General features: G+C 33.5%; 3 protein-coding genes and 1 long non-coding RNA gene across 4 annotated transcripts; 1 reads left to right on the top strand and 3 right to left on the bottom strand.

The window, feature by feature from the left end:
- Positions 1-7,456: 7,456 nt before the first annotated feature.
- LOC122609900 (phospho-2-dehydro-3-deoxyheptonate aldolase 2, chloroplastic-like) lies at positions 7,457-12,442 on the bottom strand. Its single transcript, XM_043782848.1, has 5 exons — positions 11,855-12,442; positions 10,819-11,096; positions 10,068-10,344; positions 9,036-9,281; positions 7,457-7,865 (listed from the first exon to the last, which is right to left on the bottom strand). The coding sequence occupies exons 1-5, from the start codon at positions 12,359-12,361 to the stop codon at positions 7,608-7,610; spliced, it is 1,566 nt and encodes a 521-aa protein (XP_043638783.1). The 5' UTR covers positions 12,362-12,442; the 3' UTR covers positions 7,457-7,607.
- Positions 12,443-19,457: 7,015 nt separating this feature from the next.
- LOC122609905 lies at positions 19,458-21,160 on the top strand. The gene is made up of 3 exons (XR_006325417.1): positions 19,458-19,490; positions 20,597-20,690; positions 21,118-21,160. It is a non-coding gene; the product is annotated as an uncharacterized LOC122609905 (long non-coding RNA).
- Positions 21,161-21,736: 576 nt separating this feature from the next.
- LOC122610384 (germacrene A synthase short form-like) lies at positions 21,737-24,948 on the bottom strand. The gene is made up of 7 exons (XM_043783375.1): positions 24,823-24,948; positions 24,417-24,687; positions 23,916-24,294; positions 23,596-23,814; positions 23,356-23,494; positions 23,008-23,256; positions 21,737-22,030 (listed from the first exon to the last, which is right to left on the bottom strand). The coding sequence occupies exons 1-7, from the start codon at positions 24,946-24,948 to the stop codon at positions 21,737-21,739; spliced, it is 1,677 nt and encodes a 558-aa protein (XP_043639310.1).
- Positions 24,949-36,703: 11,755 nt separating this feature from the next.
- Positions 36,704-42,228, bottom strand: LOC122610385. Its single transcript, XM_043783376.1, has 5 exons — positions 41,877-42,228; positions 41,059-41,640; positions 38,590-39,130; positions 36,890-36,945; positions 36,704-36,825 (listed from the first exon to the last, which is right to left on the bottom strand). The coding sequence occupies exons 1-5, from the start codon at positions 42,226-42,228 to the stop codon at positions 36,704-36,706; spliced, it is 1,653 nt and encodes a 550-aa protein (XP_043639311.1).
- Between the last annotated feature and the right edge of the window lie 29,861 nt (positions 42,229-72,089).

Below are 72,089 nucleotides of genomic sequence, written 5' to 3' on the forward strand. Positions count from 1 at the left end.
TTAGGGACTCCTTATTTTAGGGATTGTTAGGGACTCCTTCTACCTCCTTCTCTGGCCACCACCACCATTATCTCTGACCACCACCACCACCACCATGATCATCTCCGACCACCACCATGATCCTCCGGCGATGGCGACCATCTTCGGCGAGACTTACACATGTGTAAGTAACTTACACATGTTTTAAGCACAAATTTTTTTAGGTAGATCACCCATCACCGGTCACCCCCTATGACCTATCACCCTCTATGACCTATCACACTATGACCTATCACCCTCAATGACCTATCACCCCACCAGGTTTGGTTTATGAATATCCTTAAGGGCAAAGCCCACTCCGAATCATAATTTTTATTCAACTTACACATGTGTATGTCTCGCCGGAGATGAATATGGTTGGAGATGTCGCCGGAGATGATCAGTGGTGATTAGATCTGATGAAAATGGACGGTTTAGATCGAGTACCTAACAGTCCCTAAAATAAGGAGTCCCTAATCTAACCCACCCCTATATGTGTGTGTGTATATATAGGGTAAAGTTATTTTGATAACCCTTTTTTTTGCGAGAACCTTTGAGAACTTTTCAAGTCAAGCCCAACCGATGATTCTTTTTTACATAAAAATTGTTTTTTAACTGTTTTCTGAATAACTTATGTGTAATTTTGAAGTTTATAATTGTGTGGAGCATGGATTATCATCCGTTATACAATTATGTGGAGATTTGGATTCTTGATCACATGTGCACGAATATTGTTATGATCACATGTATGCAAGTCGATCACATGTAATCATAGCAATATTCCTGCACATGTGATCAAGAATCCAAATCTCCACATAATTGTATAACGGATGATAATCCATGCCTCCACACAATTATAAACTTCAAAATTACACATAAGTTATTCAGAAAACAATCAAAAAACAATTTTCATGTAAAGAATAATCTTTGGTTGGGCTTGATTTGAAAAGTTCTCAAAGGTTCTCAAAATAACTTTTCACTATATATATATATATATATATATTAGGACCAATTAGGACCACATCATCATTATCATCTCCAACCACTATGGTCCTCCGGTGACGGCGACCACCGCCATCGCCGGAAAACCATGGTGGTGGTCCAGAGATGATCATGGTGGTGGTCGGAGATGATGATGATGTGTAAGTTACAATTTACACATGTCCTAATTGGTCTTAAAATAAGGTGTGGTCCTAAAATAACTTACACACACATATATATATAGATGATATGGTGGTGGTCGGAGATGATGATGATGTGTAAGTTACAATTTACACATGTCCTAATTGGTCTTAAAATAAGGTGTGGTCCTAAAATAACTTACATATATATATATATATATATAGATGATAATTGATGATGCTATAATAAATATGTGTGTGTATATATATATTTAACAGACTATTGTATTTATATGAATGTGGTCGAATGGATTTGTGGATTTATGTATATGTATGTGTATGTGTTTGAAGATGAAGTTAAGATCTAAAAGAAAATATAAATGGCTCTTAGATGATGATGGGAGTTTTGTTGTTGTTAGGTGTATTGTTATTGTTTTATGGTGATTGGGAAAGATGCATTTGATAGAGAAATAAGAAAGAGATAAGTTTGACCTGATATAGAAGATGAAGAAGAATAACATAGTGCACGTAAGGTCAGTCAAAGTGTCACATGGGACACAAATTGACTTTTTTTAAAGTGGTGAATGAATACTAATAGTTTATCCGGTTACATACATTACATAGACACAAATTCGTTTTTAGTTGCATTGGATAAACGGATTTCGAGATTGTTATATTACATAGACATTTTAGCTTAGTTAGCTACACTCACAGGTTATTATTATTATTATTTTAGTTATAACCACAAATATATCCAGCAAATCATATATGTATATATAAAAGAAATATGATGTTTCTTGTTGTAAATGGCAGTGGTTCGTTTTCAATTGCGGTTGGTGGGGTTTTGGTCTGGTTGTGACTGGCGGTTTATTTCCGGCGGGTGGGTGATAGTGGTTGTTTACGGCTATGGGTGGCTGAGGTTTGTTTCCGGTTGTGGGTGGTGGGGTTTTTTTGTTGTTGTGACTGGTGAGTTATTTCCGACAGTTGGGTGACAGTGGTTGTTTCCGACAGAAGTGGTGATTGAAAGGATAATATAGTACTTATAGATTTAAGCCCAATGGAATTAAATTATTTCACATTCACCAAAAAAATCTAATTTATATAAATGGGGGAATCTTTACATTCCATAAGAATGGAATTTTTTCATATTTTTGCAACCAAACATGAAATGGAATAAAATTTACATTTCAACTTCATCAAATTCCTTCAAACTATGTTAACCAAACACGTCATTAAAGTTAATCACATAAAACCATATGATTTGCACAATTTGTAGTTCACGTCTCTCACAATAAAATCAAGTAAATTAGGATCTATCTATTCTATTAAAATAAATTTTTTAAGGGAATGCTAACCACGAAAATAAATAAAACACCTTATAAATCCTACAATTATATCTAAGTTGTAAAGTTGTAATCATTATAAAGTCATGCTATTTGTATGTTTTAATAATATATATTGTCGTATACTTTTCTATTATTGCAACATGTTATGTTTGTAACAAATTATATTAAATTTTGTTGTTACCAAAAACGAGTAGTAAACATGACAAAATTACAGCAACACACTAATTACTTATTATTTTGGTGTCGCATCTTGGATGTTTGCTTTTGTTTATTATCGGGGTTTATTTGATTCGTTTAAAATTTAAAGTGAGTGAACACGGTTGTTTATTATATATATATATATATATATGTTGCCATCGATGAATATTAATTATATTTAATATTGATTATTGGATTGGAATTGCTTTTGACCTCAACCGTATAAACTATTCTTTTTAATACGGAGTATTTGTTAAATAGATAATCTAAACGTGGATATTTACCAGCATGTTTGTTTAGTAGAATGACTTTTAATTTGACCGACATTATGGGTTGATATCAAGGTTGTAGAACTCGGAGATCGGGATCGGATCGGCGAGGTGGGGAGACGGGAGATTTTGAAAAATCGGGAAGATATCTCGGAGATATCGGATCGGGTGAATAGTGAATAATAATAATAATTTATGGAAATATATTTAATAAAAGTTTAAGTATATACTAAAAACTCATAAATCTTGAACTTTTGTATAACTTTTTCAAAAAAATGACAAATACAAATAGAATAAATATAAATTTATGATATATTATGAGAATATATATTTTTTTAGACAAAAAAAAAAAGAAAAAAAAACTTTTTTTGACTTTGACCCGATATTTGACCGATATTCCAATATTTGACCCGATTCAACGAGTTTTCCAACGTTGACCAGCGTTGACCCGATATTTGACCGATCCTGGCCATCCCGTCTCCTGGAATGGCCGATTCCGATATCCGATCCGATATCTCGGCCGAGACGGCCAAGATTTACAACACTGGTTGATATACAACGTGGGTTTTGGTTCACATGGAAGTTACCTATTCTTTAGGAGTAAGTTTAGCTTTTATTGTTTTATGAATTTTATCATTCCCAGCTTAGGCTATATATAACGAAATAAGTGTCATTTTTTTTGAAAGCAATATAATTTTTCCAATTTCTTGTCTCTGTATTATCTCAAAAATCCATACGAGACTCATGTGAATTTGGACGCAAAATAAAAGATTTGACAGTACTCCAACATTTTCTACGTCAACTTTGAATTCCAAGAGGAAGATATTAGGTTACTTGGACGTGGATTTGGTGTACACGAGATTTTCTAACATTATCCGGTTTTGGGCAGTGATTTTTATGACTTCTTTTTCTTAATTATTATACATTGTGCATTTCTGCGTTTCTACTGTGTCGAAATATTCATGTTCTCATTTTTCTTTTGATGAACAACTTTGTCATTTTGTTTTATAATTACGTGTGTTAAAGAATAGTATAAAATGTGAAAGAAAGGACTTGTCATATGCCCAATTACATATACTCCTTTGCATCGGAAAAATATAAAGATTTAGGAGATGTGTTTTATGGCTCCAAATTGAGTCACTAATGAACCAAAGATATCGCCATTGATTCGTGTGAGCAGCGGGTGATTCTTGTAATTTTTTAGCTTGGACATATACATTTTATAGGCTAATGTACTATTCCTCTATAAATTTCATTTAACATTGGCTAATATAGTATATCTTATCTCCTTTTTTGTTGATCAAAATATGAGAGTTGTGTCTTGTGCATGTTACAAATGTTTTCTTTTAATTAAATATAACTCGAACAACATACGTGCTATATATTGTTTCCTTTTAGTGAAATATTAGATTTTAGACTCGTGTCCAACACTAAACACAAGGATTACAATATTATCAATAATAGATTTTCATACATTTAATTCATAAAAGCTTATAATTTGAAGATATATGGTTCTAAGTGTTATATTTTGTAAGTTGTAGTACAATAATCTTCGTTCATTATTAGCTGAGACATATTGTTTGTCGTAGTCATTCCACAAGGCACATGCTACAATAATTTCTTTATTATACAACATTTTGAAACTAGTTGTACTGATATTATTATATAGGCTAATTAAAAAATATTACATAACTATTGAAATTACCTTCCAATCATAACCGTGAAACACATCCATTTAAATCGGATTGATAGTTAACATGATAATGGAAACTTGATAAATTTAAAAGGTACTCTAATAGATTCATTTAAATAGGATATATATTTAAAGTGATAATGGAAACGTGATGCCCCTATATTTTTGCATAATTTGTTTACTTTAACCGTAGAATCTTATAATATTTGTGAAATAAAAAGTGTATAACTAATACCACAACTTAATGAACACGAAATTAAAAGAAAAAATATATGAAAATTAACTCTATTTAAATATTGATTACATTTTATTTTCTTTTTTTCAACTTTAGTTAAATTAAAAGAGAAACAAAAGTGTATAACTAATTTCACAACTTAATTTATACGAAAGCTAAAGAAGAAACATATGAAAATTAACTCCATATAAATATTGATTTCAATTTTTTTTTCCAACTTTATTTAAATAAAAAGGGAAACAAAAAGTGTAGAGTATATAATTTGAAAAATACATAAACAAAGACCATCTCGAACGTTTTGATTTTCTCCGAGTTGTTCACAACACGGAGTCGTAGATGATGGTTAACACGTGTTGGCATATAAGATTTTTTTTTAGTAAAGGTCGACAATTTTTTATTAAATAAATATTAAAAAATAGCAGAGATTATTAGATTAAATAATGAGGATTAGGGGTGTTAAGTGTACCCCTAACTCTTTCTTTTAGTTATATTATTATAGATAGATAGATGGGTGGTCACTCAAAATCCAACACAATTCACAGTTTATCAAATTTTACTTATGAAACTAGTGATATGGTTTTGAACGAAAAAGAAAAATTAGGACGAAAAATTTGAACAAAAAAGAAAAATTAAGACGAAAAAAGAGGATCTTATCTTTATTACGACTTTGTGGATTATTCATATCTTTATATATCTTTTTTTTTTCTTGTATTATATGGTTATGTTTAATATGACATAGAAAGTTACTTTAATAATTATGACCCGGTATTTTACTAGTTAACTTTGCTACGAGTAATAAATATAAATACACGTGTGAAGATTTTATTATAAGAAGTTAAAGTAGGTCAATGTCAATTCTATGTGTGAAGATCTTATTATAGGAAACTAAAGTTCAATGTCAAATTTAACAAATATCACTCATGCCAGGGCAAAGCCCGAATTACATACCTCGTTTATACACGTATTTACAACATTTTAATCATGAGAATTGAATACTCAGAATTAAAAAAAAAAAAAAAAAGTCAAGATCAAATTTATTTTTTTAACAGCGAATAAGATCACATTTTTATAATCATTAAAACATAAAGGTCGTATTTTGAGCGATAGATAGTCCAACTGGTCGGAGAAATCTCATGTTTTACCCAAAGTCTTGAGTTCGATCCTTAGGGATGACAAGTCTTGAGTTTTTTCCTTCAAATACTTGTAACGGTCCATGGTCAACATCTCGTTGTCTAGGGTACGTGCAAGGCTTCACCATTATACGGTGTGGGAGGCTTCACCATTATACGGTGAGGTTTCTCTGATGTCGTTTACCGACTAAACGTTCGAAAAAAAGATTAATAGATAAAAGGGTGCCATTTTAGTATTATACTAGAAGCAAAACCATGACTCCAGTATTTATTTGTCCAAAGTTAATACACATTAAACGTAAATAGAATCTTTACCCCGCGCGTTGCTGCGGATTTCCGTTTCAGCGTTACGTCGTGTAACTTTAGTTATCGTGAGAATGTTTGTTATCAACCTAGTTTTATTTTGTTAATTACGGTTAATAATGTATTAGTAAATATAGTTTTTGCAAGTAATATACATGGATCATTTGTGCTATTTTCTTTTAATGATTTACCATTTTAACTAAATAGCATAAAAATCTTGCTAACCATGAGATGATCACATGGGGAAAAAATTAAGGGACAAGATTGAGAAAGCAAATTAGTGAATACTACATGTCAATTTTTTGCAGTTTTAGGATGATTTTTAGGCTAATCATTAGGAGGGATTTATCATTTTTCAAATCCAATACTAACAACAATTAATATTGTATGAAAAAAATATGTATGATGCTAGATATTGAAGGTTTGTACCATAGCCAAAAAAGAAGTAAGCAAAGACTAAAGAGTATATGATTTTTATGCTGCTACATACTTGTATCAACCCTTTAAAAATAAGGGAAATACAAAGTTATTGTTTTATGAATAGTAACTTTGTGAGGATACTGAAGTTGTTTTTTAAAATATATAAATTTGTAAGAAGCAACTCAAGGTAAATGAAAACAAAAAACTCACTCAATCTTTATATAATATATTACTGACTTGTTGAGTTGGGTTTGAAAATAAATTTATACTCTTTTCTTAAATTTGACATGTATATTTCAACAAAAGAGAATAAACAGATTTAAAAAAAAAAACAAAATAGTAGAATATTTTAAAATCATAATTACAACTTTGAAAGAACAAAAGTCAAATTTTGGTTGCATGGAGGAGTTGTAAGATATGCATAAAAAGTTGGTGTAATAAATTTGGAACTTTTCATGCCATATACTCTTGTACCAAGTGCATTAAAATAAGTAAAAAAAGGTTACTGCAGAAGTTACTTTTTAAAATATATAAATAAATGTCTTCTAGACGTAAAGTCTCCTAGGATGAGATACCTCGTTTATATACGTAAATACAACTCTTTTATCATGAGAACTGAACTTAAAACCCAAGAGCTCAAGCTCTATATATCAGACTCGAAATATAAAACAGTTAAAAGAATACATTTTTATTATCATTAAAAGTCGTATTTTGAGCAATAGATTAGCAGATAAAAGGGTACCATTTTAGTATTATATTGAAAACAAAACCATGACTCTGGTATTTATTTGTCCAAAGGTAATACACGTCAACTTAAAATCCAAAAAACAAACACAAAAATTTCAAAACGGTTATAACAAGCAGGTAGTTGCATCTAAAATTTGAATGAGCTCTGAGACCCCATTCTTCGCTTCCTCAACCGTTCTGCAATAATGAAGGACAACTCTAGCGACTGGGAAGCGTTTAGCCTTGGGTCACAATGTGTGTGGTAGCGTGAGCTTAAATCATCAAAAGTCACCGTTCTTGATCCACCAACGCACTCTGTCACATTCTGCCCGGTCATCTCCAAATGAATTCCTCCGGGGTGGCTTCCTTCTTGTTCATGAACATCAAAGAAAGCTCGCACCTCAGCCTGTTTCAAAAGAAAATTATCGTTTTTAATCGTAAAATGTCATTAAAAAATCTACATGAAGATAGTACGGGTGACAATATGAACGGATATATCCACATCTTGAATTTTATAATAGAAAGTGATATACAATTGCATTCAAAAGTTAAACGTGGACTGCAAGTGACTAATGTGAATAGATATTATAGTCAATTTCCTTTACAGCCTTGATTTGACTGAAAGCAACAAACATATTGAAACTATGTTCATTGAATGTGTTTATTAGTCAGATATTTTTGAAGTACAAAGTATATACCATTAACTTTTCTATATATGCTTATTAAAATTCCTATTGAGGTTGACATCCCATCTACTGCAATATGCCAACTTTACCCTCTCATATCAACCAACTTGATAGTGGTTAAGGAATTATTCTAAAGTCGAACACGAACTCATGATTTTATCTAAATAACTAAATATGCAATATCATATGGGAGTGTTGAAGGTGATACAGTGATTATGAGAAGCTAAGAGAAGGTCGAAATCAATCTGATCTAAAACATTTTATGACACGAGTATAGCTTGAAAATTTACCAAAAGGTTATTCCTTTAAGACAACAATAGCATGGACCATAGGATTGAGTAGAGGTGATACTAGTAGCCAGTTTATGTGGAAATTAACCAACTTGGATTGTACTTAATTGATATGTGTCAGACAGCTAATCAGCTATGTATTAAAAATAATCCAATCAGGGAAATGGGTCAAACAGGTTTTATGTTGTCTAAAGTCGACTCAAATATTTAAAACCCACTTGATATCATTTAAATTCAAAATATAGTTATGTGATTAACACATAATCCTGTATGAAACATCCAAAAAAAGGACAAAACGTGATGTCTGGTCAATACGACTCCTTTTGATAGACCATTACTAACCAGCCAGATATGCCAAATCTAGGGTTAACTAAAAGATTTGATATAGCAGATAAAGAAACAACACATTTCTCATCAAACTCCAGTAAACCAAAATACTCCACCCCAAAGGTGCTGGTTAGACCGACAGACTAGTGTGGTCGATTAGAAGTGGTATTAGATAGAGTTATGCAAGGTTAAAAGAATATTGACACCATGATTGTGCCACATAAGCTAAAAATATTTAAATCAATGTTCACTAGAAGTTGATGAGAGGCTTACCAATATGGAATCAAAGGGACGTGTTTTAAGGCCAGATGGTGCCTTTATAGTGTTTCCATGCATTGGATCACAGACCCAGGTCACAACCTGCCCCGCTTGTCTTACTGCCTTAATCAAAGGGGAAAGCTTCACTCGCATATTCTCAGCTCCCATTCTTACAATCACTGTAATCCTTCCAGGCTTGTTATTGGGATTGAGAATGTCAACGAGCTTAACAAGCTCATTCGGGTCCATCTTCTGGCTCACCTGCAAAACAGATTTCATTTTCAGCTACCAAATCTGAAAAATGTGTCCTATGGCTCTAAAAAAAACATATCATTCTCCGCTTTGCACCCTGGTGAGGTGTCCTATTGGCTATTTTGACTTAAAATATAACAGTTTTAGTTTTAAAATTATGGAGTAACACTATTAACTCTATCAGAAATTATAACGTCCTTTTACTTGATAGGTATAGTACTTATTGTAAACTATCATGTAACTCTACTGTTTAACTTAATTTTTAAAAAGATTGAGGCCACTTGTAACTATGTAAGTGATTAACTAATACTGAATAATCAGAATCACATTTTAGCCATGACAGAACGGGTTTAAAAATTAGTGTTAGCATGGTACCGGTTTTTGAAGTGGCAGTAAAAATATAATCACAGTATTAAATTATTAGTAGATTCTGATCATTTAAATTAGAAGTAGATAAAAATGAGCAAAGCATAACATTTTAAAGATGTTTTTGTAGGTGCAAAATAGTAATTTTCTTCTACAGATTATCATTTTTATTCCAGTAGCAATGAAACAGTTATATGCCTATGAAATAAGTACATTATAAATAGCAAGAAACATAACATGTTTATTTAACATTAAAAATATTTCAGACAATCAGTTCTATAATTATATACGTATACCTCTAAAATATCATATATTCCTTTTGAAACTAGAAGTCTTTGATATCACATTTGAGTGAAAAGGTAACAGAAAACAGAATAAGAAATTAATTGCATATAATGTTGAACAAAAGTTGAGGTCTAGACGATATACCTTGATACCAAGGGGATTAGCAACGCCTCTTAAAAACTCAACATGGGCACCATCTAACTGGCGGGTACGTTCCCCAACCCAGACCATATGAGCAGAGCAATCATAGTAAAGACCAGAAGTTGTATCAAGCCTAGTCAGTGATTGTTCATAAGGTAAGAGCAAGCATTCATGAGATGTCCAGAAATCAGTTGTTGACATAATTGGGTGGTCGATTGTCAGTCCAGCAGCAGACATAAATCCTAGAGCCTCGTCCACACGGTTAGCTAGCTCCTGGTACCTATTGCACCACCATTACATATATAAAATTATATTAGACTAAATAGATTGCAACTAATGCTGTTAAATACGAATTGATTATATATGGGGGAGGCAATGTACTTGCCCCTAAATGTGCAGATTTTCAGGTAAATAGATAAATAGCCTACAAAGGGAACAGGTTGAACGGGGACCAAAGTGTATAGCCTCTAACATAAGTTTTCTGGTCCACCCAGCTGGTTCAACCCATTTTGACTTACTACCCAACCCACCCATTTTGTTACCCTTAGTCATTGCTACATGTATTACAATTACTTCACACATATTATTAGAAAACAATATGGTTTTGGTTTTCAAGTGAAACTGACTACTAAAGTAAAAAAAAAATGGTGTCGGAAACATTTAAACCAAGCACTGTGGCAGGAAAAGTTGATCACAACCCTGCTAAAATAACATAGAATTCAGCCAAACAATGATTAGTTTTTTTTTTTTTTACCTATCTCCTTGTTCACTATTTGCAACAAAATCAAGTTTCCATTGAGTGACGCGTTGCATAGCAGCATAACCACCAGTGGCAAATGCCCTGAGAAGGTTAAGAGTAGCTGCAGCTTGGCAATAAGCTCTGATCATTCTATCGGGGTCTGGAATTCTTGATTTCTCATTAAAAGCATCACCATTAATGTTGTCTCCTTTGTAACTTGGTAACTTCACCCCATCCTTCTCTTCATATGCATCTGATCTGGGCTTTGCAAATTGCCCTGCCATTCTTCCTACCTAAATAACCAACCAATCCACCCAACATAGATTATTACCCTGACATTTCTGCATTGCACTTCACTTATATATACATTCTACATAACGTTTTCTATATGGGAAGTGATATAAGGGCCATGTTCAGTTTAATCAGGGATTACTGATAAGTTTTTAAAAATGTGTAAATATATCCAAAGTCTTCTCAGTATTTGTAAAAATAAATAAATAAATAAAGGAAGTTGTTTTCTAAAACCGCTATTGTATGTATCTGACAGTTATTTGATGTGGCATGTATTTATGTTACCACGTATCATACATAAGTTCTCACATCAGCAAACGTACCATCAAATAGCAACAAACAAGCTTATCTAACTTTGGACTACCCAATACATTTCCAAAAAAAAAAAACTTATCATATTTAATAAATAAGGTTTAAATAAAAGTCTAAAGTAAAACCAAAGCTGTAACATTTACATTGACCAAGTCGGTTGTATCATCATTTTAATAACATGATGTGTTCATATTTTAACGAATTTGTTCATATATACATTCACCAAGTTATAATTTATTCTTCCAATTGAAAGCTTTATGCACCCAATTTGGCTGAAAAATCCATCACATAATAATATTTTAATATTTTAAATAAATATATGGCCCCATGTGTGAGAGATTTTTCAACTAACTCGGGTGCCTAAGAGCCTAATATTCCCGTCCCCTTTATATGGATCTAAAGGTAAGAAAGGATAATGACAAAAAGACATTAAGGTATGAAAAGATACCTTAATAATGGGCATTTGGCCACCAAACATGAGAACAACACTCATCTGCAAAAGTAACCTGAAAGTATCCCTGATATTATTAGCACTAAACTCCTTAAAACTTTCAGCACAATCTCCTCCTTGTAACAAAAATGCTTTCCCAACAGCCGCATCCGCCAGCCGTTCTTCCAAATGTCTGGCTTCTCCGGCAAACACAATTGGAGGGAAATCTTCAAGAGTTTTAAGAACATTATTCAAACTTTCTTTATCTGGGTATTCAGGTAGCTGTAAGGCTTTCTTTGTTTTCCAGCTATCGATGGTCCATTTTGACGGGGGTGGTGGTGGGGGTGTTTTTGTTATGTTTTTAGCTGGCTCAGCGGCGTGGACGGCGGAGATCGGTTTTGGTTGTTTGGTGCGAGCGGTGGATGGAAGGACAGAAAAAGACGAAGAGGGTTGGTGAGATTTGTAGGTTTGAATTTGGATCAAACAAGATTTTGATGACAAAGTGGAGGATTGCGAAAGTGCCATTATCGTGTTTGATTTGTGATTTGAGGAGGGTTGATTGGTTTTTTTAAATATATATATAAGTCAAGTGATGAAAGAGTTGGTGAGATGAGGAAGATTATAATTATGGTCAGTTTTGGGGGTAGGTAAAGGTAGGCTATTGTATAACCAGGGCTGCAAATTAAATACGGATGAATCTGGTGGGATGGTGACTTTGTATTTTTATTATCATTGTTAATTTACTATTACGACTATCATCATTATTTATTTATTTACGTGACATGTGAGATTTTTAAGCTAAAGAGAGTTAGAGGATGTAAGAAAAAAATTGATTTTTTTTCTTTACAGTAAAAAAACACACATATATATAGATATATAGATATAAATATATATATATATATAGGGTAATACTCCAGTGAGAACAGTCATAAAATAAGAACGGTGAAAACACATAAAAAACATTATTTTAATGCATTAAAAGTCCATATAATTAACATCGTGCATAACTAATTATCATTATTTAAGTATTTAACAACACATTGATCCGTCGAAATCAAAAAAATCATGTTTTTTGGTGGATGCATCATTTTGAAGAATATGCATCCAAGATGGATGCACAAAACAAAAAACATGATTTTCTTGATTTTGACGGGCCAATGTGTTGTTATACACTTAAATAATGATAATTAGTTAAGCACTATATTAGTTTATGGACTTTTAATGCATCAAAATGATGTTTTTTAAGTGTTCTCACCGTTCTTATATTAAGACTATTCTTATTTGATTGTCCCCCTATATATATATATATATATATAAATATATATAAATAGAGAAAAATATATATATGAGAAAAAATAGAGAAAAAAAAATAATAAACGCAATCACAACTCGTCTCTGGGGGAACTAATGGCCGGGAAACGAGTGAGGGATGAGTCCAACACCGTGGTGTTGACTTGTCCTAAGAGGGGGACGAGAGAGGGACGAACGGCGTAAAGCAGCTTCTTAGACTACTATTTGGGTAATTGTATATCTGAATTATGCAACTTTCGTGAAGACATTTACCGACCCGGTACATGAAAAGAGAAAGCATTTTAAGAAAAAGCAAGAGTAGTCAGCACGAAAGGACATCGAGCGAGAGTATTTAATTGTCTAAACAAGTGATGAAGAATTCTTAAATATCCGGTACGATATTGGGACAGGAAAGGATGTAAGATGTGATATACCCTTGTATCATTTTACATAACATGATTTTGGAAGACGAAGACAAGTGACACAGTAGTATTCATCCCGTCTGACCCAACCCAAGATCAAAATAGCCCAATTAAAGATGACAATACATTTCCTTGTTCAACAAGTTGCTGGAACGCTATTTACGTTTATTTATTTGTAGGTTATTTCGTGCTAAAGGTGTTCCTATGACCTACTGGCCTAGAGACTATCTGCTACCTCGCAGATAATCCGAAGGCTATTTCTTAGAAGTTGTGAATCACTGAGTTATAGCGAGGAATTTCGCACCTCAAAATGGAACAATCTATTAACAATCAAGGTACTTACAAATCATGTAAAACAACCCACATAAGAATAAGCTTTAGTGAAATTAAGTAAACAACTAAACTCAATGTTCATGGGACACTTATGTATTTTTGACACTAAAAGCAAAGTCACGTTTTCTTAGAGTAGGTGATATGCCACTCTTTAAAATAGCGTTTCAAAAACATCAAAAAGTAAATAATCAGATTTCAACTTTATCTTGTTAAACGCTACATAAACTGATTTATTTGTGTTTTTACTATCATGATTATCAGAAAATCTTCATCAAAACGTTATCACAAACACCCGTTAAAAACAATGAAGCTAAGGGAAACAAAATAGAGATTTGCTTCATGACAATCTTCCAAGTTAAACTTCTTGAAAAGTTTGTCAAGTTCACTATTAATTTTTTCAAAGAAAAGATAGTTAAAACCAAGGCGGTACAAACAGTTTATCAAACTCATTTTTGTATTTGAAGCCATATTTAAGCCAGCCATCAATCTTTTAAGCTCTTCTTTTGGTTTTTCCATAGCTATAACATAAGCTTTCAATTTCCATAAAAACATGCAAATATATATGGTTTCTTTGTTTATATATATATACAACATACAACACTCGGGTGAAATTCCCGCCACCTTATGAGCACATGGACTTACAAATAAAGGTTGTTGGTCACAAGTTCGAAACTTGCCAAATACAAGTGAAAAAACTAAATCTTGTGATCCATGTGTGAGAAAATATATTTCGCTAGACATGAGTTTTAAGCGACGCGCGGTCTAGATACCAAGACAATACATGTGATCACCCACTAACTTTTTTGTATATATATAAACAACATACATTATTAATAATCAACTAGGTTTCTTGAATTAAGATAGCCATATATAATATGAACGTTTAATTACCACGTTCTTAAAAGAGAAAGATAGAAAGTGACCACTCCATATAAAAGGAGGGAACTTAGCGAAATCGTTGTTTAGTTTGACATTCTCTTAAACGGTATTATTCGTTTCAAAGATGGTCATTTTTTGAAAGGGGAATTGATATGTGGAGTCTTTAGATACTAATTTAGTTGAGGAGGAGTTTAGTGTGTGAATTTGGAAGGAACTTTATAGGATATTTTCTTATTTTCTTATAAAATTTTGTTATTTAAATAGTTAGACAAACTGATTAATAAGGCATCTCCTTCTCAGTCATCGTGAATATCGTCCACAGGGTAATCGAAGACCACGAGATAGGAACATGCCCGTCATGCTTCGTCTTCGTCGAAGCTCAGCGTTAGTTGGAAAGGGTTAGACGAAAGAGAGGGATCATATTAGTGGGGCCAGAGTGGGCCTTTTTATTTTCTTTCAGATTTACATATATATGTGAGGATATATATATATATGAGGATTGTTCATTTGAATCCTTAAATTTTGGTGAAACCCATGGACCAAATCTTGGCCCTTGATTTATCTCCATCAATAGATGAGATCAATCCTCTTCTCACCTTTCCTCTCTTTCTTTTCTGGCAAGATCGCCGCAGGCCACCAGATGTTTCCTCTTTTCCGGCGAGACAGCCACCGCCACCACCTCATGTCCTTCTTCTCCGGCGAGACAACCACAGCGCCGGCAACAAGGGTGGAGCTCGTACCTTATCAAACCGCCACCATCTCTTGGATCGCCGTCAATCAAATCTATACCATTCCCATATGCGTCCCGTGACAACCAGTTTAGAACGGATGAGGGCAACGCCCGTACTGTATCCACCCTAAAACGAAACTGATTCTCGCTGGAAATGTCGCCAGAGATGTTTTCGCCGCCGCCGGAAATGAAGATAACCTCCAGAGATGAAGATGACTGCTAGAGATGTCGTCGGAGATGATTGATGATGTCGCCGGAGACAACCGCCAGAGTTGAACAGTAAGTCGTCGGAATTAAACAGTAAGTTTACCTTTAATCTTATCCCTTGATGATTGTTGATTCAATGGTTGAGATTAGATCATTGGGTTTCACCGATTTTAATGGATTCTTATGAATACAACTCATATATATATATATATATATATATGGGGATGAGAATATATGGCTGTCAAGTATCTAAGCTTAGGTGCGGGGGGCATGCATTTATTCATAAAAATCATGAGGGGCGATGCATTTATTCATTAAACAAGAAATAATAAAATATTAGTATGTGAGTGGTTCCGCACCTAAGCTTAGGTGCCGGACAACCTTATACCTTTTCCCATATATATATATATATATATATAGAGAGAGAGAGAGAGAGAGAGTCAAGTTAATGCGAGAACTAAAAAAATAACGAGAACCATGAGAACTAAATAATAGCCAATCATGTTTCCAAATCATTAATAATATATTTTAAAGAGTAAATTACTGAAATGGCACTTGTGGTTTGGTCAAAATTACTAGTTTCATACCTGTTAGATTTTAATTACGTCCATCATACTCATGGTTTACAATTTTGCACTCAGAAGGTACCTCACGCTAACGATCGTTAGTTGTATCGTCAAGTAACTAACATGCCTTGCACGTGAGGTATGAAACGTGTAATATTATACAAACCACAGGTATCATATGTGTAATGTACAATTATTATTTATCAAAAAAATCTAATTTATAAAAATATTTACTATTTTAAAATAATTTATAAGTATTTCAAATTTACAAAATATATATTATTTCTATTGTATAAAAACATAATTAATATATTATATAGTTAGTTACAATTGATAGTTTATTTTATTTTATTTTTATTAAAATCTCATTAAAACTTTAAGAAAGATAAAAAGAAAAATTCATGTAGGAATATTTTAATATAATACTAAAAAAAGTAACTCAACTGAAAATGATTTTTATTAAACAATCAATTCAATTTTTATAAAATTTTTGCTCATAATAATAATTAATTGATGTTCTGGCTAGTAATTAAATGTAGGACGTGGAACTCGAACCTTGATGAAATAACACAAGAACAAAAGCATTATTAATGAGCTATCAACCCATTAGTGATAATAATAAATTATTAATATTTTTAAAAATAATAATCTTAGACTTTAATACAAATTTTTTAAAAAAAATATATATATAATAATAATTTTTTTTAATAAATTTATAATAAAATTTGTAAACCATCAATAGTTTTTAAATAAATAAAATAATTTTAGAAGGATAATAGTTTTATTTAAAAAGGATTAAATTAATTATAAAAAAAAATATCTTGATAAATAATAAGTGTGATTTACACGGATGGTACATGTGGTTTGTATAATATTACGTGTTTCATGCCTCACGTACAAGGCACATTGGCTACTTAACGATACAACTAACGACCATCAACTTGAGGTACCTTCCGAGTGCGAAATTGTACACCATGGGTATGATGGACGTAATTTAAATCTAAGAGGTATGAAAATAGTAATTTCGACCAAACCATAGGTACCATTTCAGTAATTTACTCTATTTTAAATTAAAAAGGGTATTGTGGTAAATTTGTTTTTACATAACTGAAACATTTTATGTTAACCATTTATTCCATAATTTTAGAAAACGGATTTGTCTTTCTCTTATGGATCTTCGGTCTTCAATAACATGGACATTATCATTATCAACAAATTATTAATAGAATGTTGTGACTATTTCTGCGAAATCAAATGAAAATCAGAAGAACCTAAAAACACTGATGACAGGAGTTTGTATGTAGAGATTTATTTCTTTAAATACACAATTACATTAGTAAAGAATAAATAAATTTATTTGCGTATTTTTTTGACACATGTTTACATACCATTAATATATATATATATTTCTAAAAACATATTGCAAAAAAAGTTTATATGTGAACTTTTTTCATATACACATGTGTACGTACGTACATATGTGAACTTTTTTCATGTACACATGTTTACGTATGTAGATGTGTGAACTTTTTCATGTACACGTGTTTTCATACATATGTCAACTTTTTCACGCACACATGTTTCACGAACATATGTTTCCATCCATTGGTTTTTTAGAAGTAAAAAAAGCAAGTTATGTAAAAGAGTTTGTTAGAAATATAATTTTAGTAGTTGATTTGTATGTTTATAATATCTTGTACTTATTTGTGATTCTCATAAGTATGGAAGGGGGACTAATGTAAAAAGAAATCATATGGGTAACGTGTTGAAAACGTATAAATACTGTATGGGTGTTGCCCTTATCCATTATAAAGGGCTTGTCATCAGACGCATATGAGAATTATATGGATTTGATGGGCGACAATCCGGCCAAGAGATGATGACATTTGGATACGGTACGGGCGTAACCCTTAACTCTAGATGATTTTTAGTGGTTTTGAGCATTATTTTGGTTCTCACTTGACTATAGGGATGAGCAAAAAAACCGTTGACCCGTGCTAATCCCTACTTGACTATATATGTGGATGTTTTTTTCCCCATGTTTTGTGACGAAGACTATGAGTGGTGAAGATGGGTTGGGAAAAAGACAAGAAAACTTTTATTAACATTTTCAATTTTAGCCCTTTATATTTGAACTCATTTATAAAATTGTTTTATTAGCTTTTAAAATTTATCAATTTAGTTCTTATTATTTTTAATTTTGCATATTTTAAAATTTATTAGTTTATTGTTTTTAATTTTATATCATCTATCATTTTTATATAATTTTGTATTAGAACAAAATGTAAAATAATAAAAAAAAAGTTGAAAGATGAATGATAGGAATAGAGTAGTTCTTAAATATATCTTAAAAAAAGAAAGCTGATTTGACAATAGAGATGAGAAGATGATGACGTCACAATATAACAAACATTATAAGTGGAAAAAGTGGTACTTAAACTTATAACAAAACTCTTTGGTTAGGGAGTTTATATAAGATATTGGCTTCCTAACATATAAAGAATTGATATTAATCAAATGCCACCGAAAAAAAAAAGACTACAGTCGTCGTGGCAGCTGATGGAGAAATATGATTAGAGACGTTGGTTGGTGTGACAACCGTCATCTGAGCGAACTTTCCTACACACTTTTCCTGTCATTTTTAGTTGTTTCGTTTATGTTCGTCGTTAGACTTTAAGACTTTATCATGAAAAAAATGGTTTTTTTTGTTTTATTTGAGCTTTATGAGCCTTTAGACTTTAGAAAAATTGTACGTGGACTCGAGAATAGAAAGAATACCAGTTGTCTTGTGGAAATGCCAAATTAAGTAAAATACTTCAAATTAAATCAATTAAAGATTTAATAAGTAAAAATAGACATGTTTATATCCGTTAGAGAACTATTAAAAAGTTATGTTTAAATATGACGACAAAATAAATTAACGAGTCTCGGGTTTTGTGAATTGGTCGAGTCAAACGGATTTTAGTGAGGTCAAAGGGTGGTCAAAATCGGTCAAAGGGGGAGTAGGAACATCGAAACCCTATCCTACACACCTTTCTCCCCCTCATTTCTCATTTCATATCTCCCTCTCTTCTCTTCACTCACACAGCCGCCCCCCTTTCTCTTCTTCTTCCTCTCTCTTTTTGCAGCCGGTCACCACGAACCACCACGAACCACCGCGAACCACCACGAACCACCACCGATTTCATCAATCTTCATCATCTTCTTCATTTCCCTCATAGTTTTTGGTAAGATTTGTTTAGATCTAAAGTGTAAATGGTCTTTTAACATCAAAAATCACGAAAATCTTACATATATATATATATATATATATCGGATGTATATATGTATATGTATAATGAATCCAAAATCCTTATAATATATATATTTATAAACCGTTTTCCTTGAAGATTACATATATATATATAGATATTTTCGGTTGTGTTTATGGTGTTAGATCCGAAATTTCTATACTTATATCTATACTCTTCGGTTATATATATGTACATATAAATGTTGGAATCCGAAATCCTTTGAAATCGAAAAGTTTGAGTCCGAAAACCCTAACATATGAAAAGTAAAACCGAAATCTTTCAAATTTGTGACATTGGGTTCGAGATCTTTTAGATTCGGGAATATACTCATGTTTTGAGTCTTGAAATCGAGTTGTAATGCAACTTTGTGGCCGGATCTAGACTTGTTTGGGATGCTTTGTCTGGTCAACTGTCGGTCAACGCCAGTCAAACCGGCCAGAAAATGTTTTTGGGTTCGGTCAACCGTGGTCAACGGTGGCTCATTGGGAAAATTAGGGTTAGGGTATTATTTTGGGAATTTTAGTAAAAATTAAAGGTTTTAAATAAAATTAAATTATATCTTTTAATTTATTTGAATTTATGTTTAAAGTTAAATCCTATTTTCCATGAATAATTAAATATAAATATATATAAAGACTAAGTTAATTAGTTATATATATATACAAAGAATTAAACTTAATGTGGACATATGACTAAATATATATATTAAAAAGACTTTGTAAGACTATATAAATTATACATTCGTATAACAATAGTTAATGACTTATCGGACTCATATACTTTATAATGACTATATATAAATGCAAAGAATAAAAGACGTTGTAAAGACGATGTACAAATTATATGATCTTCCAGACTTAATATATGTTATAATGACGCTGTTACGAAGACTTGACAGGATATAAACAATGAAATGTGACATCATTTGACGAACTAATTATTTGGACAAGACATAATGACATTTCCTAAGACACTAGTATAGGACATATACGAGTACAATTGAATCCAAGTTCTTACTGGGTGACTTGTGGACGATGTAGGACTTTTGGACAGATAGTGAGCTTGTTTCAGTGTTTCTGACAGTTCGTGTTCCTGTTCGTTGATATAGGATATTTATACTTGTACTGCTTTCAGGTGAGTTTCGTAGCCCCTCTTTTTACAAGTTTTGGGGTAGAAAGTATACTTATTTTCAAACTGTTTTGTCGATTTCTGTTTATGTTCAATATGGAGCCTGTGCGTATAGAGTTACTTGTGTCATTTGACGTGCTTTGATCTTGTTTGTATGTGTGTGATTATGTGTTTGTTTGTTGTGCTTTGGACGTACTTTTTGTATGAGTTGAGACTTGAGACTTTGGACTAAGGCAGGTACTGTAAGACCGGACTTTGAGACATTGAGGCACTTGGACTTATTATGACGTAACTCTGCTCATTATATATTGAACTATTATTTGTTTAGACTTAAAAGAATAGACAAAAGACTTATATTCTTTGACTAGACTTTTTACATAAAACCTACGAACTTACCAACCTTTGTGTTGACACGTTTTAGTATACCTTTCAGGTGCCCAGGCTAATCAGGGATAAAGACTGCTATGCTAGGCTGGACTTCGGAGATTAGTACTCCTTAATAATTATCAGACTTTAAGGCTACATGCCTTGGATTATTTATTTATGGACTTGGTTGTAATAAGATATTGTAGCATTGTTATGACTTTGAACTCATGTTTTTGGGAATATATTTATTATATTCTATTTCATTTAGAAGTATCTATGTAATTCCATGTCGTGCTGTACTTTTCATGACACCTCATGTTTCCGCCAACGGTGAGGTGTTACAGTTGGTGGTCGAAAAATGGAAAACGGTATTACAAATGGGAGGGAGGACAAAGAAAATAAATGTAGATCTTAAAATGGATGGTTGCGATTTGTTTTCCGCGCAAATATTTACCATTTTTTTTGTTTTCAAATTATCACAACTCACATAAAAAGTATATAAATTAAAGTGATCGCTTTATCGCATAACTTGCCAACCAACTTATTCAAAATCAGGAAATTTGTGACAAACACAGATATAAGACATCGGCCACTCACTAAGTGGTTATTACAAAAAAAAGCGAAATTCAAATAAGATAATAATATAACCTTCAAGGTTTAATCACACCACTCACTAGCATTAGTTGTTATATGGGAACTGAATCCTCAAATAAGAGAGTAATATGATCTTTCAACGTTTTGTCAGAAAAGGTAAACCCGTCATTGAATCTGTATGCCACATATATTACTCGAGCAAGATTAATAGTTGTAGAAAGCATCTTCATTGAAACAACCCTTGGCATGAGACATCCTTCATTCAAGTCTTTCCATGCATTTTCAATCAATTTTTTAAGTTGGTTAATTGCTTTATCTTCTGTCACTTCAAAAGTCTTGATATAAGACTCCACCCCTGTAGCTGGTTGTGATCTTTCACGTTCAAACTTCATTTAAAGATTGCTTATCAGTATAATAATTTATGAGATGATAATTCAAGTTATATAATATTAAAAAACTGAATGATCATTTTATTAATGGCGGATTAATTGTGCAATTTATATGCTATATAAAATATAAAGCCATCTTAATCTTATACAAAGTTCTTGCTTGTCTCCAGCTGTTTTCATTAGCTAGTGAGCAATATAACTAATATAAAAAGTACAAGTTTATCTAAGATAAGTGATATTTATACCACATTTATTAATAAATCTACCATATATATACTTACTTCCTTGTACAATATGTTTTAAAAGTTATACTATGCGGTAGATTTATCAATTTTTGTGATACGATAGTCATTTCCTTTTATATATGTATAACACTCTTTTAGCTTCTCAAAGTTGCATTTTTTACCCTCACAGTTTTAAGTTTTTAACTTTAACCACTAAAGTTTTTATCTTTTAATTTTTTACCCATCAAAGTTTTCAATTTTAGCTTTTTGACACCAAACTTTTGTATTATCATGTTTTTATCAAACGACTTCCTAAATTTAAGGTTTTATCATTAAACATTTGATTTTGATGTATATATACCATTTTAAATTTATAATAATCTGCATTAGCTTTACTAATTACGTTTATCTAACCTTTAAACCGAGACAATATGTTACATCATCGTCATAATAACGTCATTGTTCGCATCAATATAGTTATTATTTTGAACTATGTTTTTATACATCTTTTTATTCTTATATATTATTTTTATTGTTGCTACATATGTATTGTAGTCTTTTTAAAACCTGGGCTCGTGAATATATGACATAAATGAATTTGTGTTACACTGATACTACTATATTTATTGGTTGTATCCAAAACTTTATCGTGTAAAAGACGTGTTTCGTAACTACGTGTGGATAAATTGACTAGTTATCTTTGTAGAGAGATATAAAGTAAGTAGAACACTAATATATTATGGTAAATACCTTAAAACTAACAACATCGTTATGAAGTCTAGCAATTAACTCTGAAGCTTGGAGAAATTTAGGATGACTTTCATACCAAGCCAAAGCCTCTTCACTAACTATTTCACCCATGCCTATTAAAGCAGATATTCCAAGAACGTTGTAGGATGAAGTAATCAATCCATTCTCCAAATATTCTTCAAATGTTGGCACTTTTTTACTATGTCTCCACTCAGCCTCTGTAAGGTAGCCTTTGGCTAGTTGTTGAAACTGGTTTCATGATAATAATCATAAGATAAGAATGCAAAAATATAAGATATACATGAATTTACTTTTTTGCAATTAAATAGTAGATTATTGGAAACATACTGCTCGTTTTGAAGCATTAACCACATTAGCTCTTCCTTCTTTTTTTAGCTGTTTCTCAAATTCAGCATACTCATTAAGAAGAATTTGGTAAAATGGTTTAATGTACTCTGGAACTTGCTCCATTGCACTCATGTCCCACCTGAATGTAAAGATGAAGATTATAACCTAGCTAAAATGTTTCTAGCTAGCAAATAGAAGTGATTAAAAATTCAATGATAAACCAAAAATATATGTCATTACTTGCATATCGCATCTGTTAGAAGTCGAAGCTCCTCAATAGTACCATATGCATCAAATGTGTCATCTAACACCAACACAAATTGAGCAATTTTTGATGTAATTAGTCTGGCTTCAGAGTAATGAGGCTCCAAGTATACTGCTAAAATCCATAAATACAACTCTGGAAGTTTATCCCTTGTATATGGGGTTATCGTCTGGAACTTCATGTCCTTATACCACCTAAAAGAAAATAATAATAATAATGAGTTCTTAGGAAAATAAAAGTAGTATAAGTATAAGAAGACAAAGTAATTAAGATCTTAGGTTGATCCATTGATTACTTTGTGAGAATTTGAAGTTCTTCCTTCTGCAATAGCTGAAAGTAGTTAAAGTGCGCATTTGCAAGCTTCAGTAGAGGAGCATAAGTTGAGCATTCTTCTTGATAGTTTGAAAAATATAACCTTGCTTCAACTATCGGCAATCCAAGATGAGAAGGGAAGGCCAATGCATGTTTCACTTGTCGTTGCAAATTACCTTCAAGGGTGTCTACTATACCCTTTAGTCTCGATTCGGTGAATGTCAAGGCCTCATCTAAAATAGATTCTCCGTGTACTCTTAGATGGGTTGATTCATAAAAGCTTAACATGCCCTTGACGTCATTTACAATAATAGACTCCTTGAATTTTCCAGAGCTAAAATCTTTGAACTTGTTAAACACATCTGTAAAATAATGGACATTAATTAGTTACTTCTTGTGTAGTTAATTAGCTGTCAATTAAGCGTTTCTCAAAGTTGATTATGATTCTTAAATACACAACTAAGAAGTACGTAGTTAGGCTCACCACAAGATAACTTATACCCATGTTGTCGAAAAACAAGGAAGTTAAGCGAAATGGTATAAAGATCCGCTTCATGACAATCTTCCAAGTTAAACTTCTTGAAAAGTTTGTCAAGTTCACTATTAATCTCTTCAGAAAAAAGATAGTTAAAACCAAGGCGGTACAAAGAGTTAATTAAACTTAGTTTTGAATTTGAAGCCATGCTTGGTTCAGCTATCAACTTTTTGAGCTCTTCCTTTGGTTCCTTCATGGCTTTTGCATACGCTTCCAATCTCTACAAAACATGAAATTAATAGATACGGCTTTTTATTTACTAGCTAGGTTTTTTGTATGATAATAGTGCATGCATTTTTGCTTAGCTGCTTTATTTATTTAAGATAATATAGTAATATATAAAATGAACTCTTACCGTGTTATCAAGAGTGAAAGATAGAAAACGATCACCCCATATAGAAGGAGGAAAGTTGGCAAAAGGACGCTCAAGATCATTGTCTTTATTAGCTTTCTCTTGATAGGTAGCCTCACATGTGTTCATTTTCTGAAGGCGATGTGTGTGGAATTAGAAATTAGAGGATCGAGTTCAATGTGTATTTCTCCAACTAATTGAGCAGTATATTTATAGCATCACTTTAGAAGTGGTAATTCAAAGAATATGTAATATAATAAACATGCCTAATGTTTAGGGGACCAAACATAAGCCACCGATCGATTCTTCATTTTAATAATAGTGAAGTTTTCGAAGTCTTACCAGAATTTTATATTATTACTACCTTTATCTATGTTAACAAAAAAAAACTATCTTAATCTATCTATAATCTATAATACTATATAAAACATCTAACTCTTTTTTTATTTTTCTTTAAAAGTATCACTTAATTAACCAAAATATATACCTCTATCATTTATTTAGTAAATTAAATAGATCCATGTACATAATATATACCTATCGTACTCTTAATAAAATAATATACAATATATGCCAGTCAACCCTTAAAATAACTACATTATCACATTTAACATCAACTTTTTTTAGCGTACTCTTAATTAACATCAATTACTCTTATATTCACCTACCACAATCGTTGCCCCCACCATTCTGTCACCGTCACCGCTGCCAACACCACCGCTACCACTGTCACTACCGCCACCGTCGCCACCACCAAGCCCAAGGGCGGTTCTTTATAGGGGCCCGGGCCACCACCGTTTTTTTGATTAGTAATGCTAATATACCCGTATTTCGTTTGAAAAAAGTTATGTATATTAAGTCGGCCCCCAAGGATTTTTTTTTTTTTACATGTTTAATGAATGTAATGTCCAATGAACTTTATGTTTATAGTTTTTTTATACCCTACGGTTTACTTAGCCCATTAATAATTTTTATGTTTTAGGCCTTGTCTTTGTCTTTTTTTTCTTTTTAGTTTCAACAACGAAGGCGAGTCTAAAAATTATCGAAATAGTGGGTTTGATTCTTTACTTGACAAAGTGACCTTTTTATGTAACAAGCATCAAGTAGAGATGTCGAATATGAAAGCTCCATATACATCTGCTCGATTTTGGACTTGTAAAAATATCTTCATGTCACATTTGAACATTACTACTGAGTAGATTTGTTTACAGCCACAATAGATATACAAATACATGAGTTAGATAGTAGATTTGTTTAAAGAGCTTAAAGATCGTAACACAGACTTGTAACTCTAGTGCTTAGTACACTCCTTTTGTCTTGGTATTTTCCTAAGTATATGTAGTTTTTTATTTGTTAGAAACTATGAATTGGTAAATACTAGTATTATTTTTATTTGACCCGACCCGAAATAGTATACATGATCCTAATATAATACTCGGACACAAAGCTGAGAAAAATTTTTTTTTTTGGCCTCCACCGTTAAAACTTCAAGATCCGCCACTGACCAAGTTGCCGTTATTACCACAATTGTCGCGACATTGCGCGAGTATACTTCTAGCTGGTGATAAAAGCCTCTGTCATTTTGCATGTACGCATTAACACGAGTTTAAGTTTCTTTATCCATTTGTGAATGGTTTGTTAACATTAAGATAGAGTGTCAATAGAAAAAAGAAGTAATAAAAGATCTATGTTTTTCTATTGACATTGTATGTTAGGGGGCTGGCATTGGATGGATGGTGGCTTCAAAACGAGTGGTGTGACCACGCACTCGATCTTCCACTTTGTTCCCTTTGATTCTTGTGCAATGGCTAATTTGACCAAATTAACGACATTTTCCTCTTTTTTTTTAGCTTTAATATTTTTGTTTAGTTATATCTACATACAACTAACAAAACACACACTACAACTCACAACACATCCACTTTCTTTCAAAAAACACACTACAACTCAAATACACACACGCACTAAAAAAAATAGAAAAACGTATTGGTTCCACTTTAATCATCAACGAACCATTCGAATGGTATGACGATAGTAGTTTAGAGGTGTTTGCGAACGCGAATGAGGCCGAAGAAGCCGATGCCGAAAGTTTCACGGCACGGTCACGGCTGAAGCGTAAAGTGGTGAACCAGAACCGTTGGACCGCTTCACAAAGGTTGCATCGCGACTACTTTTGTGAAGAACCCAAATACGACGATGAGTTTTTGAAAGATAGGTATTGTATGTCTAAACGTTTCTTTTTAAAGATCGTGCATGATCTTGAGTCCAGATACGCGTATTTTCGGGACTCATATGATGCCCGGTTGGCCAAGAGTTTTACCCTAATGTAGAAGTGCACACTTGCAATCCGACAGCTTGCAACCGGTAATCCACCAGATGAGTACGACGTGTATTTAGAGATGGCTGGGAGAACATCACTTGAATGTCTTCAACTTTTTTGTGACGCTATGGTTGACACTATAGCAGCGAATATGTGCGTAAACCAACAACACATGATATCCTCTGTTTGTTTGAAGCACACGAAGAGAGGCATCACTTACCTGGAATGCTCGGTAGTCTAGATTGTACACGCCTTATATATAATACGGGACGAGGAGCTACATTTTCGTATCCGGTATGATCTGACAGAGCATCTAGCGGGTCTAAACTTACCACACCTCCAGCCGAACGATGAATAGCAGTAGTATTTCTATTATCTATGTTATATCTTTTAAGTATTTCTATTATGTTTTCTTTTTTTAATTTGTTTTATTGTTTTCAAGAAATATTATCTAATGTTTATGTATTTTAATGTTTTTAGTTTAATGAAATTTGAATATTTAAATAAAAAAAATTGTAAAATGAGTGGTGAAGTGAGTGCTCAGATACCAATGAAATTTGGATGAGTGGTGAGTAAGTGGTGAGTGAGTGGTAGAGTTGAGATGACATAATGTGATTGGTTAAAAGTGAGTGGTGAAAAAGGAATGGATTATGGGATGCCAACCCCCTTAGTAATATTTAAGCCGTATATTACTGCTTCACATACATCACATTTTAACGCATTTTGTGCCTAAACTATATATATAAGGCCCTTCTCAGTTAAATAATAAAATATAGAGAAAATTACACTTTAAGTACCTTAAATTGGCAGCTTTTGCACTTATAGTCTCCAACTCAAAAAATTGCAGTTTTCATACCTAAAGTTTTTTTTTTTCAATTTTGGTACCACGTACAGATGGCGTTAATTTTTTCCGTTGAGACTCTCACGTGACAAACACTTGAGGGGTATTTTAGTCTTTTACCCCTCTTTTTGAGAATGTTACACTTTTGATACCCCAAATTGTCAATTTTTTCACTTTTGGTACCTTAAGTAGACAACATATTTTTATTATACTTCATGTCACACATTAGCATCTATCAAACAACACACACTCAAAAATCAACACACATTGCGATCATCCATATATCCATGTATACCTATATCTCTATACCATACCAAATCTAATACATAAACATGCGTAAATAAATTCAAAACTTTGATATGAATCGTACACCACCAGAAAGGGTTACCGACTATCTCCTTCCCCACCAGGCACCACGACCTCCACCTTAGCTAGATATTTCGATCTAATCTCGTTTGTAGCAAATATATTCATCTGTAACAGATTCCGTTCAGATCTCGTTTGTACCAGATTCCAATCAAATTTCGTTTGTAGCATATTCCGATCGAAGAATAGGGTAATTTAGGGGTGAGAGGGTTTTCAATAATATGAAGAAAAGAGATCGATGGTGGGTGTGTATTCCGGCGACATGAGTTTTTTCCGGCCATCGATCCACCAATGCATTCAGTTCTTCCACCATCACCCATAATTACACCAACAACATATAATATTTCAAGAATGGATACACACCATTGAGTGTTTTTTTAAGAGCCGTAAAAAAAAATAAAAAAAAATCATGTGTGTTGATTTTTGAGTGTGTGTTGTTTGATAGATGTTAATATGTGAGATGGAAATTGGAGAGTGTATTAAAAATATGTTTGTCAAAAGTGAAAAATTTGACAACTTGAGGTACTAAAAGTGAAAAAATTGACAACTTGAGGTATCAAAAGTGTAAATTTCTCAAAAAGAAGGGGCCAAAAGACTAAAATACCCCTCACGTGTCACGTGAGGGCGTTAACGGCAAAAATTAACGCCGTATGAACGTTGTACGAAAACTGAAAAAAACACAAAACGTTAGGTATGATAGCTGCAATTTTTTGAGTTAGAGACTAAAAGTACAAAAGTTGCCAACTTGAGGTACCAAAAGTGTAATTTTCTCTAAAATATATCATTTTATACCTAAACTATATATATAAGGCTCTTCTCAATTAAATAATAAAATATATTTATTAAGTTTTTGCCTTTTCGGTAGTTGTTTTTAATTATGTGTTTATGCCAGCATGTTGTTAATTAAGTAGCCTAATTCCAAGTGAAATTAATGAAATTTGGATGTTTGTGAGAAGAAGAAAAAGGGTTATATTTTGCTGTTTATAACACATGTACAAACCAATTTCAACATTTTTTTTTATAACTTTAAGCGCACAGTTCGACAAATAAAGAGAACATTTCATACTTTAAACAAGGGATAAATATCATGGAATGTAACAAACTTTGTACGAATGTCTATAGTAGGAAATAACTAAAGTTTTGTGTATTGTATGTAAACAACTTTAAAAAATGTTTACTGTATGTAAGAAAACATACGTGGTAACCATATAGAGGTGTCACTTATCTGATTTTAATTGGTTGAATACATTTTTTTTACATACAATAAACATTATTTTTGAGTTGTTTACATACAATACACACAACTTTAGTTATTTACTACTATAGACATTCGTTCAAAGTTTGTTACATTACAAGATACTTATCCCTTTAAACAATTACAATGTTGAATCATTCATTTCTACTATATGGAGTAATATAAACTAGAGTAAATTACACTTTTCGTCCCTAAAGTTGACACGTTTTTCACTTTTCGTCCCTTAAGTGAAAAAATTACAAATTTGACCTTAAAGTTGGCAGATTTTTTTAATCATCGTCCCTCGCCAAACGTGGTTAAGTTTCAGCCGTTAAGTTGGACACGTGCAAAACACGTGAGGGACTGAAACTGCAAAAAATGACAAGTTCAGGGACAAAAACTGAAATTTACTTTTCTGTTGTCATCATCTTCATCTTCTCCGGCTGACTTTCGTCGGAATATTTGCCAGAAAACTTAAAATGCCGATATCTCACTCGTTTCTTCGAATAAGACCATGAAACCACCACCAAACTTCTCAAAATTAATTTCCGCACAAATCCTAACCAAAATATTTCAGATTCAACACTTGCCGGAAAACTTAAAATACCCATAACATGGATTTTGAGCAATATTTCTATACGATTTAGCTCGTTCCAAGAATGCAATATTTCTGTTTTCGCAAATAAGTCCATGTTGGATTAGGTGTACGTGCTCCTCACTAAGACACCAATGGTGTGCCTCATTTATTATTCCATAAGCTTTGCACCAAAAAGAAAAGTACAAAATGGGGAGAGACCTTCATGTGGCTTCGGTTTTTTTCAATGAGGCAAAGACATAAGATCGAAAAATTAGAAATATATATAAAGAGGGAGAAAAGAGGGACGAAAGGACCAGGAGGCCTGACAAGCCCCTGCAACTCAAATCTTTTGGTTATGATTCGTTCAGAAATTAATTTTGAAAAGTTTGGTGGTGGTTTCGTGGTCCAATTCGAAGAAACGAGTGAGATATCGACATTTTAAGTTTTCCATCGAACTTTCCAACGAAAGTTAGTCGGAGAAGATGAAGATGATGACAACAGAAAAGTAAATTTCAGTTTTCGTCCCTGAACTTGTCATTTTTTGCAGTTTTAGTCCCTCACGTGTTTTGCACGTGTCCGACTTAACGGCTGATACTTAACGACGTTTGGCGAGGGACGATGATTGAAAAAATATGCCAACTTTAAGGTCAAAATTGTAATTTTTTCACATAAGGGACGAAAAGTGAAAAACGTGCCAACTTCAAGGACGAAAAGTGTAATTTACTCTATAAACTATTTCAATACAGTGGTATCCAACTTTACCAGAACATTTTTCTACCCTAAGTTGGTAGCTAAATAAGTTATAACTAGTTATGTATCCCGGGCGTTTCCCCGGGAGACATAATGTTGCTTTCAAAATGTTTATATAGGCGGGAGATACATTTGTTTGTTTCCTATTTAAACATGTGTTTGAAAATATGTTGTCGTTTACAAACGTAAGTTATATTAATCATTAAATGATTAATTATGTGAATAGTTGAAGGGAAAAGGTGAATGTTAATAATGTATCAACTATATATGATTATTTGAAAATAATGTGACAAACGTGAAAAGAAAAAGTAATGAAAACGCACTAAAATTATAATATTATATATGAAATGCAAAAAGAAATGGAAAGTGTCATATAAATCATTTTAGAAAATAAATATAAGAACTTTAGGAGGTAACCCCATGTTAGAAAAAAAGACCCGATTTACAACATTTTTTGTAACTTCCGTTAGACACCTTGATAGTTGTAACGGTCGTTAGCTGATGGGGACCAATATTGCAAAAGTTTTAATGACAGGGACTGATATGTCGTATTTTATACCCATTTCCCATGATAAATGTAGTTGATTTAACATGTTTTATGAGTCGTTTTAGTATACATTTTGTGCGTTTATGCTATTTGTTAGTGTTTCAGGTTACTGACAGGTATTTGAGCGTATTCCTGGAAGAAACAACATTATTGAGGTGAAATAAGTGCTAACTAATGATTTCCGGAGCATTTGGATGAAGTTTGTAGAAAGTCAACAAAAGTCAAAGCTGGAAGAAGGTGTGTTGCGCCGCAACTGAAAAATAGAGAGTTAAGTTGCACCGCAATGGGTCAGTTCTAATCTAGTCCGAGTCAACAGAAGTCAAAGTCAACTGCGAAGTCAAATGGAGTTGCGCCGCATCTGGTCAAGATTTTAGTCGACTATATAAGCTTGCAAAAACATTCTTTTAACTTAACTCTTGCCTCTCCAACCGATTTTAAGCATATTTTCATGGGTTTTTCACTCACGGATCAACTTGGAAGATCGCTAACACGATTGGAGATTAATTTAGCAATTGTTAATCATTCTTGAATTGATTTCTACATTAGGTACAATATGTTTTCATATATTATTGCTTGTTTTTATCTTTTCATAATGAGAGGCTAAATCCCTCAACACCCGCTTGGGTAGTGAACATGTCATAGGGTCGATTTAACGTTACTTGCAATCGTTGAACAAGACTTTTATGTTTAATCGAAGATCCACATTTATTTGAGTTTAAATATTGTTTTCCTCTTTTATATTTATTGATTGATAATTGTAATTAGAAGTTCAGGAGAAATCTATGTCATTTTCAATTGATTTATGAAAAGGTTAATCGGTCTTTAATTAACCTAAAGTCGTTGGAGTTCGGGAGAAACTAGCGATAAAGATTTTAAACAATAAAATTCATTTTGAGTGTGTAAACGCTTATGATAGAGGGATCTGATTAGGCGAATAAGCAGTTCAAGAGAAAGCTAAAAAAGGTTAAATCATAAAAATCTACTTAGGTATGTAATTCTTAAATGTTTTGAGTAGAAATTATTCGTGGGAGCAATAATTATATTTAGCACAATTAAAGTTTCAAGTATAACGGAAGTTCATCTTGACTACCTTTTAAGTCGTTCAACAGATGCAAGTAATGTTTAGACCCGATGATTGGCATGTGAGCTGATCCAAATAGTTGTCCTTTTAATTATTATTGTCATAAAAAATCAATTTTACTATCATTTGAGGATGAGCCCTGCCCCGGTCATACCAGATTTAATCATTTTCTTAGTTCAATTTTGCAAAGTGGCAATTCGGTCACAAAACCCCTTTCTTTTGCTTGAATCACTTTATTTTTACAATTGCTTAGAAAGTCCTTGTGTTCGACCTCGTACTTACCAAGTCAATATATTGTATACGAACGGGTACACTGGCTACAAGTGTGTAGTGGACAATAGCTAGGTATTTTGTGATATAAATTTAACACTAAAAATTACACAAGCTTGTCTCTAAAAGCAAAAATTCCAAACTTGGTTTGGGAAGAGATTCTTTCAAGTTACAAATAACTTGTGGGTCAAGTTAAAGCAATTTTAAGCCTTAAATTAAAGTCAAGGATTAAGATTAAAAAATGATCTTTTAATCTTATCCCTTGATTTTAAATCAAAGCTGATTTACCCAACTTGAATAGTCAAATTAAGTAACTTGAGGAAATCCCAATTAAAAGAATGGACATGGGAATGGCAAAATAAATACTAAAGGAATGCAATGGGTTTTCTATTACATTTGATCTTGCATGGTTAGAAATATATACAATGTAAAGAAGCTTATTAAAAATAAATATAATAAATAACTACTTATTTAAATATTTTTATAATTATATCTATATTTCGTGTACCAATCATCAATAATGTATAATTATATATACTTAAAAGTTATGTGTAATTTAATACTGTTATTGATTATACACATTTGGATAAATATATATTATTAAAATATGGATTATAAAGAAATCGTTAATATCTAGTAATAAATTAAAACAGAATTAATATTTTCTTTAAACAACACGTGGCATAATCCTTGATTGACATGTGTCATTTTAATTTATTTATTTTATTAGATCAGCTTTTTTAATTGTATATAGATTCAATTTTTTATTAGACTTAGAATTAAGTTCTAACTTTTGGTTTATAAATACAAAACACATTATAAGCTTATTTGATTAATCTTTTTCTCATTAATAAAATTGTCTCTTTTTCATTTTCAATTCTTCAACTCCTATTAGTTATTAACATAAAGACTTTATAATTTTGAGTTTACGATCTGAAATCACAAGACTATTTGCCATTATCCACTATGCTTACAAGTTTTGAATTTGATGTAATTGAAAAAGTTTAAGTTATATCCAATACTCTAACTAGACATATATTATATTTATTATTACTGTTTATTATACTTTAGTTTCGCTGACCGATTTACTATAACCACGGTTTATTTCATATTCATGAATTATGTATGTGGCATATTCAAACTTCTTTATTTTATAATCTATATAGCTATCGTACATCGTACGAATATTATGACTAATGTAATATAATATTTGGAGTAGATTTTTCATGTTAATATATGTAGGTATGTATAATATATACGACAAGCACTTTGATAACTACATCATGTATTGTTATGTAAAAATGAGAATTACGGAATATGCAGTTAGTGTGGGATTGAATGATGATAGTTATTACTCAGAATTTACTCTATAATGATCCATTACCCATATTTAATATTGATAAACTCCTATATTTGTAGTCAGGCATAATCTTTTATTATCATATATCCATTACCACCCCTAAGCATGTCTAACCAAGGCACCAAGCACCCCCTCAGGGAGCTGATTCTTCCACTGATATTTTTATTCATACACTGAAGTTTTATCCAAATGGACTATTATGCCCTTATGTTCTTTTTACCCAATTTTAAGTTTGATAGTCTCATCAATTGACTTCGGCGAGTACTTATACTCCTGCTGTAAATGCACATAATACAAATGCTTTGCACATCTAGTAAATCATCAAAATCAAATATATATTACATATACAAACACATTTTTTTCTTTGAATATATTCCTCAATTGCTTATAAAATAATTTCTATTGTATTGAAATCAAGTTTACCAAAAGATGGAAAAATTAAAGGTGCATGAATTTAGATCTAACCCCTCACCATCCACACACAAGAAAGGGTGTAGATATAAAAAAAAATTTCATAACTATTGGGAAAGCATGTTGTTTCATCAATTCCATTTGAGAAGACTAATTTTTTTCAAGGAAAAAATCATCCAGAGGGAAAACATCTTTTTATCATGATTGAGATTGTGTTATTGGAGTTCTCATACGGAAGAAATAAGACGATGAATAATTTTAGGTGTTTCTTGACTTTTGAAGATGAAATATGAAAATAACTAATTTAACGTAGAGGTATAATAGTCTAGTTATAAATGATTTCCTTGTAGTAATAAATTATTACTAATAATAAAACCTCAGTTAAAAAATTCACTAGCCACCCCGTTAATCAAGAGTTCCAAATTATTCAATCAAACCCAGTTACGTTTATTCAACCAAAGATCTGTTCCAAAAATAATTTATGATATTATTATATCGTTGATGCTTATTTGATTTTTTCACATCTGTTTGGCTAGCGTCTTCTAATAATTATTATTATTATTATTATTATTATTATTATTATTATTATTATTATTATTATTATTATTATTATATTATTATTATTATTATATTAGATATTTATCAAAACTTCCAAATTTGCTGTGAATGCAGATGCATCTACAACTACGTTACTTATTTTAAGCTTTTTTTTTCTTTAACGGCCTTATTTCATTAATAATCTACCAAGTGGCTAAAAAAATTAAGTACAAGTTACGTACTATAACAAATACAATTACATCAAATCAAACTTCAAAATATGATAAATATCACATCGATCTGTTTACATTCTAATTTGTCCTATAGCGTCTGCTAATACATTATTATTACGTATTAGATTAAATATTTATCAAAACTTCCAGATCTGCTTACGTGAAATCAATACTAGCTTAAAGTTTAATTTTGATTATTGTGATATTGTCCTATAGCGTCTGTTGATCTCATTTGTCAACCATCCGTTGATTTAATTTGTCCTATAGCGTCTGCTAGTTATTATTGTTTTAATTTCTATTTTAGGAGTCCGTTTTTTTTTTTTTTTTATGTATTGAATTGTATTTTTTTAATAAATAAAATGGTGGTTTTAGCTAGGTTTATTATGTTCCCTATGATAATATGTTCAATATTAGAAACCGTCAGAAATGAATGGGTAACAGATGGAAGGCCAATTCCTACAATGTTAACTCTATAGGCCCTAAATCCAGCTAAAAAATGGGCCGGGTGATCCATTTTCATGAAAGCTTATAAATCCTATGTTTTGTTAATAAAAACTTGCAAAACTTTAGGATTAGTTGTAGGCGTATTCAAAGCTCTCGGACGTAAAAAGTTACAAACTTAATGGTTAAAACTTAAAACATAAGATTTTGCTTAGAAACCAAAGCTGTTGATGTATTTTTAATTAATGCAAGCCAAAGGAAATAACACTAGCGATGTTGTGCTATGAGATACTTTCCATTATTATTGTTCATAATTTATATCTGGATCCGTACAAATAACATTAGCTAGCTAATTAATGAAGGTAGATACGTTAGTTCTAATACACACTAGTACAAAATTTTAATAATAGAGACCTGTTAATTGAATAGAGACCGGTTATTTTCTAAAAATGTGGTCTTTAAACTTATACAACCGGTCTCTATATATGTCTGTGTATAAAGATCGGTGAAATATTTGGCCCCACTTAAAAATTAAGAATAGAGACCGGTTGATTATAAGAAAACTGGTCTCTAAACATAAAAATTTTACATACCTTTTCCTTTCTAATTAACTGGTCTATAAATTATTCCTATCCTCTAATATTTTATAAGTAACACTTATTTTTACTGATCTCCCATTTGAGATCTTGAATGTAGTCAGTGTCAAAAAAGCCCAACCACCACCTCCCCTTACACTCCATTCTTGAGTTTTTTTTGTAATGGATAAGAAAAGAAAGGGTAAGAAAACTAGTGTTTTTGTATTCTTGAGTTTTTTTTCCCAAAAGAAAAGGAAGTGAAGGAAAGGATTACTTAGGGCTTTTTGATATAAAAACTTTCCGGCCACTTTTGGCCTGATTTGGATGGAAAGTTCTTTCATTCATCGACTTGAGGTATCTATGGCATCTCGACCACAGGCGTTGACATTCGAGTAGGTTGCTGCACCAACAATCAAAGCTCCAATTACCTCATATCCTCTGAGTAACAATGCCCGCATATCATCTGCCAAAAAAAAATTACAATTACCTTTTGATAATAGACATAATATATATATATATATATATACCTGCTTCTTTAGTAAAGTCAGGGGAAAGGGGATCGGAAGGAAGAGTGTGAATGCATCTGAGGGTTGAGATGATAGCGAATTGAGGAAAAAATGGGGAACCAATCAGCCATTGAATGCCGACTGATGCTTGTTGAGATTTGGGGGTGGGAATAAGTTGACCTAAATGAAGAAGATGATGAAGATTGTTGACTGACTTGTTTTTACTCGGTGTTTTCTTTTAGTTTTCTTTTGAACTCAAGAATGTCTTTTTCTTATATAATTTTCTATCATTTCTTTCCCTATCCAATCTTCCCCTTTCTTTTCTTTTAATAAAAACTCAAGAATATAGTGTTAATCTCTCAAACAAATCAACTCTCACCACCACCTCACTTACCTCCGCTGGCCGGATTTTTATTGGTAAACCAGGTGACCTTTGTTTTTTCCCTTTTTTTTTCCTCTTTACAAATCATGAATATTAATTGGTTTTTCTGACAAGATCTGTGATAGTTGTTAGAGTTTTTGGCGAGCTCCAAGATCTAAGATCGTAAACTAGTATTTTTCCTCTTTACAAATCATTTTTTTTCTTCAGATTTAACTATTTATTAATTAGTATTCATGGTTACCTTTAAGATTATAATTATTCTCTATTTACATGTTGTGATACTTCAGATCTATTGGCTGGACAAGATTCAGATTTAGCTTCCATAGTTGAAGATAGAAATTTTGTTGTCTTTGGTGGATAACCAGCGAAATTGAGAATACACATCTAATCTTATACTTTTATTTGAAGTTTATAGTATACCACATAAATACATATCTAAATTTATTTACTTATATGAATACACATCTAATCTTATTTTTATTTTTTTTATTCTGTAGGAACTTTGAAGTTGTGAATGTTTTTTTGATTATTATTAAGCAACCATATGTTTGAGAATGGAGTAAGAAGCAGGTTCTATAGGAGCACAATTTGCATGATTTATGCACATATATTAGTTTGTTTTTATTATTTTGATTTCTTATTTTGTTTACATAGTATGAATTGATGAATGTTTTTATATTGTTTGAATTGAATGAAGATTGGTTGTAAATTGAAACTTTTTAGATATGTGAATTGGTAACTTTTTAGATCTGGGAATTGGTTAATATGAAATTGATTAATATATTAATTATATTTATTTTTGCTAAAAATAAAATAAAATAGAGACCAGTTTGTATATATATAACAGGTCTCTATATGAAGTATAGAGACCGGTTGTCAACCGGTCTTTATTTGCGAGACCACTAGTTATAGAGACGGGTTGTACAACAAGTCTCTATACCCATTATAACCGGTCTCTATGTGTGTTTTTTGTACTACAACAAATAACTAAAAGATCATATTACTATTTTTTTTGAGGATACCTCATGTAATAACAACTAAATGAATGGTATCAATCCTGCAGAAAGGCTATATTAATTACTACATGACTAAAGTATTCTGTACTAGTATAATTAATAACAGCTTAATTAATGAGTGGTCAATATACGAGTATCTGTTTGTAATATAACAAATAACCTTTTTTTTTTTTGAAAAGTAATGATCTCATTCATACTCACCCCGGCAAAACGTCAGCGGTGTATATATACAATTTACAATATCGTGCTATACAATCTTAGAAGTACACCAATCTTTCCAAGAGATACTCATGTGTTTCGACCTATTCTTAAACCAAAGATACCCAATCGATCTAATGCCTTGTAGGAGATTGTTGATATTGAGGGAAGCATTCTCGAACTTGATTTCATTCCTCGCTTTCCATATGCTCCAACACCCGATCAGAATGATTCCCTTAAGAGCCTCTTTCTCCTCTTTGGACTTTCTCGACCTCTCATGAATGTCCATGAGATCCTTAAGCTTGAACACGAAGAAAGGATCCGTTTTACACCAGCCTTGAACCATATGCCACACCTTAGCTGCAACCACACATTCACAAAAACGATGATCGACAGTTTCCATACTTTCTCCACAAAACACACAGTCCAGGACAGTGCTACCCGCGTGGATACACTTCCAATCCGACAGAGCCTTCATGGTGGGGATGCGATACAACAGAGCTCTCCACATGAAAAGGTTACATTTCCTAGGAACCCACTTACACCACTTGAAGACATAACTATCCCCGTAATCGACATTGCTTCTGAGAAAGTCCTTCACACCTTTAACAGTCAGCACCCCAACATCCCATCCCAACCAAACCCACCTATCAGGGCCATTAATACCTGAAATGTTAACCAAGTCTTCCGACAACCTAACCAGCTCGCTGAGCGCATTAACAGAACTTGGTTGACTCGACCAATTCCAACACACTTGCACATTATTATTAGATCTAACCAATCTGTGACATAGCCGGGCCTTTTTATCGTTGTCAAGTGATGTGCAAAATCGAGCTTTAAATTTATAAAACTAAAACTACCTAAAAACTGACTACTACGCACTCACGGGCAGTGAACCCGATCGTTTGTAATATAGTTAAGAGGTAAGTCTGAGTTCGTTCTCAGGGATTGGGAAATGATTAGTTGCTTGTAAAATGGTTTGGAAAACGGGTGTTGCTTCGAAAATCCTTTTGACAAATTAAGTAAATGGGTTTGCAAAATAATTGCATGAATTAAAAAGAACACTTCAGACAATATAATTAAAAGTCATCCACCCTGACTTCCCTCGACTTCAAATGTGATTGCATTTAATGAAGAACAAATTCTCTGTAGTTTAAAGATAATCGTGACAAGATTAAGCTACTCACGTGGTACCACCAACCATGAACAAATTATCGAATCACCTAACTACTAGTCGAATTACCCAAGCCGGTACCACCAAAACCAAGACAATTCTTCTAACAATCAGTTTTATTGACTATCAAATTATCAATTGAACCTATGTGACAATAACGTGGTACCACCAACCGATATCAATCACATTGACAAAATTAATCTTTTCTTAAGACGATATTCACTATCTCATGAACTAGTGATAATCACTTATAGACAAGTAACCGTTTTAAAATCACATACACATTCAACTGGTACCACCAACGTAGAATCATATGCAACCAATATCGAAATTAATTAATGAAAAGAATTAATATCATCAAGATCACAGAACAACAATAATTAAATAAACCCTTTTGAATTAAAAATATTGCAATCACATTATCCGTCTAGTTTCATCAAGGTGGATGATTAAACGCTTAGCCACTCATGATCAATTCACAATAATGAATAAAATAGAAGAGAAACATGATGTACCAATCGTTTGAGGAAAATAAAATGCAAGACAATAAGTAGATACGATCTAGATGGGTGCCCGTAAATCTTCGACGAATCCGCCTAAGAAATAATCTTGATTGGAGGAAGAAGAACCCTTGTAGAGCAGCTCCTAGAAAGAGTTTTGATGCTTGCTTTTCGACCTAGAGTTTTGTTTATATACCCCTCCAAAATCTGATGCAGAAACAAGGAAAGACTTGTCCTCCCGTGCACCCACTACGGCGCAGTGGGGTTGAGACTTCCCTCACTGCGGCGCAGTGAGGTGTTGTTTGACTTGACTTCGGCTGACTGCGGCACAGTGGCTTGTGTGACCACCAATGCGGCGCAGTATGAATCCACGACCTCCTTTCTTCTTAACCAGACTGCGACGCAGTCAAATCCTAGCCATCCCCACTGCGGCGCAGTGGGGGTTTGCCCATTAATTTTCGTGGATCAGGACTGCGGCGCAGTCACGAGCTTATATAGAGACTACTTATTTCGATCTCGATTTCTCGCCAAATGCTGCCGTATCTTCCACTCAAATCAACTCTCATCAACATAATGTACTTCCTGGCCAATAATCACCCGAAAAGGTACCAAATGGACGCGTAACCTGTTTAGAGCCTGTAACACTAACAAACACCATAAACGCGCCAAATGCATACAAAAACGACTAAAAACATATAGTAAAATGGCCAATAACGATGTGGGTAATGGGTATAAGTTAGTCACATCATCAAGCTTAAAGAGATCAGGATAAGTTTCCATGAGCGGGCCATCACCCAACCAATGATCAACCCAAAATTTAATTTCCTTCCCATCTCTTAAGACACCTTTTATGCAGTTCTTTATACCTTTACCTCCGATATTCACAGCCTCAACACTTTTAATAATATTAGACCACGTACCTGGGATGTATTTGTTGTAGGGAACAATAGACCAGCCCCTCTTAGTGTCATGGATCGCGGCGATGACTCTCCTCCAGAGGCTGTTAGTTTTGGCCTTAAATCTCCAAACCCATTTGCTAAGGAGAGCTACATTGGTTTCCTTAAGCTTACTAATACCCAGACCTCCCCTGTTACGTGGGGAAGCCACTTTGTCCCATGATACCCAGTGAACTTTCCTACCATCCTCCGAGCTGCCCCATAAGAACTTTCTCATGATAGATTCGAGCCCTTCAATGACTCCCGCCGGTGCTTTGAATATAGAGAAGAAATAAGTCGGGATGCACTCCATCACTGATTTAATAATAGTCACCCTACCTGCCAAGGAAAGACTAGAAGCTTTCCACCTAGAAAGCCTTGCTTCAAAGATATCAAAAAGGAAACGCCAATTAGCAAGCCGATTCATATTAGCACCAATCGTCACCCCAAGATACGTAAATGGGAAACGACCAGCTTCACAATTAACAACTTTTGCCATCTCCACCAACTCGCTATTATCCACTCCCACCCCATACAAACTAGATTTACCAAAGTGGATTTTCAGACCTGAACAAATGTTAAACACCCTTAGCAGATTAGTCACACTATTCAGATTACCCTCATCCCACTCTCCGAAGATCATACAATCGTCCGCATATAGGAGGTGGGAAATAGTGACTCGATCGCTACCAATTTCCACCCCCTAATGGAGCCAGCCTCCATGGCATTCTTGAAAAGAACCGACAGAGCCTCCATCACCAAAGTGAATAAAAATGGTGCGATGGGGTCACCTTGTCTCATACCTTTGTGACATTGAAACTCGAAGGTGGGAGACCCATTCACGAGGACAACAGCTCTAGCGGATTCGAGGATACCATAGATCCACTTACACCATTTGGACAGGAATCCCATCCACTCCATAACCGAAATCAAGAACTTCCAATTGACATTATCATACGCCTTCTCGAAATCAATTTTGAAAGCAAACATCTTCTTGTTCTTTTTTCTAGCCCACGGCATCACCTCGTTGAGAATGAGAGGTCCATCAATGATGTTCCTCTCTCCCAAAAAGGCTGTTTGATTAGAAGAAATAACTGAACCCAACACTTTCTTGAGTCTATTTGAGAGAACTTTACAGATAACCTTATTGATCATCCCAATCAAGCAAATAGGTCAATAATCACTGAGCTCCACCGGGTCTTTCACTTTAGGAACCAAGGTAATGAACAAGGAGCCACACCCTCTATTGATTTTTCCTGAAACATAAAACTCGTTAAATAAGTCAACAAAATCATTTTACAGAATATGCCAAAACCGCTTGACGAATCTAAAATTGAATCCATTAGGTCCCGGAGCTTTGTCATCACCACACCCGAAGACAACAACTTTAATTTCACTCGGGGTAAACTCCTTAATAAGACCAGCCGCCTCTTCCAAGTTTAGGGATGCCCCGGTCCAACTGGATAACTTGGGCCTACTGACCCAGTCTTCATGGAATTTGCTTCTGAAGTAGTTGTGAATGTGTTTTTTTAACATGCTTTGGCCTATCCTCCCAACTCCCATTAATCAGAACACCCTGGATGCTATTGACCGATCTTCTTTTGTTGAGAAACCCATGAAAAAATCGAGAGTTCTCATCCCCGTCAATCGCCCACTTGACTCTCGACTTTTGTTTTAAATCTTTTGCTTTTGCAGTTTCCAAATCGAGTATATTCTTCAAACACTCAGTCCGAATCCAACTCTCCTCCTCAGTAATCTCCCTTTCTTCTAATAAAAAAACAATCTCCTCTAACTCTTTCTGTAACAACCGTCCCAGAAATGTTCTATTTAAGTTCTTAGAAACGTATATATGCCACTGGATCGGCCAGACAGTTTAACTTATATGAGTTCTAGACGTACTTTAGATGTTCATTATGAGCTTATATGAACTTCAAATTGATCTAAATATTAATATTGTACGACGAGTTCGTGATTACGCTCAATAATATAATATGTTCGGTTCATAAATGTTAAAGGTTCATAAAAGAGCTCAGCTCAAATTAATTGCAAAATGGTCCTTGTAGTTGTGAGTTTCATTTTTTTTATGGTAAGGTATATAAAGAAAGTGTAAAACCCTAAAAGTTTACTATTCATCACCTCCTACCTCTCTTCACTCACTCCCCACACCTTAAAACACACACTAAATTCATCTCCTGATTTTGGTTGGTTTGGGTGAAATCATTGATATCATTAGCTTCCTTGTAATCATCAAAACGTGTTTCTGTAATCGGTTTTGAGGTAACAACAACAAATCTTATGTTTTTGACGAAATTAAAAATAAACTTTTAGACTTGTGTCGATCAAATTTGGGTCGTAACATGCCTTAATCTTCAAAACTCGTGATTTTGTTAAGTTCAGTGTTATGTCCGTATGCCTTCTGCATCAAACGAAATTATCTTGTTCAAAACGAATTTAGTCCAACGAACTTAAGGTTTAACTTCGTTCAGTTCAGTCCAACGAATTTAATGTCTAACTTCGTTCAGTTCAGTCCAACGAATTTAATGTCTAACTTCGTTCAGTTCAGTCCAACGAATTTAATGTCTAACTTCGTTCTGTTCAGTCCAACGAATTTAATGTCTAAATTCGTTCAAGTTCAGTTCAAACAGACTTAAGGCTCACCTTCGCTCAGTTCATGTACGTAAAGTTCAGTTAAAACTATTTTGAGTCAAAATGTTCAAAGGACCAAATCATCAGTTCACCAAGGACATTTGTGATTTGAATAATCACTTAGACTAATACATGTACTTCTATATGGTTATTATGTGCATAGGAGTTCGGCAAGGCGTAATTGGATCCCGATAGATATACTTATCTATCTTTGTACTTGTTCACTGTACTAGTTCTATATATTGTACCAGATCACTGTGAGTTCACTTGTTTCCCCTTCGTACATTTTTTTTAAGTTCTTTATCGGGGACTGAAAAGCATGAAAACTATTTTGTACTTATATATATATACAGACTTATATATATATATATATCTTCTTGACTGTACTACGTACTATCTTGAGACAGACAGACTATTTATGTACAGACTATTTTCAGACAGACTATGTACAGACAGACTATTTTCAGACAGACTATGTACAGACAGACTATTTACAAACAGACTATTTATGTTATGATACTTATTTTCTAAATGTGTGTTCTAGATCTTGAATGGGCAGGATCTTGAATACATTCTTGTATGTACTTATTGTCTATGTACGAGACCTATGATTTACTGCTATCAATTCATCTCCCACCTGTTCTGGGAATGGACCGTAGGTATTATGGACAGCGCTGTTAGGGTAGGCCCATCCTCATTCTCCTCAGGACAGGAGAATGCATATTACCTAGACTTATTGATCACCTGTTCTGATCACATGCTCTGGTCACCAGTTCTGACCTAGCTCGTACTTATATACTTTCTGATTGCATGAGTTCCCTGATTTATCATAGCTCGTTATGGCCAAGCAGATTAGCAGTAATAATAGACATACATATTAAGTACATTACGGACTCTAATCTACTGTTATTACAGCAAGGTACTTTTGACAGGCATACAGACTTTTGACTAGACTTTTATACATATCAGACTTATGTATATTTATAAAGTACTTTATGTGAATCTCACCAACTACTTTCGTAGTTGACCTTTGAACTTACATGCTTTTCAGGCTAGGTACTAGGTCTTTAGCATAAGAGTCTTCCGTTCTAAGCTCATCCTTTTGGTGACGGTTCGTGCATACAAGTCCTGGAGCTACGAAGGCCTTATTACTATTCTAGCTCAAGTACTGTTCTATGAGACAATTGTTCTGTCCCATGAATTTGACTATTTTGATTCAGTTATATTCTGTAATAACATTCGTACTTCTGATCTAGACTTAATTATGATTCGTAATGACTTTGTTCTCTTGATCTTTGACTAATCTTAATGGCTGTGTTGAACTTGTACTGTGTGCATTTGTACTTGTCTGTGCATCCCGTATATTCCGCTTTAGCGGGGTGTTACACTTTCTTACTTTTATCCATTTCTTCCTCTTCAAGACCTTTTGAATCTTCTCTTCATTGCTTCACATGAAACCTGATATGTTTGAGTTTCATATTGAGTTGTGAATCTGTATGCCCATAAAAATTAAACGACTCCACAGCCTTATGAACTATAACTAAATCCTTTTTATATACTCTTTCTGTGTATTTTTTTAAATGGCAAATCATCAATTATAATGGATATGTATTATTTACTAGTTCACTCCAAGTTTTAGAGTTAGGCCCGTGGCGTGCTCCAAAACATCACAATGCAATAATGTAGAATATTGTGTCCCTTCGTTACGTAACTTCGTACTAAAATTAGGATCGACACGAGGAACGGTTGGAGGATCCCTATTGTGAACCGGTGAGATTGTGAAACCGCGTCCGCATACATCATGTTAATGCTTTGACCTGCAATACGTACCAAATGAGTTGTATTATACCTACCAATTTCTTTTTGTTTTTAATTTTTTTTTAAAGCTGTCAGAATTTAATTCTTTTGACCATGTGAATTTTATCATCTTTCTTTCTTGAATATTGTAATGTTGGAACCAGATTTCAAGATTACTTTCCTGTCTCTTTTCATATTTTCTTAATCTAAAATATACATATACTCTAAACATGTATAAATATAATCCTAAACCTTTTTTTTTTTTTTGAAAGATCAATCAATATTCATTAGTTCAGTCTTGAATGAATTCTATTTATTATTGTGTACGCTTTGTCAATAAAGGTTTGTCTACTATGTTTCTTTCGACACTTGGTGTGGCATTTTGTACAGACATAAAAACATCATGCAAATTCAGTTAAAAACACAAGATACCATAATACGATGTAGGTTTTTTGAGTTCCTTGTAAACATGATCACTTATAGTTGCAACCTGAAACTAAATCACAAAGCTAAACCTTTTCATTATATAAGATACAATCAAAAACTAAAAATAATTGTTTAAAATAAAAATAAAAAGGGATATAAGATACAATTAAAAAATTAAAAAAAAAAACTGTTCAGTTACAAATTTTTTTGCAATTTTGAAACAATTAGATACAATTAAAAGGATAACTTCAAAACTTTCTAACACTTCAATCCAGTCAAAATTTTGAAAACATAATTTTGTTTAAAAAGATAGTTAATTTAATTGTAATTTTGGAACCATAAAATACAGATAGCAAAACAAAAATTAAATACATAGATTACCAACAAATATAATACACTATAAATAGTGAATTAAAACAATCATTTTCACTAAACAAATTACAATAATAACAATAACAACAAATTAACAGTATTTACAATCACAAGTGCAGGTTAATTTCTTACATGTACATACATAAATCTTTCCGGCAAAAATTCCGGCAAGTATCTATTTTCCGGCGACATAATATTTGATCTTTAAATGCATATCTGTATACATATTGTCATATGTGTATCTATACTTACTGAAAACGGTCTCCACTATCCGCCACCTCCAGCCACCACATGTGACGAACTCCGGCCGCCACTGTAAGATCTGAAAAACAACCGCCACCACTTTCACCCACCTCCGGCGACGTTCACTAACCACACCAGCCACCCCGTAACCCCCAATTCAGGCCGATTTAAACCGCAACCACCACCAGCCACCGCGTAACCCCTACTTCTGGCCACGATCTAAACCGCAACTACCACCAACCACCGGATCTGAGAAGGATCTAAACGACAACCACCACCAACCGCCACTTTGCCCCCACTTCGGTCACGATCTGTACCGCAACCACCACCAACCGCCGCTTTACGAATCCAAACCGCACCACCACCAACCACCGAATCTAAGAAGGGAGAAAACGAGGGTGAGACGTTTTTTGGTGGGTGAGAGAGTGTGGTGGCCAGCGGCCGGTTGGAAGGGGGAGAGAAAAAGGTAGAGGTTTTTTGGGGGGAGAGAATGGAGGGATAATGGAGAGAATGAGAGGCCGATTGTTTTTTTTGGGTGCGGGGAATGTTTTTTTTATACAGATAATTATATATGGGATGATCTTTTTTAAAGAAATTTTTAATAAAAATGATTTTTATAAATTGTAGGACTAATAAAGATGATTTTTATAAATTGTCGATGGATATATTTAGTTATGTTTAATCAGTTTACATTATTTATTTTTCTTATTAATATGATAATAATAATTGTAGGACTATACTTTGAATTTTTAATATTTTTAATTTTTATAGGTGTTGCAAAATTATCCAATGGAAAAGACAATAAATTTTTACGAGTACACCAGAATTTTTCACTAACAAGGTATATTATATATATATACATTATTTACTATATATTTTAATATATTATGTAATTGAAGAGTTTTTATTATTAATGCATTTCTTATCTTTATCTTTATATGTTTCTTATTGTATTTTTATTATTTAGAGTACTTGATTTATATATCTTAAATTTCATATTCTTTCAATAAAGTCTAACACGATATAATTTATTTTAGGTGTTTAGCTCTCGGAAAGAATTGATGAATTGGGTAAAGAATGTGGCGTACTCTGTTGGTGTTGTCGTTGTCACCAAAAGATCGAAGAGTTATCTTAGTAGTTTCGTATATAAAGTTGTACTCATGTGTGATCATGGCGGCAAATATAAACAGACGACTTCAATTAGAGCTCCCCGCACAAGAAAAACGGACTGTCCATTCGAATTAGAAGCAAAATATTCAAATGAATATAATTTTTGGACTCTAGCAGTCATATGTGATGAACATAACCATCGCCCGTTACAAGATATGGAGGGTCATCCATATGCAGGACGGTTAACTCAAGATTAGTTTAGTTTGGTTGAAGAATTGACAGCGATGAATATGCCTCCACGTGATATTTTAGCAATCATCAAGGAGATGAATCTAAGTAATGTGTCTACAATGAGTACGATCTACAACGCACGCACTAAACTTCGCATGGCCGAGCAAGTAGGCAATTCTCCAATGCAGGTTCTCATGGCTATTTTTATTTTTTTATTTTTATTTTTAGAAATCTTGTCATTTTATTATAAACATTCAAACGTATAATGCAGGTTCTCATGGCTCTTTTGCATTCTAATAATTATGTTTACGAATTTTCTACAACTGCTTCGAACGAGCTAGAAAATCTATTCTTTGTGCATCAAACATCAGTCAGTATTTGGCGTGCATTTTCACATGTGTTGATTATCGATGCCACATACAAGACCAACTATTACAATTTGCCTTTTGTGGAGATTGTTGGTGTAACGTCGACCAACAAGACATTTTGGATAGCTTTTGCATTTTTACAAAATGAAAGGACAACTAACTATACATGGGTCTTAAATTGTCTTAAGTTGACTTTAGACTCTTGCATGCACCCACGTGTTATAGTTACTGACAGAGAGTTGGCTCTAGTAAATGCATGCAAAGAGATTTTCCCAGATGCAGCTCAACTACTTTGTAGAATTCAAATCAGTCGGAATATTTTCGACCACTGTAGGCAAACTATCAAGTCAACACGTGATTGGAGCAACTTTAATGAATTATGGAGTAAACTAGAGAAGTCTACAACCATGAATTCTTACACGGAAAATTACAATCAACTTCAGTCATTTTTGACAAAATATTCACGTATGTTTTCTATATTCGCATTTAACATTTTTTTAATCAACCAACGTATATTTTTATTTTTTTATATTTCTCATACAACTTTACGTTACCATTCAGGTGTTCTTAAGTATTTGAATGAAACTTGGTTGGAAAAATATAAAGAAATGTTTGTGTCTGTGTGGATTGATCGACATCTCAATTTTGGAAATAACAACAACAATAGAGTAGAAAGTCAACATGCGGTCCTAAAGAAATATTTAAAAACTAAAACATGCACTTTGCATGAACTTGTGGGTTGTATTAATCGTCTGGTTCAGTCTCAACATACGGCGATCAAAGCAAGCTTCGAAAAAAAGTAGAATTATCCGTTATCAGAAGCACAATCTACGATGTTTCAAACTGTTGCATGGTTTTGTTTCCAATGAAGCTCTCAATATAATTCTTATGAATTATCATCAAGTAGACCCTTCAGATTGTGATTGCCGACTTCGCAACAGTTGTGGGTTACCATGTTCTTGTGAACTTTCGAAGTATATAAATTCAGGTAAGTATAATACGATAGATTTATTTTTATAACATTTCTTTAAAAGTTGTATATACAATACTTACTTATTTTTTAATGTAGGTCAATGTATTTCATTGGATTCAATTAACATCTTTTGGAGAAAGTTAGATTTTTCACCGGCAACATCTGTGGAAGATGATGATGTTAGTTGTGGGAGTGTACTGGAATATTTTAAAGAAAACTACAACAAGAAGTCCAAAGATGGAAGAAAGAGCTGGTTAAGAAAGTTGAAGAATATATTCAGTCCAAGTACAACCGACATTCGGGAACCGCGAGTTCAAAAAAAATACCCGTGGACGACCAAAGAATCGCAACAAAAAAGACGTGTCGAATTTTCCTCAACAAGATATAGTTGTTCAACTATTCCCGATTTTGTTAACTCGGCTAATGAGCCGGCCAGGCGTAGCTGTTTCGAATTTGACCTAAATGAGGTCCCAACTGATAGATGTTTCGAATTTGACCTAAATGAGGTCCCAGCTGATAGCTGTTTCGAATTTGACGAAGGCCCACCCATGAGTAGTTCAAATTTAATGGATGATATTTCGGAAGTCTTTCATTCTAGCCAACCATTCTTTCAAGATCCTTTTATGAGCCAAAGTCCATACTGTCCGGATCCATTTATGGACTAAAGCAAGCATCAAGAAGTTGGAATAAAAAGTTTGATGAAGAAATCAAAAAGTTTGATTTTGGTCAGAATCCTGATGAGCCATGTGTATATCGCAAAGCTAGTGGGAGTAATGTTACTTTCCTTGTCTTGTATGTCGATGACATATTGATAATAGGAAATCACATTCCAATGTTGAAAGACGTTAAATCTTATCTTGGAAGGTGTTTCGCTATGAAAGACTTGGGTGAAGCAGCATTCATACTTGGAATCAAAATCTATAGAGATAGAAGTAAACGGTTGATTGGATTAAGTCAAAGTGCGCATATAGATAAGATCTTGAAGAGATTCAAGATGGAAAATTCTAAGCGCGAGAATTTGCTTATGCAAGAAGGACTTAATTTATCTAGCAAGAATGGTGCTTCTACACCTGAAAAGGTAGAGCGTGTGCAAAGAGTTCCTTATGCTTCGGCTATAGAATCTATCATGTATGCGGTAAGATGCACTAGACCTGAAGCTGTGTTTCGCTCAAAAGATTGTTATCCGATATCAGTAAAATCCCGGAGTGGATCAGTGAACTGTTGTGAAAAGTATTCTTAAGTACATGCGGGCTAATAAAGAATTATTCTTGGTGTATGGTTGAAATCCTGATCAAAATTCAAATGGTAATAAAATTTGTGATGTTGGATTTTATGATTGATGAAAATGAATCAAGAATATCAGTCGGGATACGTCTTCATTTTAAATGACGACACAGTGGAATGCTATGAGCTAAAAGAAAACCACAGTTGCTATGGATGTGACAAAGTCTGAGTATATTGTCGTCTCAGAAAAGATGACATGAAGGTTGTCTGGATTAGAAAGTTTATTTTTGAATTTATATGATAATCCTCAAATAACACACCTATGGAACTGTACTGTGATAATTCGAGAGCAATTATCATTGCCAATGAACCTTTCAGAAAGGTGCCAGACATTACCTTAGAAAATATCACTACGTTCGTGAGCAAAGCGAATTGCGTGAAATCAAATTACTCAAAGTTTACACAGATTATAACTTAGCGGATCCTTTTACAAAGACATTGTTAAAAGGAAAGGTCAATAAGTATGCCGTGGGCATAGGTTATTGCTAAGTTATATCATGTAAATATGTGATTGGTATTTAGATAATGAGATGTTAAACAATTGTTATTTTCAATAAATGAATTTTTATACGCAGTATAAGTGGTTTTATTTTTATAATAATTGTGTCCTATATTTGCATGTTTAAATCCATGAATATTAGTTGAATATTCTAAATGTCTATTGTCGATTAATTATATGGGAATATAATTAAAGTAAGACAATTGTGAGAGATTGGTGAAAATATTTAAGTGAATATTTTGAAGATGGTGGATCGTACCAAACTCACATGATATTCAAAAGGTGAATATTGGACTTACCCCACAAAACGAATTATCATTTTATGGATCGGCGTCATTAAATGAAATTCGTGAAATGGTTACTTTATTTATCCTTTGACTTGAAATACAAGTGAGTTATGCATGTGTGGATTGCATTTCTTGATATAGTTCCTAACTGTCCTGAACAAGGCAGTAATAAAGGGCTATTTTCAGAAATGTTGAGAAACGACATGACCAGATACTTGTAGTCAATACAGGATTTGTTCCTTCAATTTGCAACTGAAGTATGATACCATTTGGCGCCCTCATTAATTAATTGAAGATGTTTGTGTGGCCACACCCAAATGAACTCAAGAAGTTGTCTTGACTAATTTGGTAATCTTAATTAATTGTAGAAATGAGAAACATAATCGTTAAATTATGAAATGACATTGATCCATATTCATAATTAACAAGGGTATCTGAATAAAGGGATATTAAAGACTAAATCATTTCAACTTGGCAATTTAAGAATCTATTCTTAAATATTTCCGGGAGCTTTGAAGTGTTGCTAGACGCCAACCAATGTTATTGCCTTTATAATAACATGCTCAAGTGGGAGCTGTTGGAGTGTGATCATTTTATTATAAATCGCATGTCCGGGAATAGTTTAAGCCTACGGGGTCACACGAAATGACATAGTAGCTCGATAATATTAATTAGTTTGATCACGAAATGATTATTAAACATAATTAAAGGGTTAATTGTATTTATTTAATTAAAAGGAGTATTAAAATGTGAAAATTGTAAAATGGACTTGGGCCCTAAAGTTTTGGGGGGGGGGGGGGGGCGGCCATAACAAGGCTTTGTAAGCCTTTGTCTAGCTTATTTTCCAAGTAATGTTTAACCTAATTATCCCCTATAAATAGAGGGCTTAATTCTAAGTTTTTCATTCTTTTTCTTTTCACATAGTTTTCTCTCCTCTTCTCTCTTTTTCTTGAAGTGGCCGAAATCCTCTTTCTTTAAGGGGTTTCGACTTCAAGTTAAGGGTTTGTAACAAAGGGTTGTTCGGTTAGTGATCGGGGTACTAGCATACATTATTCGGGGTGTCTAGTGTGCGATCGTAGAGGGGTTTTGCTTTAAACCCTAAGCAATAATAATATCTTATTATTATTATCTTTATTGGTCTTTGCATAAGGTACACAACTCAATTCTATTCTTTGTTAATTAATTTGATTGCATATTTGTTTCGATTTCTTCCGCTGCGCTTACTCGTGATTATGTATGATTATATGCTTATATTCTAATAAGTGGTCTAGTCACGCATTTGATCGGGCATGGGAAACTCTTTTTTTGCATAGACAAGATGTGTAACACCAGATTAAATTTCCTAGACGTAATTCAGTAGGTGTGAGAACTTGTATTAATATTGATTAAAAAAATAATATAAATATTTTATTATCAATTTCTTATATATCTTCTACTATTGATTAAGAACATGATAAAAAATATTTCCTAGATTTTATTAATATTTTAGTCTTTCAATTGCAATAAAAAGTTAAATGCATGATATTGTAAATAAAAATAATCAAATACAATAATATATAATATATTTAAGAAAAAATGTGATAAGACATCATGATTGCTATATCATTATTACTAAATAAAAGTTAAATGAAAAAGCTACACTAAAAAAGAAAAAAAGCATCATAATTACCATATTATTATGTTGACTTTTGTTATGTTGGTGTGAATAATGGAAAAAAATAGTGTGGATAGTGAATCCCATAACTAAATCCCTTTTATATACTCTTTCTGTGTATTTTTTTAAATGACAAATCATCAATTATAATGGATATGTATTATTTACTAGTTCACTCCAAGTTTTAGAGTTAGGCCCGTGGCATGCTCCAAAACATCACAATGCAATAATGTAGAATATTGTGTCCCTTCGTTACGTAATTCCGTACTAAAATTAGGATCGACACGAGGAACGGTTGGAGAATCCCTATTGTGAACCGGTGAGATTGTGAAACCGCATCCGCATACATCATGTTAATGCTTTGACCTGCAATACGTACCAAATTATGTACGTATGCCAAAACGAAAAATCACATCACGTCACTGCTGCTTGAAAAGAAGTTGAATGAAAAAGATATTATAGCTCAGATGAGAAATGATGAGCAAAGTAATGGACATGTTGAACTTCACAATATAATGCACATTCATATGACCAACAAGCGGTCGGGGCTTTGTGTAGAACACGTACTCTAATTAAGCATGGTAAGACTTGTGCAGGTGCCTTAATTTGGGTTTCAAAGAACTTCTGAATTTCACGAGGTCCTTGATGCTTATCTCTTTGCACTCAGACTAGCTAGTGTGTCTTCAGTAATGCACAAGCACTTTGCAAAAATATAATAAACTATCAGATTAAGGAAGATGAAAAAAGGAACTTGGATCTGACTTGGGATGCTCTAGTTGATGTAAAGAAAGAGTTCTTATATATAAAAATTGAAGACTGTATAATAAACATCTTTGTTTGTTTAGATTGGCTTGGAAGATTAGAAAGGTCAAATGCATATTGTTGTCATCTAAGTAGTTAAAAGGACCAAAATTTTGGTGTTTTTGTCCATCACCGGTATTTGAAATATCGGTTATTTCGTTGGTACTTCAGTAATGTTAATATGTTGCAAAAAGTTATATGCTTATGTATATAAAAGAAAATTGCAATTATACACAAATGGCAATTATGTTAAGTTAATACTTAATCTAAATATCAAAACTCAGGCTTAAAAGTGTCAATATTTGATAGATTAGTATTAATACTTGCAAAAAGTAGTGTTTATTATGTTGTTTTCCAAGTTTGGACAAAAAAGTAAAAAATTAAAAACCTAAAAAGCTGGCATCCCACCTAAATTTGGACCGCAATTTGACCGATTTCGGTAAATTTCATCGAAAATCTCGGCACGGAAATTTTTGACAGAAATTTGGACCGGAGCGTAAGACCAAAAACCAAAATACCACTGATATACCACTACTATACTACCGAAATTGACAACATAGGTTATCATTATAATATACAACCTTTCAAAATCTTAGGTATTTGCTAACCTGATCAACCGAAGCTGTTAACGTGTTGTCATCATCAAATAAGGATAGATTGATTAGTCAATATTGTATTAGCTTAGGTATGTACTTTTTTGAACACCGTATTATTCTAATCCTACCCTTAAGTTACACGAATATTTGGGATAGAACCCAGGACTTAAAAAAAAACTCCTATTAATTAACCGCTAGGAATATGAGAAGTAGTTATCAAACCCGCTAGGTGGATCTTCCCAAGGTCTAAGACCTTAAATTTGTTGATGACAAACAATAGAAAAAATACTCAAGTCTTTTGGTTCTTAAGTTTAATTAGCTTGGGTTTGTCCTAGTTGAGTCAGCTTGAACACCCCTCCCTCTATGATGTAATAAGTGTAGGAAGGTGATTCTCCAAGCTCCATCAACAATGAAGAATAACACTTGTTCTATTGTCAAAGGACTTAGATCAAAGATGGAAAGTCAAGCTAATGGATGGAAGTCATTTTGGGCTTATATTCTGCTTGGATAAACAGACGAAAGCTTAGAAGTATACAATAGATTTGGGTCATCATTATCAATTGTGGATAACAGCACTAGCCTTGGAAAAGGATAATCATGTGACAATATGTACGAAGAAAAATGTCCAAGGTTCGTAGTTGTCTTATTTTAGGATGTGTTTTTTTTATTGGCTACGTGAACTTGGAGAGGGCATTTCGATCCAAAAGAAGGACAATGTCACTATCATGTCAGAACTCATTATGCAGAGCCACTAGATCATCACGTGTGGAAAAATTATACGACATCTAAGACCAAGAGCAGTAGCCCGTTCTCATCATTTTTTTTCGTGTGGAACGCCCGGGAATGCCCCTGGAACGCCCAATCTCGGTCCCAAGGGACGTTCCACTTAATATTTGTGCCCCTTTGCATTTGTAACGTGAAGCTTCATCCGTTCCTTTTTGTCATTATGCCAGCCATCTTTACCATTTACTATACATATACATATACTTATACATATTATATATATAAGAATTAAAAGAAAAAAATATAGGGAATGCCTTAACTTGGAATGCTCTATCCCAAAGGCAAAAAGGGAATGCCCTCTTAATGATCAAACGTCTTGATATAAGCCTCTACTCCTGTAGCTGGTTGTGCTCTTTCATGTTCAAACTTCATAAAAGGTTATTGCTTGTCAACACACTAATATATACACATTTTTTGGTAGTCTCTAAATGCTTTCATTTGTAATCATCTGAAAATTAAGATTTTCGTAAAAACTAAAAAACTGGTCAAAACACATTCTGATCTGAATTTAACACAATGTTTTTTTTTTATATAATTTTAGAAAACACATTGTGTTAAGTTCATATCACAGTGTGTTTGAACAATTTTCTGATTTTCACGCGCTATAAAAAACAATGTGGTTTTAGTTTACACAATAAAATGCGTTTTTATAAAACACAATTAATATACTTTGTGTCAAATTCAGATCACAGTATGTTTTGACATTTTTGCTAGTTTTCACAGAAAAATTAGTATTCAAATGAAAATTTGACATGTTTTCATTAGCAACATAATTAGCTAATTATTTTTGTGATTAAAGAGACACGAAGTACCTCAAAGCTCACAATATCATTATGAAGTCTTGAAATTAACTCCGCAGCTTGGAGAAATTTGGGATGACTTTCGTACCGGCCCAAAACCTCTTCAAATTCTGTCTAAGAGCTCTCCTGAAGGATATCAGAGTAACCTTCTCCCAGAATTGCCAAAAAACAAATACTCAAAAATCTAGGGAAGGCAATGTGAATGCTCCTCTTCCCCTTCAACTTAGTCAACAACTGAGCAAACAACATCTCAGCAAAATCCACCTTCATCCCGTGCCATAGATAATAGCCCATCTCGATGTGGATCAACGAAATTTGATCCAGTCCTCCACTGTTCCCTCCAAGACACTCTACAATCTGTGTCCAAAAATATCTCCAGCACCCCTTGAAACCAGCAATGAAGATGTGGCCAGACGTCTTCAAGTTGCCATCATCATCAAGAATTTGATTGTGGCCAGTAACCAGCAAAACTTCCCTGAAGTTAACCCCTTTTTGTCTTTTCGTATATGGGGTGTTGGGAGGTAAATAGTTCAACCTGAGCGCCTCCCTGAAACCGTCAAGCGTCAATACGCACTTCACCGTACCTTCTTTCAGCGTGAATGCTATTGACTTCTCATCCTTGGCAACTTCGGTCGTATACCAAAACTCCAGCAAGTAACGATGGTATAAACGCTCTGGATCAGCAGTTAGAGCATAGGAAATGGGACAGCGTTGAAGAAACGTGTTTAATCTGCCCAGAACCCTTTCAGATTTGGCATTTAAGGCTGCCTTAAAATTGTTCATATTAAACCGAATGGTTTTAGATTCAAAGTCTTTTGACCATTGAGAACTGGGTTTAACAGCAGATTTGGGTGGAGAGTATTCGAAAGCAATGAGTGTTTTAGGTTCTTTAACGGTCGATGAAGAAGCCATTTAAAAAGGAGATAGAATGAAATAAAGAAAGGAGATGAAAATGTGTTAAGAAAATTTAGGGTTTGAAGTTATGAAGGAGAATGAAATGAATATTTGAGAGAATGAGAGAGAAATATGATTAGGAGTAAATGAAGAATGGAGTAAATGAAGTAAATGAAGGAATAATCTTGGAAAAAGATATATATATTTTCAAGGAATTCAAAAGGATTTTCCGTTGAAAATAAATAAAAAAAAAAATTTGGAATTCAAACCCAATGAAATATAATGATATTTTATTGATGGTAATTTTGATCGGGTTTGAAGTCCGAAATAATTTTTGGCGAGACATCCGCATTAAATGCAACAACGGCCATGACTCCACTTTTTCGAGAAAAATTCAACCATTTTTAATGCAAAAGAAATTATCATTTTCCTTTACGGCGCAAGTAGTATGACACGTTAGCAAAAAGGTATCTTGGAACAGTAAAAATCACGTGTCCACTTGCCAGCTAGGTATCCATTGTATAATAAAAGGTTTTGATGGACTTCAGATTGAATAATTTAAAATTTTGAGAAAGGTTAAGGAAGTGCAATCTGAACCTTCTCATATTCTAGAAATTCTGAAGTCCTTCAGTTTCTGAGCCATTTCAGACAAAATATTTTCTGAGGCAAAAATTTCCCCTCAGAAAGAAAAATTTCTTTTTCTTGTAAAATTTTTTTTGTCTATTCCCCCTGAATTGCTACACAGGATTTAGCATTCCTAACTCACTGATGAGATGTTTAAAAGTTTTGACATCTAAAGGTTTTGTAAACACATCAGCCAGTTGTTTATCAGTGGGAATGAAATGAGTTTCAATGTCACCTTTTAAAATATGATCACGAATGAAATGGTACCTGAGATCAATATGCTTGGTTTTAGAGTGCATGACAGGATTATGAGATATTGCAATGGCACTTGTGTTATCACAAAATATTGGCGTTCTTGTATACTTAACACCATAATCAGTTAGTTGATTTTTCATCCATAAAATCTGAGCACAACAACTAGCTGCAGAAATGTACTCAGCCTCAGCAGTTGATAATGATACTGCAGTCTGCTTCTTGCTTGTCCAACTAACTAATTTGCCACCAAGAAAATGATACCCACCTGTGGTACTTTTCCTATCTATCTTACAACCTGCATGATCAGAATCTGAATATCCCATGAGATCTAGACTTGAGCCTTTGGGATACCAAAGACCTAGTCTGGGGACACCTTTCAGGTATCGAAAAAATCTTTTTACTGCATTCTGGTGTGCTTCTCTAGGATCAGATTAAAATCGTGCACAAAGACATGTTGCAAACATTATGTCTGGTCTACTTGCAGTTAAGTACATCAATGATCCCACCATACCACAATACTTTGTGGGATCGACAGGTTTTCCATTAGGATCTGAGTCCAAGGTTAATGGTGCAGAAATTGGAGTATCTTTAGAGGAGACTGAATCAAATTGATATTTCTTTAACAAATCTTTGACATATTTTTCTTGATTAATAAAAATACCATCACTGGTTTGTTTTACTTGAAGACCTAGAAAATATGTCAATTCACCCATCATACTCATTTCGTACTCAGAAGACATAATTTTTGAAAACTTGTCACACAATTTTTTATTTGTAGACCCAAACACAATATCATCAACATATACTTGTACAAGTAAGATATCACTTTTCTCATGCAAGATGAATAAAGTGTTATCTATAGCACCTCTACGAAAACCATTATCTAAAAGATGTCGAGTTAGAGTATCATACCAGGCTCTAGGTGTTTGTCTCAGACCATACAAGGCTTTTTTCAGTCGATACACACAGTGAGGTTTTTCTTTGCTTTCAAACCCTAGAGGTTGATACACATACACAACTTCTTCTAGCTCTCCATTCAGGAATGCACTTTTGACATCCATTTGGTAGACCTTGAAGTCATGATGAGCTGCAAATGCTAAGAATATTCTGATAGCTTCTAGTCTTGCCACTGGTGCAAAAGTCTCATCAAAATCAATTCCTTCTTCTTGTACATAACCCTTTGCAACAAGTCTGGCCTTGTTTCTGATTACATGACCATCTTCATCTATCTTGTTTCGAAAGACCCATCTTGTCCCAATTGGTTCTTTCTTCAGATTGGGGGGACATGGAACAAGCTCCCAAACATTGTTCCTTTCAAATTGGTTAAGCTCTTCTTGCATGGCTTCAACCCAACTTGGATCTTTCAAAGCCTCGTCAATCTTCTTCGGTTCTATCAGTGACAAGAAGCTGACATATAAGCATTGATCCCTTGTGGCTCTTCTGGTCTGAACCCCTCTACTTGGATTGCCAATCACTTGATCAATTGGATGTGAGCGAGTCCATTTAGAGTAATGACCAGGATGAACAATGATATCAGTGCAAGAACTCCTCTGTCCTACTTCAGAAGATGGATCAGAATAAACTATTTCAGTTTCATCTTCTTCATCATCTTGTAAATCACGATTTGCATCATGAAATTCTTCGTTCTGAGATATTTCAGGGGATACTGATATCTGAGGAGTAGCAGGCACATCTGATCCAATAGTCAATTCAGTAGGTAGTTTGAATGTGACTGAAGGATAAAATGGAATGTTACTTTGCTGATTAGTAGTTGGTTCTGAATTGGATTGAACAAAAACATGTTCAGGTGACTGATCAAATTTGTCATTTTGATCAGAATTACCGAAACTGAAAGGATTTTCTGAAGGTGGTTCAGAGACTGGCTTATCAAAGATTGCAGAATTTGATTCATCAAAGGTAACATGAACTGACTCTTCAACCTTTTCAAGTCTTTTGTTATAGACTCTAAAGGCCTTGCGAATTGTTGAATAACCTAGGAAGTAACCTCATCAGCTTTGGCATCAAATTTGCCCAATTTGCTGGAATCATTCAGAATGTATACTGGACATCCAAAAACATGAAAATATCCAATATTAGGCTTTCTATTTCTGAGTACTTCATAGGCAGTCTTCTTATGTCTTTTGACATAAATGGAACGATTCTGAGTGTAGCAAGCAGTTGCAACAGCTTCAGCCCAAAAACATTTTGGAAGACCTGATTCATTCAACATACTTCTGGCAGCTTCTATCAGCGTTCGATTCTTTCTCTCTACAACACCATTTTGCTCTGGAGTATGTGCTGAGGAGAAGTTCTGAGATATGCCAGTGTCAGTGCAGAAGGTTTCCAGAGTGGAATTTCTGAATTCAGTGCCATTGTCACTTCTGAGCTGACGTACTTTTCGCTTGTGCTTGAGTTCAATTTGTTTGATGAGGGCAATAATTTCAGCAGCAGCTTCACTTTTATTTCTGAGGAAGATTACCCAACAATATCTTGAATATTCATCAACTACAACCAGAGTGTACTTCTTCCCCGCTCTTGTCTGAACATTCACAGGACCAAAGAGATCCATGTGTAGCATATGAAGTGGTTTAGTGATGCTGAAGTTTTGCTTGGTCTTGAAAGATGCTCTTTTCTTCTTTCCCATTTCACACCCTGGACATGGCTTGTCTTTATTGAAAGACATGGCTGGTATCCCATCAGCAAGTTGTTTTCTTGACAACTTATTTATATTTTTGAAATTGAGATGGGATAACCTTTTGTGCCACAACCAATTGGTGTCCTCATCAGCTTTTGTATAGAAACATTGTTCAGAAGTAGCACTGTTCATATCTACTACATAAATGTTTCCTTTTCTAGGAGCAATCATTACTACCTTCCAATCTCTGTTGAATATGGTGCCTTGTGAAATATCAAATAAAACCTTAAAGCCATCATCACAAAGTTGGCTGACACTGATCAGGTTATATTTCAAACCATTCACATATGCAACTTTTGTGAATTTGACCTAACCGCTATTCACAATACCATATCCTTCAGTCTGTCCATGATTGTCATTACCAAAAGTTATTGAGGGCCCCTCTTGCACCCTATATTCCTCTAGCAGGGATTTGTGACCAGTCATGGTTCTGCCAGCAGCACTGTCAAGAAACCAAGTGTTCTTTTTGCGGTCACCCTGCACATACACAAAGATTAGTTCTTTTTGGGAACCCATCTTTTGATGGGTTCACTGGACTTTCCCTGAACAGCCTCAGATTTCTTTGGTATATGGGGAACAGATGGATCAAAGGGAATTTCAATCATGATTTCAGATGACACAAAGACAGTTGGTTTAACGACTTCAGAAACCTTTTTCTTCTCAGATTTTTGTTTTTCTTGTTTAATTTTCTTTGAAAAAGGTTTTGGGTTTTGTTTGGGATTTTGGGGAGTGCTTTCAACATTTTTTAATCGTGCATTACAGCTTTGCACTTGCCTAGCCAAATTTTGAAATTGACTTTCAATTCTTAACAAAATAGACTCTTGATTAGACACATGAGCTCTACCAGAATCTGAGGTAGAAGGCTCAGCAGGGATGACATTCTTCTTCTTTTTCTGGTTCTTGGAAACCTGATTTGAGGATTGAGGGGAAGGCTTCTTGGATTTAGCCTTCTTGTATGAAGCACTGGTCTGACATGCTTCAGATTTGCCCTCAGGTTGTTCCTGGGCTTGATCAGTTATCAGTTTTAATTTTCCAAGATCTTTAAAAACAATTTCTGGTCTCATTTCTTTTGGAAGAGCATCAAGATCAGTTATTACAGAAGCAAGATGAAGATCACCAGTGCCATAGGCGATTCTTTGGTTCTCAAAAGTTTTCTTGATGGTAGTTTCTGGAAAAGGTGATTTCATCCAAGATTTTATTATTTTTTGTTCTTTTTCTAAGATGATTTTCAGTTCTTCCTTTTCCAACTCTAATTTTGAAACCATTGACTGATAACTTTTCAAGGTCAACTGAACATCTTTTAGTTCTTTCAATCTAGCCTGACTGGTGTTCAGTTCTGAAGAGTTTATTTCAAAATTTTTAATACTTTTTGAACGCACAGTCTCAACATATGATATGTTGGCCTCAATTCGAACTAAAAGATCCAGTTTTAGTCCTTCATCATTCTCAAAACGAAACTCACTAACCTTTTTCATGATAATATCCACCCAACGACCAGATTCCACATCAGACTTAACAACATGACTATGATCTTCACGAGTCATAAAACACATATCCCTTACTTCTTCTTCATCATCCGATGACACGTCAGAATCCTCCTATTTTTCAGTGTCTGCTACCATACAGCTATTCTTGTTGGATTCTTCTTGTGCAATCATTGCCATGTGGGCTTTCAGCTTCTTATACTTGGTTTTGTACCCATCATCTGGCTTCTGAAAGATAGAGTGGTTAGGGGCAGTGTGTGATGAGGAAGGTTGTGATGATCTGCATTCCTTCATAAAATGTCCTTTCTTTCCACATTTAAAACATTCAAGATTGGACTTATCAACAGTGTTGTTTGAAGAAAATTGTTTGCCATTTCTTTTGGTTTTAAATTTAAAACGATTAAAGGTTTTGGCAATCATAGCAACCAGATCATTATCATCATCCTCATCACATTCATGTGATGCATAATCAGAAATACCAACTTTCATTAGTTCAGCTACTATCTTCTTCACAGAATCAGACTGATCACTCTCAGAAGATAGTAGGGCAGTATCTTGTGGTTTAGAATAATGAACCAGAGCTGACTTGGTAGATGAATGATTCTTTGCATCTTGCTCAGCCACAGCTCTCTCTGCTTTGTTTTCCTCAGTAAATCTAAAAGCACCATACAAAGAGGCCAGAGTGTGGCTGTGAAGGGTGTTGCCTTGTCTTAACACCATGATCAAATTTTCCCATTTTGAAGGCAAAATATCACAAAATTTTTCAAGCAAAATTTCTTTGTCTTTTGTGACACCAAGAGCTTTTAATTGATTGACCAAATTTGTAAACCTAAGATATGTTTCAGTTAAAGATTCATTTGGTAATGCAAAAAATGCTTCATATTTTTTATTCAAAGACACTTTTCTTGTGGTGACAGTTTCCTTTGTTCTTTCAAATTGTGTTAGCAATTCTTCCCACATCAACTTAGAATTATCAAGTAAAACAAGAGTGGGTTTCAAACTTTCTGGGACAGCAAAGAGAATCATGTTTTGTAATTTGGAATCTAGGTCAGCCAAACGATGATCTTCTTCTGACCAATGATCTTTCTCTTTGGGTGTTAACCTAGGGGTCCCATCTTGATTAAAAACAAAAGTTGATGCATTCATGGGAACATAAGGACCTTCAACAAGAATGGTGGTCAAGTGTCTTTCAACACCAGCGATGTACTTGAGCATACATGCCTTCCAAGTAATGAATGTGTCACTATTTCCATTAAATTTAGGTACCGGATTGTTTGGAAAGTGAACATGAACACTGGGTTGAACTGGTGGTGGAGGTGGTGGATTTTGATTCATATTGGCATTTGGGTTAGGATTCGGTTGTTCGGTTCCAGACATCTTGTGGGATCAAAACAGGTATAACAATTTAATGATTTAACCTGGGAGGCTCTGGTTCCAAATGTAAGTCCACCTAACAAGATGTACAAAAGATCAAGATATAACAAGATATAAGGTTACACGATAATAATCACAAGTTATATCAGGAAACCCGACTGACAAGTAAATCGAAACTAGACATGACTAGTTAGACTTACGATCCAGAAAATGGATAAGAGTAATAAAGTATAATTGCTTGAAACTATATAAATTACTAAATATAATCAAGTATTATGGCAATGAGTCGAGATGTACTTTTCAATGTATTTTATTTATTGCTATAAACAAAATACAAGAGTTGTTGCGGAACAAAGATAATCACACTTGTAAAAGTATCTAAACAACCCCAGAAATACAAATGATCTATGCGACGAGGAATTACTTGTAAGAATACTTAGAGTAATATCACACGTTGCATTGCCAAAGTTCCAAGCAATTTTGCAAGTGTGAGAAGTCTTATATTTATAGGCAAACATGTCCTGATGACATGGCAATATGCCGTACAAAATATGGTTGGATGGATTTGTGGGACAAATCCATAACATGCTTGTTTAAGGTAAAGTATGTAAGTTTCTTTGATGTGACTTGACATACTTTATTCCCAACCTTTTGCTAAAACTTTCCCAATCCCAAGTTGATAGTAATTAACCGGGTAAAGGTAGTTAAAGCTGCAAAAAGACTTTCCTCGTAATCAGTGAAAAAGTGTTGTAAGTACTTTTTCACTGAGCCTCTTCAGATTCAACTTCAGGTAAGATCTTCTCTGAGCTCTGCTTCTAAGATCATCTTCTTCTTCAGTCTTCAGTCTTTGACTTTTGTCTGAACGTCTTCAGTGTTGGTTGATTCTGAATCTGAAGTGAAGCTTCAGTGAGCTATATTCTAAATTACTTCAGAATCCTGAGCAAGCTTTCTTCACTGAGCCTCAACTATTTTGAACAAATTATACTTAGTCGATTTTTGACCTAACAATAACAATATTTGTGATTATATGTTACTGAATTGTAATCAATAATAATTGATTAACTAGATTATAGACCTGTATAAATATACGGGTATATATAAATATTCTACAGTTAAACAAAACTTAAATAAGTTTATAACAATAGTTGTGAAATAAATATATGAAGTAAGATATGTTTGATTTGTAAAGATCCTTTTAAAAATCTATTTAGATAAAAATAAAGATTACTTTATTAGATATTTAGATATTATTAGCTAATATCCTTAATTTGTTATATTGAAAGTATTGGTTAAAAAGTATAAATTAGTGATAGAAAACCAAAAAATATAAATTAAAGTATAAATTGAAAGCAAAAGTCAATTTGAAGGAATCGAAAGCTGTGATTGGTTGATAAGTTATTAAATCAACTATCTTTTAATATATAAACAAATCATAAAGATAAAGATTTTTATAATAATTATAAATTATATATAATTAGGCCAAAATATGTAATATGAAATACAAAATGTGTAAATTAGTGAGACTTTTTTCTACAAATACAAATATAAATAAAAAAAAATTGGATAAAGATTATTATGATTTTAAATTATAATAAGACTAATAATGGCATCATCACGCCTATTATAATAAGACTAATATTTGGATAAAGATTATTCTAAATTTTGAATTTATAACTATACTGTATTTTGAAAAAAGTTGACATGAAGTTTGATAAAGGTGAACGGAAAGAAAAAGAAAAAAAATCACCATCACCACGCCTATTATAGCCAATTCTTCAATTACATGTTGATTTTTTAATAAAAGTAAAATTTCTAATTGGATTGTGCTTAAATGTAACTACATAATAGAGTTATAATTGCGTAAAAAGAGTCCTACGATGTTTGCATATTTGTTTAAGTTACTATAATTATATATCCTTTAAAATAAAGGGATAAGCAAAGTGAAAATAATAATTATAGTATTTATAAGTTAATAATTATTTTTATTTTATATTTATGACATCATTAAATTTTAATTTTTTCAAATTGAGACTTTTGATTGATTAATAAACTATTAGGTCAGTTGTCTTTTAGTACATATAAAGATAAAGATTCACATAGTATACTAATTCAATTCATGATTAATAACCTTAAGTTAAACAGAAGATTTAAAGTTATACTAAGTCTTAAAAATCAAAAATAGTTCCAATACAAAAACAAAAAAAAAAACCGTCAACAATAAAGTAAAAATAACAACTTTAATATCAATATAAAGTTTTGAATAGATTGAAATACAAAATAACTCCTTAATCTGTGTGTTAACATATGTGATTCAGTATTATTTATTCATTTATTTAGTGGAACCAATTTTTTATAAATCTTCATGGCATAAAAAAACACAATATATGAACAAATGACAAAAAATCTTAATTGTCAAAACAAAAAAGTTACACAAGGCCTCAAAAATTAACACTTAATTATATATAAAATAATAATTAATTGTAAGTATAATAAAACAAAGATTTGGCGGGAGGTCGCTCAGGCCCGTCCAATGGACGGGTATTCTAAAAATATATTAAACAAAGCTAAAAAATTGGAATTCAAGTATATATTAAATAGATGCCGAATAAAATTAAAAAACCTAAAAATTAAACTGTAACATCCCGAAACTTTTGACGTTGACTGTTAACTTACCGTTAGCGACCGTTAGTTACTATGTGTATTATGTGCTTACGTGAATTAAATGATTTACTTGAAATATGTGTTAAAGTGATTTAAAGTAATGAAATTAAAGTTGATAATGATTAATAAAGTCAATTAATGTTCCCGATAAGATATAAGAGTTGTTAAGTGTTCCCGGTTGCGTTAAATGAGTCGTTAAGGGCCGAAATGAGTTGTACGGAAGTGCGAGGGACTAGATGCAAAGTTTTAAAAGTTGTTCCACTATATATAGGACCTTATGCACGACCTAAATGCTGGAAAATCAGATCTAAACCCTAGAAAATTCTCACACACAAAACCCGAGCCTCTCTTTTGACCCTAAAAGCAATTCAGTGGTGATTTCTCTTAGGTTTTAATCCCTACAGTAATCCAATGATCAATTGATAATTTCATGGTGTTAATTAAGTTTTCAATGATGTCTTGAACTGATCTACAAAGTTTGAGGTCGTGACGGTTTGAGATGAGTTAGAAACGAAAAGATCAAGAAATCCCGTTTTTACATACCACAGCCCAGAAAACATCCGATCCCCGAGATTGAACCGTCGGATCATCTTGATTTTTGGACTGTAGCTTCCTGACATATAGACGAAGATTTTCAACCGTTGAATTTATCCATGGAGGTCTAGAAGTCACGTTATAGGGCTGGCACAGTGGGCTAAATATTTGTTGACTTTGGCTTTAGGTCATCTTTAATCATTCTTTTGATTATCCTTCTGATTATGAGTTAAAGGTAATATATCTTTGAATATCATCATGATTTTCAGATCTTGTATTGATGTCAAGTTGTAGATTATGGTCTTGAGGTTTGATTATGAATAGATTACGTTTTGAAATCGAATTGATAGTTTTCGGGCGTATAATCGATTCCATATTATGTGTAAGTGATTTGTGGATCAACCAATGACATCAAGTCATTAAATGAGTCATATTTTGGGTGTATCCAAGTTCCATAGGCCGTGGAGGTTTGCTATACTTGTTAGATGGTCGAAATAGTTTGCAAAACAAAGGGTTCTTTAAGACTGAAATGTTTGTCATCTTCCAAAGGTCATAGAAACTTCATCTGAATGAGTTAGGAGACCAAATTTATATTTTTGAAAAGGCCTATGTGTCCTCTAACTTTAATATGAACTAAGTGTCTTCTGGTTTTGCTGAGAAATAGGTAAAATATGTTGATTTCTAGAATTGGTCGGATTTAGAACTAATGATGCAGGTCTGTTTTGTAAAAAGGTCTTTGAAAAGGTCTTTGAGTGCTCTGCAAAAGCCTAGAACTGAGTTTTGTTGTATCTGGTCTTCTTGAGGGCTAAAAGTCACTGGCAAGTGAATAGCGCAAAGCTGGAAACGTGCTCAAATTTCCTTGTTTAGCATTTATGCTTTACTGTAGCTTATAGGTTGATCTTATATTAGTTCTAGGTAGCACGGGATACATCTCGCAAGATGATTTCAGTCCAATATCCATCGCTCTTAGCCTGAGCCTTGGATGAAGATGGTGTCACCAGTTTTCTTTTATTTGATGAATGAAAACGAGCTTTAGGAGGTGAATTCATAGGTGAATTAAGGCCAAACCTAGGTTGAGTTATGATCCTAATCGATCATAAACATTAGATACACTTTTGTTTCTATTAGGAAAAGATCGATTAACGTCAACTCGCTTATCTCTAGATGAATTACTCCTATGAGGTGTATGACTATGACTCAGACTATCACTCCTATAACTACTAGAAGTAGTATTTTGTGACTGTCCCTGTCGGTTAGGGGTATTAGATCTGTTGTTACGAGCAATTATGTCTGAGTCACTAGAAACATGAGAAGATAAACTCCTATCAGGACTACCATAAGAGATTGATCTAAGATGCTTAACATAGTTCTGTGCATTTAGATCATTTGGATGCCTTTTTGCATACTCCTCATAATATCTTCTTCTATATGCACGCATAAACTGGGGTGAACTAACTTGTTCATACAATTTACCCTTCCCATTAGTGTCAGTTAATCCAACATTATCCTTAGACTTAACCGAAGTTACATTCTTAGAATCTTTGGACTTCTTTGATGGACACTCATTAGCTATATGACCTCTTTCACGACAAATATAACATTTTTTAGCATGTTGTCTTTTAGAATGATCATAAGCTATATTAGGGAATGGTATTCCATAATCCTTCCATTTCATCTATGGTATCAAGTATTTGAGTTACTTCTTCCATAGTCCTTGGAGGCTTAAATGGAGCATAATGTTTATCCTTATAAGGAATTTGCTCTTCTAACCATTCTTCTTTATTTCCAACACACCAAACTCTAGAAACTGATGATTTAGGTTGTATCCTAGTTATAGATACTTCTCTATCAAGAAATATAGTATCACAACCTTTTAGAGTATAGAATATTACTTCATTAGGATTAAAATCCAAATCAGTCTCAATTTCTTCTTGACAATCCTTTTGTGGAAATAAATCAGAATCTTTAGATAAAACACTTTCCTTCTTAAGAATATCATTTTGAGTAGTCAAGTTAGATACAATTTTACTAAGTTCAGACACATTAGGTTTCATGTCGACTAACGACTTGCAAACATTAACAGTTGAAAGTAACGAACATGATACCTTCTGATCAGCAGCTTTATAATCTGCCATGTATGCAACAAAATCTTCAGTTGTCATTCCTTCAAGTATCACAAATTCTTTCATTTGATCTTCTATGTTCTTATCAGGAATATCTGCAACTTGTTTTGATGACATAGAACTAACTTCAGTATCTTTTACAGCAGTCATAGATGCACTCTCAGATCTGACAGTCTCAGCAACGTTTTTCACATTCTTCTTCACTATCTCAGATGCACTTCTTCACTAGTATATATAGCATAATTAATGGTATCAACTACTTCATTTGCAACTTGTGCAGTGTGATCATAAATTTCGACTAGAAAAGCATGATTTGAAGTATCTTCAGATTGAGTATCTCACTAATAAGTACCATCTGGATTATAGCCTTGGTCTCCAAAAGTTGAGGAGAAGTTGGCTGTTGAGGAGTAGCAGGGTATGTGATCATTGCTTGAGTTTTCTGTTGATTTGGTGGAGTAATACCGTCTTGATTGTAGTTTTATCTACCAGCAACTGTATTATCCACTCTCTTAGGACGTTGACACTCTCTAGCAAAGTGACCAAATCCATCGCAATTATAACATTTCACCTTGGATTTTGTCAAAGCCTTTAGTGCCATTTCCCACGAATCTTCCAGTTCTTTGAGTAAATCTTCTGACTTTGATTGTCGACATAGCTAGCTGCCATTGGAGATCCATTTCCTCTAAATCATCAGGATCAATCTAATTGTAATCTTCATCAATCATTGCAGGATCAGTAACCTTTACTCCAATGTAAGCTTCGTGAGCTGAACAAAAAGCTGAATAAAGATTCATTCTTCCTTCTGCAGAACTCATACTCATTGGCATAGCATGAAATGATGGAGTATTACTCTTGACACTAGAAGTATTGTCATAAGCAACATATCCAGCAATTCCATCACTATCTAGTATTGGTGTAGCTACGGAACCATTCAGAAATGCATTATTATCCGAGCTAGAACTTGCCAAATGAACTGACGGAGCATGATACAGTGTTGGATCTTGAGAAAAATCTGAATGAGTATCCTTGATCTTTCTCTCCATTTTTCTATTTTTCAACTTAGAGACCACCGTTTCAAATGTCCATGTACTGTATTCCTTGTCATCTTGAAGATCATGAACATATTCAGTCCAAACTTTAGGCAAAGCATCTAAGAACTTATCCACTAGCTCAATCTTTGGATAATTTACATCAATGTAGGATAATTTAGTAGTCAAATGATTGAATCGGGAAATGATTTCATCAAGTCTTTTCCATTTCAAACCATTAAAAGCTTCATACTGTCGCTTCAAAATTTTAATACGATTCTTTTTCAAGGTTGTATCACCTTCACAGTACTTTTCAAGCGCATCCCACAATTCCTTAGCTGTCTTATGCTTTTGAAATAGATGAACATTTTCTTGAGGAAGTGCCATAGTAAGAGTAGAACGAGCCTTCCCTTCAGTGACAAACTTCTTATTTTCTTCATCTGGCATGTCAGTATAGGCATAAGAACCAATTACACCATTTTTCTCATATGTTGGCCAATCATAACCTTGAGTCATCATAAACCACATTTCAACATCATTTAGACGTAGATAATCTTCAAAGCGTCTCTTCCACATCCAATAGTTTTCGAGAGGAAACAACTTTGAAGGGGTATTACCACGACCAACCTCATGGTCATGCATAATAAGATGATTGAGAAGTGCAGCATTAGTTGATGTTCCGGTAGTAGGTACAGTAGTCATCTTGAGTATTTTGAAAAGACACTCACACGACACTAAAATCTGCTAGACACGAATTCGTGTTGAGGTGGCACGAAGAGGACTCGTGTGATACAATATTCACACGAAAGGCACGTGACACAAAGTAGTCACAGGCGAAGCACGTGACACGAAGAGGTCGCACGAGGTACACGAGACACGAAGAGGTCACACGAGGTACACGTGACACGAAGAGGTCACACGAAGTGCACGTGACACAAAGAGCACTTAAAAGCTTAAGAACACAAAGACCACCTCGTGCTGACGTAAGCACGAGGTCACACAAAGACGAGTACGAAATCAAAGAAAAACACGAAATTCGAATTGATTTTGCAATCAATAACTAATCACGCGATCTTACACCTTCTGGTAATCAACCTTAGGGCTCTGATACCACTTGTAAGTCCCTATAGATGATACGAATCTTTATAAGACGCTATTCGTTATGTCAAGAGTGTGGAATCCTCTTGAGATAACTAGATTGTTATTGCCTTTCGTCAATTAATGAGTAATTAATCAACCTAAGGTAGAACACGAAGAGTAATTCGTGTAAGAGATCACACGAATTGCAATTTCGAATTTCCTAGCTAATCCTCTCTTAATTTCGCTCAAATTCGTTAATTATTATGTGATTTAGGTGTATATTTATACTAATTTGATTATATGTTCGTGTGGGCTTGGACCTTGCATGAAGTCCATTTGATACAATCCACCAAAACCCTTGTCTTCACGCTAACGTCAGCACGAAGATGGTATTCTTGGATGCTTATTTTCGCCCGTACACAACGTCCAACCATCGTTTAAGTATTGTATGATACTTACAAACCTTGGCTTTACGTCCTTGCACCTGCAAAACAATAATATAACACACAAACATAATAACAGATATAATATTGAAGTTCATACGTAATCATTAAGCTTAACAATTGTCCTAACGACTTATTATTTCATTGATTACATAACTAATCCTACTAACAAAAGTTAACAAATCTACGTTGCTATTGTCACACCAATCTGCACTTACAAATAATTAACGAATTAGTAATAATTAACGATTTAAAATATTCGATTTCACTTTATGAACATTTGTTTTTTTGACCTTGATAATTTTATAAAAATTTATTATGTTGTTTATTAAGTCTTACTGATTCAATAAATTATTCAATGCCTCACTGGGTGTATAGACTGAACAAAGCTTTATATGGTTTGAGACAAGCACCTAGAGCCTAGTATGATACTCTAACTCGACATCTTTTAGATAATGGTTTTAAAAGGGGTGCAATAGATAACACTTTATTCATCTTGCATGAGAAAAGTGACATTTTACTTGTACAAGTTTATGTTGATGATATTGTGTTTGATTCCACAAATGAGAAATTGTGTGATAAGTTTTCAAAAATAATGTCTTCTGAGTATGAAATGAGTATGATGGGTGAATTGACATATTTCTTGGGTCTTCAAGTAAAACAAACCAATGATGGTATTTTTATAAATCAAGAAAAATATGTCAGAGATTTATTAAAGAAATATCAATTTGACTCAGTTTCATCCAAAGATACTCCAATTTCTGCACCATTGACTTTGGACTCAGATCCTCATAGAAAACATTGTTGATGTACGTTGATGTGACAACAGCAACTTAGATTTGATATGTCGTTTAGATTGAGACATTATGTTAATTTATGTCGTATCTATATATGTAATTGATAGATTATGGACTTTATGTTTTAGTAATGATCGATTACATGTTTTGGTGT

The sequence above is a fragment of the Erigeron canadensis genome, chromosome 8 (genome assembly GCF_010389155.1).
Source record: "Erigeron canadensis isolate Cc75 chromosome 8, C_canadensis_v1, whole genome shotgun sequence".
NCBI lineage: Eukaryota > Viridiplantae > Streptophyta > Magnoliopsida > Asterales > Asteraceae > Erigeron > Erigeron canadensis.

What these genes read in the sequence shown, in the direction of transcription:
- LOC122609900 (XM_043782848.1), bottom strand. Translation starts at nt 12,361, where the DNA reads ATGGCACTTTCGCAATCCTCCACTTTGTCATCAAAATCTTGTTTGATC. An exon ending in GCCAAATGCCCATTATTAAG is followed by an intron (nt 11,097 to 11,854) that starts GTATCTTTTCAT and finishes TTGGTTATTTAG; the next exon opens with GTAGGAAGAATGGCAGGGCA. An exon ending in AATAGTGAACAAGGAGATAG is followed by an intron (nt 10,345 to 10,818) that starts GTAAAAAAAAAA and finishes GTGGTGCAATAG; the next exon opens with GTACCAGGAGCTAGCTAACC.
- LOC122610384 (XM_043783375.1), bottom strand. Translation starts at nt 24,948, where the DNA reads ATGAACACATGTGAGGCTACCTATCAAGAGAAAGCTAATAAAGACAAT. An exon ending in CTAACAGATGCGATATGCAA is followed by an intron (nt 23,495 to 23,595) that starts GTAATGACATAT and finishes CTTTACATTCAG; the next exon opens with GTGGGACATGAGTGCAATGG. An exon ending in ACGATGTTGTTAGTTTTAAG is followed by an intron (nt 22,031 to 23,007) that starts GTATTTACCATA and finishes CTTTAAATGAAG; the next exon opens with TTTGAACGTGAAAGATCACA.
- LOC122610385 (XM_043783376.1), bottom strand. Translation starts at nt 42,228, where the DNA reads ATGATCAATAAGGTTATCTGTAAAGTTCTCTCAAATAGACTCAAGAAA. An exon ending in CTACAACAAATACATCCCAG is followed by an intron (nt 39,131 to 41,058) that starts GTACGTGGTCTA and finishes TTAACATTTCAG; the next exon opens with GTATTAATGGCCCTGATAGG. An exon ending in CAAGGCATTAGATCGATTGG is followed by an intron (nt 36,946 to 38,589) that starts GTATCTTTGGTT and finishes CTCAACCCTCAG; the next exon opens with ATGCATTCACACTCTTCCTT.